We start from the raw sequence: 72,089 nt of genomic DNA, 5'->3' as shown, positions 1-72,089 counted from the left end.
GGGCGAAGCAATGAATGCGATAGCAAGAAACTAATGCTATACGAAGTGAGGCTCGCCAATGGATACTCTCAGTTTGAACAGCGCTCCTGTTGCAAAGGCGGCCGAAGCAGCGAAGGAAACTAGCCTGCTTCAAGTGTCGAGCTGTGACACTTGATAGTTCGCGCTCATCTTCTGTTTATTCGTTTAGCGGTGTCCCCTGAGCGCGAGTGACTTTCGTACGCTCCGTAGCATGAGCGCGGACATCACGGCAAAAGCTCGAAACATCCCTCTTCCCCTCACCACGAGAAAACCGCGCGAACAGACAGCGGAAGGGCAAGGTTCTCCCTGCGCAAATATTAGAAGCGAGCGGGCACGTCGACGACTTTTAAATGCGCCCGTCGCGCTCCTCGCGCCATCTCGCTGGTAATGAAGAAACGCTTATAAGCGCCTGCCGTCTCTGAGTCCTGCCAGCGGTAAAGGGTTTGCATATAACGCCCGCCGTTAGCTGCCTGAAGGATCTGCGCTTTCTGGCGTAGTGGTTAGCGCCACGCGCTGCGGAACGAGAGGTCGCTGGTTCGATTCCGCACTTCGGGAGCATTTTTATGAATTACTTTTCTTCGGGACTTATATATATATATATATATATATATATATATATATATATATATATATATACTTATACATATACGGTGCATGACGGCGGCGACGGCGACGGCAAGATCCAGCCGAGACTGTCCATATAATTGCTATCGCAATAAAAATTGAAATACTAGTTCACCGCCTGCGGCTTGGTACAGCATTTACGCGACAGTTCCTATACACGATAAAGTGTGCGTTTAGTCCACAGTGTTCTTGTGGACGCCCAGACGAAGATGTGCACCATCTACTCCTATAGACCAGAACACAGCGAATTCCATGCGCATCGCCATGTTGGCATCGCGCGTCGCGCCATCTATCGCACACGCGACGAAACAACATGCGTGGGCTGCCACGCCAGCAGACGCTACACAGAGCAAACGTGAAACTCCCGAAACTCAGCCTGTCGGAGAGCGTGTTTGGCGTCTTTTCTAGCCTGGACATTTTCGCTGTTTTTATTGGAACATCAAGAACACCTTGCTCATGCAAGTCTACAATGCATACAGTACGTGCTGAGCAGGTTTCGGAACCAACCTCGTCAACTACGTACGCTGTTACATTTGTAAAAAAAAAACGTCCTCGCTGTAGTACTCGTGAACCGTAATCGCAGTGCAGCTCGCAAAAGAGTGAAACGATGTTTTGTTGCCCCATGTTACAAGTTGTGCACGAAGCTTTGTGAAAGCTCATCATTTCAAGATGCAACGCGTAATAATTAGAGTACACTTTACGGGTAGTTTCGCGGAACGTAATTTTTGTTTCACGAGAGCTCTTACAATAATGCGTCTTGCTCACAAAAGCGTGCTATCAGGGAGTATCGCCTTGCAGTATCGTTCATCGATCCCTTTTGGAAGCTATCTGCGCGATTTTAATCTTGTAACGATGATGCTTCACAAGCGAAACTGTGCTATTAGTTAAGCCGAGTTAAGCTCGAGCTAGCGCTACGCCTGCGACGTAAAGGACACTGGCGCGAGTACTGTTTACTTACGTGCCAATATATGTATTATGTCCAGCTGGATGCGTCGTGTCCAAATAAATCTGGGTACATCAAACACTGAAATTAAAGCACGCGATTCTGGCCAGCTGTTGAGGAACACAGTATCATTTATTACCTTTTGAAGACGAGACCTTGAAGGTGCGGATGCCATCAAAAGCACTAAAGCTTAATACTACGTTGAAAGTGGCAAAGCATGCTGATTGCTTGTGCTTGAAAGCGCTACCTTGCACTACATTTGCGTCAAAGGAAACGCTCAAAGGCATGAAGTGCACCCCCCCCCCCCACAAAGCTCGCGCTTGCTTTCAACCCATCTGCGTGTCACGCAAATTATGTTCGTAAAATAAAATAGGTGGGCATCACACTGCAGAATACACGCAGTTTGTGTACTTACTCGCGCATTTTCACTGGGCTCCTAGTTTTTTCTGTTCGAATTGCAGTTATCCACTCGGGGCGAAGCTGAAAACACCGCACCGGCACTATTCCCGTGGCGCGTCGTGATCGTCTCAGACAACGCTAAGTAATATCCTCCTGTTGCACTGCTTGTTTTGGCATCCAAAGACGACGCAGTAGTGCCCAGACAAGCTCTTATATGCTGAAGCGGCGTGAACGGGTACTTTTTCACACTTTAAAGCCTCAGAACTGCAGCTTGCCCTGTTTACTTGGTGCAACCCGCTCGCGCCTTGGCAGCCCGGCCAGCCCGGCGTCTTGGTGCGAGAGTATCCGCTCGGCGCGCCAGCAGCCTGGGCAGCCTGGGTGCGAGACAGGCGTGCTCGGGTGTATAGTGCGCGAAATATGACACAGCAGCAAATGTGCTGCGAGGAAATGTGTTACGTTTAGATAGTTTTAGATAGAAGACTGTTCACTCTGAAGAAAATACTTGGTCCATGGTCAACAGCAGGCCTTCAGAAAAAAACGGAAATATTAAGCTTCAGTTAATCCTGAAAGCCGGATGAGTGACATAAATGTTATGCCTTCAAAACCGTTTAATCTTATGATCCAGTGTTTTACCTTATTTGTGATTATCTTCTACGTTTATCTCTGTATGTCAAGCCATACAAAACATTTGACTTTGTAGGTGTACATGCGAACTCTACTAACATGAAGTCGTGCTTGACCCTTTGTGACTTATGGACTGTCGGATTGTGTTGGGTTTCCACACTTGCTCTTGTACAGCATATTTTGTGCCATTTCCGCGTTTCTCCTTTTTTTTATTTTATGTTTCGTTTGCTAAGGGAGAAGTAGCAGCCAGTGCCGCCATAAAAGAACGAGCCTCTCCTATACATGATTTCAGAGAAAAAAGACAAAAAAAGAACAAGACCTGTATGCCCACACAACACTCCAGAACTCACTGGCGTAGCTAGAGGCGGTGTTTGAAGGTTCGGTGCGCCGATTTGTCCGGCGTCGGATGCAATAACACTGATGGGCGAAAGAACGAGTACAGATAGAGAGAGATAGAAAGAAGGAGGAAGAGATAAATTATTGGCGAAAAAAATTTCTTGGCGAGGCGAGATTCGAAGCCGCGTACCCACGATCCAAAGGCGAGCGTCGTAACCACTCGGCTATGTGTAAGCTGCGCAAATTTTGTGTGTATATATATGCAGGCACGCATACAAACGCACACACGAACATACATAAATGTTCGTGAGCGTTAAATGTTATACGGTTTGCAGCATAATCATGTCGTGGTACCGGCACGTGGTACCGATTATTTTAATATATCGCGCCACGAAGGCGATCAATAACGGCAGCGCGTCAGCGTCTTCCTCGGACAAGTGCAATTTCAGGCAAAAGCAATTTCCGAAGAAAACAGCGCGATCGAAGTTTCGGGCGCACGTGCTTGTCCCCTTTTTTCGTTGACACAATAAATTTCCAGGAGTCCACGTTCTGATTCGTTGCCGCCGCTGCCAGTGTCTGCACTCGGGGAATACAAGCGGCTTCGCACGAGCACGCTTTACAGTGCGCCGCGATATGTGCAGTTCCATTTTTCTTTGAATCGTTCGAACGCTCCGCCTAACACCGAACTGAAGAGACAGGTTGGCGAAGTTGCACCATCACACTACGTGCGCTGGAAAGAAAGCGTGTCAGCAAAAGCACGCTAAAACGTGTATGCGCTGCTTCGGGTTGTACCAACCTGAATTTCCCCTCAGCTGCGGAAAGCCCTCCGCACGAAAAACATGTCGGGGCATAAACGACAGTCTGATTGAGCAGAGCGATTTGAAGGGAAGAAAATGTGCGCATCTCACGACGAACCGCGAAGTCTGCTCGTGTCAGCCTTTTCTTTTTTTATTATTTTTTTTTCAAGTGAATAAGAGGGGGAACCAACAGCCCCGGGTGAGCGCGTAGAATACCTCGGTATCAAGCAGAAAGAGCATGCGCGTGCAGAGAAAACCGCACAGAAACGTGTGGCTACACTTCGAATACACTGTTTTCTTAGGAAATTGATTTTGTCATTGCGTGCGCTCGCTTGAGAAATGCCACGCTACGACATTTCCTAGCGCGTGCGCCATAAAAGCAGGCCTGACCAACTCGACCGACAGCAAGATATTTTAAAATATGCGCTAGCACAAGAAATTTGGTGTTTACTAGGCAAAACAAACGACCTGATTATGCGGCACGCCATAGTGAGGGGCCTCCGGGTTCATTTTGACCATCTGGGGTTGTTTAACCTGCGTCTAACTCGTACACGGGTGTTTTTTAGTTTTTTTTTTTGCATTACCATGTACGCAAAATGCAATAAAAAAGAAAAAAAATGAACGTGTACTTACATTTAGGCGCCGGTGGAACGAGCCCCAGGTGGTCAAAATTAACCCAGGACCCCCGCTATATGGCGTGCGGCATAATCAGATCGTTTGTTTTGGAAAGTGAAACCTCGTGGTTTAATTTTTCAACATCAGCAGACAGCGCGGAATGGCGAGTAGTGCGAATGGATTCAAATTCAGCGATTAGACAGAAATATTTATTCGGAGATTGCTTCTTATACAGTGATACTTCACTTGAACGAACTTCAAGGGACCCCAGGGAAAAGTCTAAAATAGCTATGTTGCAACTTGTTATCAGGAGCTAAAGAAAGCATCAGTTGTTGAAATGAACTTCGAACCCTTTTATTTGCAATGCTGCTTATTTGAGTGTGAATCTTTGCATATTTAGCATGTTTTGAAAAAACATCGCAATCCTTTGCTGCACTTGTGCACGTAGGACTACAGTGGTCATGGATTGAGTCCCTGTGTCCCAGCTCTCAAAAACCTTCTCCAGCCCAACAGACTGCAGCCACAGGCTACCAAGTTTATTGCTGACACAGGCTACCAAGTTTATTTTTGGCAGAGAATAACAACCTAACCCCAGCCCTACTGACCACCACATAATCTTAAAAAGGTGGTCAGTAGGGCTGGGGTTAGGTTGTTATTCTCTGCCAGAAATAAACTTGGTAGCCTGTGTCAGCAGGTAAACAGAGAAACCAAGACGGAAAGATGTAGTAAGAAGCACCGGCAAAAGTTTGTTGAATGTTGCGATTCTGTTGTGTACAAGATTCCTCTTTCCTGCGGGCGGTACTATGTTGGTCAAACTGGCTGGTGTGCTAATGACCGCTTGCGCGAGCACGCGAACAAGGTCTCTGAACAAGCAAAAGACAAGTCAACTGTCCATTCATTGCAATGAATGCGGCTGCCAGCCATCTTTTAAGATTCGAGTTTCCTATCAAAGTACTATGACGAACGTACGCGTCTCGTTTCTGAAGCGTATCACATTTGTAAAGGCGGCGAGGCAGGTGTTATAGCCTCCCCTCGATTTCACTGCTTCCTAAGGAGATATCATTTCTGTCGAGTTAAGATTTTCTTGCCTTTGCGCAGGCTGACCGGGCTTTTTCTGCTTTTTTGTTATGCTTTCTTTAGTCATGGTGGAGTATAAATATGCGGACTGGTGGAATAAAGCACATTTGGTTGATAGTCAGCGCCGTGTTTGTGCCCTTTCTTCGTCCCGTCTCGTAGCGCTGTTTTGCTACAGAGTTCAGTTACCTGCACAGTGTCGGAAAGCAAACTGGCGGTGTACGGTGCGCAGGTCGGCCGTACCAAAACCTGGAACAAGCGCAATTTGCAAGTGCTCTTAAATTTCTTGCGAGCAGATGAACTGCCTACGAGTTCGATAAGTTTTCGTGCCTTCTTTCTTTTCCGCCGTTGTGCATCTATTGAGCTGTTAGTCGGCGTTTGTGGTGTCCTGACTTCTTTCTCGCGTCCGTGTTTGCACGCCCTGTCTTTTTAGAATGTTCCTTTTGTATTTCGCGGGCTTTCTTTGCAGCTTGGAAAAAATGGTATACGTGATACTTTCTTTATCGCAAATAATGCAATGGGGGTTTCTGAAGACGCTCACGAACTTTGCAAGTCGCATTTCTTGCCTAAAGTCAGTATTTAGCAATTTAGTTAAATAATCCTAATTAACAAATTAATCACAAAACAAAAAATTGTCTGTAGTGCGCAAGGAGACTGTCAGCAATTTGCTACTGATTTCACTCGCCTACGTGCCTCTAATATTGTATTTTTTAACCCTTGATAGCTGGGACACCCGGCATACTTCGTACAACATGTGTGTCGGAGATGCAGGCATCGCTAATCTTAGGACTTCTGCCTTAATTCACAGCTGATCAATTCCAGTTTCAGCATACCAAAAAGAGAACAGTTAAATAAGTTCATATTTGAATATTTTCAGTTATACCTATCTGAACACTGCGATTTTACCTGCAAGTAATGTCCGCCTCCTAAGACGACTCATCTGAACAGGCCGAATTGTGTTTTCAAGGCAACTTTTAAAGAGATAACCAGTGTCGCAACTCTATTGAAGTGGAGTGAGGAAATGACGCTAGCTGCAGCAGCCCATAAGGGCGGACGACGCAGCGCATGCAGATTCTAAGGGCGCCTCAAGGGGCATAGCACCAAAAGTGAATCCACACCGCTGGCCAGGATAACAAAAGATGCAGACAGCGAGACGGGGGCGTCACACTTGAACGGGTACTTACGGTCAATAATATCAATAGATTTATTCGCGTTCTTGAGTCGCCCCGAGATCGGGCTGCAGGAGGCAGCACTGTCGCCGCGCTAATGTGGATAGGCGGCCGGTGGCGTGTATACAAATCTACACAGCGGCGCTTCATTGTGAGCGGCTTGAACTGATTGCCGGCGAGTAAAACGCGTTGACTGCAGCCCTCTGGTAATATTTACGTTCTCCATTGCCGAATCGTTTCACGAAGCCCACCGAACGTTGCTATTACTTGTGAGAGACGCGCAACCTGCCAATGAACGGGATACCCCTCGGCGACAGTCTGCGGTATTGCACTTTATGATATTTTTCGCTGTTTTATTTGACCTTGTTTAGCTGGTGTCCCGCCTACCACGCAGTGCTGTTGCGCGATTGTACTAATTACGTATTTACTTCTTGCTTATCTGGCTACCGAACAGCACTTCTTCCATAGCTTGTGTCCCACCCATTACGCAGTGCTGTTGCGCGACTGAACCAAATACGTATTTTCTTCTTATCTGGCTACCGAATATCACTCTGTGCACTGTGCGCACGAATACGCACCCGTATTTTTTTTCTTATTAAGCTCTCAATGATATGTAGGACAGTTGACAAGAAATTTAGTCAGAAAAGCTACGTAGCTCACAGCGCTTTAGCACTATGAAGGTCTTTCACACGTACGGGCTTGATTTTATTCCAGTAACAGTGTAAAAAGCAAACAGTTCAGCACAGAGCTTTCTTCAATTCATTACCGGCATGACAATGATGCAACAAAGTGGTCATGGGACAAAAGTGAGTTGTTTCTTTCTTTTTTTTTCCAGCCAATGATGCTCACTGCCTTCATCAATCTACAGCAAGGCCGCACAAAAGCTCAAGATAACGTAAAAACAAAGAAAAGAGAAGGTTTTGCGTGAAATTGGAACGATATGATTGTAAGGCACGCCGTATATATATGGATTAATTTTTGACCATCTAGATACTGTAACGCGAACCTAAATCAAAGTACACCAGTGTTTTAGCACACATTTCGCCTCAAGTTAAACAGCATCCGGCAACTCAGTTTTATCACATCGGTGTCATTCCATTTTTGTTCTTTTTAGGGGATTATTTAAGTACCGAAGAGTCAGACTTCACTTGTCAAAAATATCACTCTGTAGTGGGACCAGGACCGTACAATAAAAGCACATCTTAAGCACAACTAAAGGCTGTCACGTAACTGATAAAATACAGTCAGACAATTATACACCCAGCAACAAGTGTGACACGCAAGTGCATGGCTTAGAGCCTCGTTTTTGTTTGCCACTGAGTCGCTAAAGCGCTGCATTCACACGATAGCCAATGCTCCTCATGTTTAGGACGACGCCAACTGCACTTTACGATGTGCTTGAACCACAAAGCGGCACCCACACTGAAATGATCCTGGCGAAGGCAGGGCACAACCACACAGATAACTCTCGACAACTGCACTCATTGAGCCTTTTACAATGCATATACAACCTAGAAAGGCCAAATGCTTTTGTACGTCGTGGTAGGTACACGTACAAGCATTTAAGAGTGCGCTAACACAACAAACGGCCCTTTGAAGACGTGCATGACGTACAGCCGTCATTTTTATGAAAGGGAACACGCGAGCGCGTGGCGCATAGCCTCGTACCGCACATGTGGCTCGGCGCTGTGGCGAAACGTGAAAATTGAAAGGAGAGAGCGGTGCCGTTCCGTGTATTGCCTGCACCTCTTTTTGCAGCTGTCCTTCTTCTTTATCGCTTTATTTTGTTGTGCAAGTCTGATCTGTGCCAAAATTTGTTTTGCTTTTCGTTTCTCCCGAATGCTTCCTAAGCTGTCGTAGCAACAATCCTTATCGAAAGCAATCATTGTTCGCTGAAATGCACCAACAGAACATAGATATCAAGAAGAAAGCGTAAAATAAAGACACGTTCGTGACGGGAGTGTAGACAGTAGTCGGGAACGACACCATTCTCTCCTTTTATTTTCATATTTCGCCACTGCACCGCGCCACATAGGCGGCGCGAGGCTATCTGCCACGCGCTCGCGTGTTCTCTTTCATAAAAATGACGGCTGTACATGCCTATGCAAACACGCCGCGGCTAGCATGAGCGTCGGCAGGATTTTGCCTTGGGGGGTGCAAGCCTGTGTTGCATCGCGGCTGGGAGAGGGGGAGAGCGCTGGAGTAGCTTGGGTGGGGGCAAGTGCTGGTGTCGCTTGAGGGAGGCAGGTGCCCCTTTTGCACCCCCCTGCCGACGCCCATGGCGGCTAGCAGACGACGCAGGGAGCTATCCACACTAGGCGCGCTTCAGCCACTAGCCGCCAGGTGGCGAATCCGCTGGACCTCGGGGGGTCCAGCGGATTCACCAGTAAATATACGGCTGGCAGTGCGGGCGATATGGCAACAAGGAGCATTAAGCGGAAGGTCAGAGAGGCGGAGAAGACTTATTGGATGCAAGCGATGGAAAAGAAGCCGGCTCTGAGTAACTACCGAAAAGGAAAAAACGAAATAAGGAGGGAAAGGTTTTATGATAATTCAAGGGGGAGCGCTTTACTGTTTGAAGCAAGGTCGGGCTGCCTGAGAACGCGTAGTTATAAAGCGAGATTCAGTAACGAAGAAGAACAATGTACATGCTGCGGGGGAACTAAGGAAACGATGGAACATGTACTGATTGAATGTGGCGATATTCACCCAGGTATACGTGTGGGCACGAGTCTACATGAAGCCTTGGGTTTTAGGGACAACAATGGAAAGCTGAACACTCCCGCGATAGAAATAAGTAAGAGACGGTTAGAGTATTGGTGGCAGAAAAGTAGAGATAAAGTACAAAAATAAATAATTGGGGAAAAAAAAGGTTATTCTGCCTTAAGAGGCAGAGAGATGGACTGTGAATTTATATTTTTTGTTATAATAACATAGATTTAATCAATGTAGATAAGGCATTAGGACAACATGAAACAAGGAAGTTTTTCTTTCTTTTTTTCTTTTTTTATCCTTCGAGCCTGGTGGCAGACATGTCACCGCCCCGTTATAAAGGGGACGCTCATAGCATCCATCCATCCGGGGCGAAATCTAAGAAGAGATCCCCGCATGCCCGGCGGCACTAGCCCCTTCCAAATTTTCTTGGATGAGAAAACAAAAGGTCAGCTGGACGTAGACCTTCATGCCTCTGTATTTTTCCGAGACGGCGCGAGCGCCACCACGTGACTCAGCTCCAACGATAGGGACGCGCAGGCCTCATCGCATGCCCTCGCTGGAGGACTCTGGCAGAAAGATGTCACTGCCTTTAGTTTTATTCAGGTGGCTTAGTGACGCAGTATCAATTTGAGAAGCGGAGCTCAGCCAATGTTTATTGTTTCATACGGTGGTATTGCGATTGATGTATCTTGTACCTTAAGATACACAATACGTTCTTTAATGTATTCGAAACACAGATACTGATACACATCTTGCGAGATGCATCGCGATACAGATACAGGATACTCAAGGTGTATCTAAGATAGTATCTAACCTACATGCATCTCCGATACTGCCCAGCACAGCGCACAGCACATGCATGCATGCATCAACTTAGGCCATATATGTAGGAATGAAATGAATGAATAATGGCCAACCTCATTGGCGTAGGCAGAATTTTTTTTTCGGAGGTGGCACCTCCTTGATCCGACATTGGGTCTGGGCGGATAAGTGGGGCCGAGTGTCATTTTGTGCTCTGTATCCCATGGGGACAAAATTTTTCAGGGGGAGGGGGCACGGGCCCGGTGTGCCCCCCCCCCCCCCCCCGGCTACACCACTGGCAAACCTAACCAGTTTTTCACGTAGTTCTCACTTCTGTGCACACCTCTCCTCACCATTCGTTTTCTCAACAAACATAAAACATTGCCATAACCACGTGCATTCACAATAACTGCTGTTTGCATTTAGCGCAATTTGTAAATGGTGCCATATATTAACAATGAATGAGGATGAAAACAGACTTAAATGCTTTGCAATTAGTTTTATTGCATTTAATTAAACACATAGTTTAAGCTTCACTTCAGACAGGTTCCACCATGTGCATTTGATGTGCTTCTTCTCTGTTACCACCTGCTCTTAAAAGCAAATTCCGGCGATTTTTCGAGGCAAAAGGATCTCAATAAAATTCGCTGGGTACGTTCCTTTGCACGTTTTCATCATTTAGGCCAAATTACAGGCTGGGGAGATACGCAGATTGTTTACACATGAATTTTATTGGTTGCTTTGAATCCCACACCTAACTTCCCACAATTATCGGCAATATTGTGCGTGTGACGTCATTTATGGCAAAGCAACGGAATCGAGGTGCCACTACAGTGTCTGTGGTCCACAAGGCAACGATCGTGTGTGCTTGACCATGCTTCGTTGGTTCGGCATGCGAATTTCAGTTCTCTGTGGGCGGGCACGCAGTGTGTGGAAAGCGGTTTTCCGTTGTGGACTGCACATGATTGCCCGTACGATCACGATAAGTCACTGAACACTCGCAGGTAACGATTACCCTTCGTCTCGACATTAGAGTGCTTTAGTTAGCAGTGCGGGTCTACCGCACAGAAAGTACTGTAATACCGTACCGGCTGAAGAGTGCACATGAGCGAACTTTACCGTACGGAAACGCGGCTCATACCTGGCTTATATTAAACTTCATCGATCCTATAGACTATCTATAAACTTATGCACTTTTCCCATAAGAATAGTTTTAGTTTGTCCGCAAAACTTCTTTGTATTAGCATTTTACCCAATCCCGGCAGCCACAGACTTGAGCAGCCTGGACGGGTGGTGCCATATAGCGGTGTAGTGCGCGACCAGGTAAGCACATGAACAAGTGTGTTCTACTTCATTGAAGAGGTATGACGATTCTAGTTGACCTCCAAATGCATCCGAATCGCAGCTGTCACTGTCCGACAGCTCCAAGGAGCTTGTGCACATGGCAAGGTCAGTCACGGACATGGTACGGCTGGTGCAGCATGGTCACCTTTCTGCTGAGCGTCTGCTCTTCGCGGCTTTCGCAGCTTTCATACTTTGCGCTGGCGGGACGAGCATTCGTTGCACGATTCCCAGTTTTTAACCATCTTACATGTCACGCGCAGACAGTACAGCTTGGTTGGGTTTCGGTGTTGCGCTTTTCTGCTTATTTAAATTTATTTCCTATTTGCTGAGTATTTCCACTATCTGGCCCATGACAGGAGCGCCTCAGGAACACAAAAGCACCATGTTCAACATGGTAAAAAAATCGCCAGAGTTGGCCTCTAAAAAATATACTACCTTACAGTAGGCCCATTGCCTCCGATGTTGCACTTTATCGACAAGTGCTTTCTACGGGCTTCTGACGAACTCCTGGTGCTTAATTGACAAACCTAGCTGCCCATCTTTTACTTCCTTCATGTCGTACGTTAAAGTCTTTTTTTCCAAACCCTGGTGTTGCGATTAATTTTGGGCTTACTTGAGCACACAGCGTACAAAATATAATGAAAGAGATCTAGTTTCAAATTTACAAACACAAATTAATTAAACAAAATAATCTTAAGTGTCCCTGTAATTGACAGCTATGCAGGTGCTTCATAAAACGGATGCATAGGCATCGCACGGCATATGTTAGGAATATGGCCTACACAGTTTGTAGTAATGTAGTCAGGGATTGGAAACACCAACAGCAAGAAAGAAAAAGTGCCACAGAATCCAAATTGTTTGAAATTGTCTTTGAAGCTGCAACTATGCCTGGTGCTCCTTTCATGGATTTCACAAGAAAGTGTACAGCACTTTAATAGTTGTGAATGAAACACCTCTTTTATGTTAGAATTTTTTTTTTTTCAGAGTTAAAAAACTTAAAGGGACACTAAAGGCAAATATTAAGTCGACGTTGATTGTTGAAATAGCGGTCCAGAAACCTCGTAGTGCTACTTTTGTGCCAAGGAAGTGCTTATTTTGAAATAAAATAATGTTTTAGTGGTCCGCATCGCGTTAGCGCACTTCAAATCACCCGCCTGAAATCAGTCTTTCACACGTCACTGCTGCCGTGCCCAACGTTGCCCGCCTTTACTGCACGGCGGCGTGTACTGGCGGCGTGCACCATACGGGCATCCGGCAACATCACGTGCATGCGGCATTTTGTCGAACTTTCTGTCAGAGCGACTTTCACGAGCGCGCAAAATGCACGCAGCAGTACACGATACTGAAACTACCACTGAGACGCGACCGCATGAGCGAGGCAGGGCGCCGGGCGAAGCGCAGTTCCGCGAAAAGGGAACCTTTGAACCACGCGCACCGTTCCCCATGGCAATGCCAAAGAGGTTCTTTTTTCCGTGAATCAAACAGAAACGAACAAACAGCATTTTATTACATCTCGATGCACGGAAGGTTCTTTTTCTATTGCTGCTAGTTTGATTACTAGTGATTAATTGTAGGCAGACTCTCATACATCATCGGGATCATTTTGAAAATTTGCTGCTCGTGGAGCTCATCGTGTGAAACATTTAGCTTAATTTCTCGGTAAGTAGGGCACTGCTGTTGATAATATTGCCGTTTTAGACGTCATACATTGAGCTTTCACTCTGGCATAAATTTTTATTTGCCTTTAGTGTCCCCTTAAACCTAGATCATTCCTTTTTAACACCAGCATGCCATAACTAACGCTTATAATGTCTCACTTAAAACTAAAACCAAGCATATCATTGTTTAACCCATAATTACTACAAAGCTGTCAATTCAATGATTATGGTACATACAATCTACATTTTGTATCAAAGACAAGAACAGATGAAATGTATTATCTCGCCGATATGCATACTTGTATGTATATATACACACTGGCCCTCATATTTGTTTTGAGCTTTATTTTTAAGAGCCATTCTCAAGAAATTTCTTGGGAGTTTGCTGCAAGAAGCTGTTCCATGTCGGGCAGACAAATGAGCTTGTGGAGTACATGTCCAAGAACAGAGAAATCAGCCTCTCCAACTTCAGATAGTCTCACGGATGTAAGCTCTTGATGAAAGGATAAATGGGTGCCTGTGTCCACTGATAGTGCTACAGCACCAAGAACCAAGCGGACACGCCCGGATTTCATCACCTGTAGCTTGCCAACATATCCTTCAGGAAACTGACTCAGCTTGATCAGGCCATTATGTGACTGCTGTTCCTCCTGCATTTGAACCATGAGAATAGATTAACATTATTTCTACAACACTGTAACCACGTAAATTAGAGACATGAAGAGCCAGTAAGTCTCAAATCAACATGTATGCATAAATCGGTCGTTTCAGAAATTACAGCTTCCAAGTACAGAGAATACACTATTCAACACAAATTAGAATTTTTTAATGGTAAAATCCGGATTCGTGGCGCAAATCAAACTTTTGTAGAAATCTATTACATTAATTTTAATTAACATTCAAAACATTTTAGTACATATATTTAACTGCAAATCAGGAGCCTATCAATGCTCTAGCCAAATTTATACAGTAGCAGTCCTGAGACTAGATAGTTTTTATACAAACGTTTGAAACTTCCAGACGAATGCCATATGCATTTTACTCATTTGCATTTAAAAGCATCTTTGAACAACATAAGACAACACTACATGCAGCACTAATGTAAGCCTCTTTCATCACAACATTTTGGATATAATTATCCTAAAACAAGTACTAGTCGCAAAATTCTTAAAAGGGCTTAATCATCAGTGCTGACCAGGTTCAATTCTGCAATTAGAATCTCATTAAAATATATGTAGCAGTTGCACATATATGTAGGAGTTGCACATGCATGTTGGAAGACCAATGTGCATTCAGCACCAGCAATAAAACCACAGTGATACCAGAGAGGGACAGTCGACACCTGCACTAAGAGAGGGTTTGTGCTGGGGGAGATGGGAAGGTGACAACAGGTTTTGGAAATCAAGCCCACGTACAAAGAAATGAATATCATGGTTACACAGGATGCATTCGTTATAGTTGACCGTTCACAGTAAGTGAACATGCAAAAATAAGTCAATTAAACAGTAAAAATATCCATCATTTTCCAAGGTAATCGGTAAACCTGCTTTCCTTCTTCAATGTCAATGCGAGAAGTACAGTTTCCAGATCGTTCAATGCAGACAAGGGATCATATCGCCAAGAGCTTCACTGCAGACAAGCTGTTTCAGTGACACGACGTACTGTCCTGCAGTCGAAATGTTTACAGGCGGTTGCATCGGTTCTGCAGTATCCTGACTTACTATCCAATTCATTGCTGACAAAGCCTTACACATCACAGATGATGCTTGCATCCGTGCGTGACTTTGCGGCACCAGCTATACTGTGAACATCAATGAAGTCATGCCAACTGGTACCAGCAGCACTTAAAGGGACACTAAAGGCAAATATAAAGTCGACGTTGATTGTTGAAATAATGGTCCAGAAACCTTGCAGTGCTACTTTTGTGCCACGGAAGTGCTTATTTTGAAATAAAATCACGTTTTAGTGGTCCGCATCAGGTTAGCGCACTTCAAACCACCCGCCTGAAAGCGGTGTTTCTCGCGTCACTGCTGCCGTGCCCAACGTTGGCCGCCTTTACTGCGTGGCGGCGTGCGCCATTCGGGCATCCGGCAACATCACATGCATGCGGCATTTTGTCGAACTTTCTGTCACAGCGACTTTCACGAGCGTGCAAAACACACACAGCAGTACGAGATACCAAAACTACCACTGAGACGCGACCGCGTGAGCGAAGCAGGGTGCCGGGCGAAGCGCAGTTCGGCGAAAACGGAACCTTTGAACCACACGTACCGTTCCCCGTGGCAACGCCAAAGAGGTTCTTTTTTCCATGAATCAAACAGAAACGAACAAGCAGCATTTTATTACATCTCTTGATGCACGGAAGGTTCTTTTTTTATTGCAGCTAGTGTGATTACGAGTGAGTAATTGAAGTCGAACTCTCTCACGTCATTGGGATCATTTCCAAAATGTGCCGCTCGTGGCGCTCATCATGTGATACATCCATACCTGCCAAGTTTGGAGAAACGGAATCCGGGAGATCTACATAACGGGGGGGGGTGGGGTGCTGCGATAGCAATTATATGGACACTGTCAATGGGATAAGATCGCTTACGCATCGTCTGTTTCACGTGCGAGTAAATGCGCGCTAGCACTAGGAACGAACGCGGTTGAAGCAGAGATGAAACGACCCGGCCGTCACCGTCGCGCGAAGGGCACATGTGATAACATCGCTCCGCGTGCGAGGCCTGTCGTCGCTTGCTTACCAGTTATTTCGTCGGGCAAGGGACCTAAGGGGCGCCGTTGAGACGGGGACGGTCGCAAGCGCTGGCGAACACGCTATCTCGACAGACATCGGTAACGGCTACCCTCTAAAGTGCTGGTCTCTCCACTTAAAGCAGTAGTGACACAATATTTTGAAGGCGAGATAACTTGTGGGATAGATTTGTGTGCACACAAACGCATCATCTACGGAATAACGGCTAATATAACCTATAACACATTTAGGATCAATTTTTAAATTGCGTGTAGCGCATTTGTACGCAAAACGTCCCACCTCGCGTCACCGTGACGCACGGGGCGCGCAATGCAAAACAGGATTTCCGGGAGATTTTCCTATGACCCGTACAACCGGGAGAAACATTCAAAATCCGGGAGTCTCCCGGGTAATCCGGGAGACTTGGCAGGTATGTACATCTAGCTTAATTTCTCGGTAAATAGGGCACTACTGTTGATAATATGGCCGTTTTAGACGTTGCCATACATTGAGCTTTCACTCTGACATAAATTGTTATTTGCCTTTAGTGTCCCTTTAATTAACTGTGCTGTTGTAAGCCTGAAACTTCTCAGCTCCTTATTTCCAGACTATCCTGCCTCACAGAAGAATCCAGCTGTGTGAAAACAGTTTTAGATGCAATGCACTACAACATCCATTCAAGAACACATTAAACAGCAGGCATGCAAGGTGAGTGGCACCTTCTTGAGGCTCTTAATGGCACCTCCATGTCCACACAAAGGAGCATGAGGCTACATGTTCATTCTATCTGATATGTGCTCGTATTGATTACTTGAAAAATTACATCTGTCATGCTCCCTTCCTTTGAAATAACATATCATTCACTTATAATTGACATTATTATATATGCATTCAACTGCACAATCGAACCCTAGCATAATAAACATGTATATAATAAATTATAAGAAAAAAATAAACCTAAATTTGACTGGGCATTCTTTAATTCAGCAGTGTAGTAGTATTAGTATACCATTCGTTTTAGTAAAATAAAAATACAGCATCTGACATGGTATCCATTCTAGTCGAAGAAATATTAGAGCACACCTTAAAAGATTGGCTCCAGTGGCAACAATGTCAAATAAATTTGCTGATGTCTTTTTCAGATGCTTCCTTGGACCTGTACGGTCACTATGATTTCCCATCGGCACTGCCCCCAACGCATAACACAAACGTTGACATTCAAACCTTGTTATCATGAAATGGAATATAATGAAATAAATTTTCCTTGAAACCTAGAACTTGAAAACTAGAACGTTCTTCGTAACCGCTCCGCTCCTGCCTGTGCACAGAGGTCACAAGTGCGGCAAGTGTCTCGTACGGTCAATGGAGCAAGGATGAGCTAATTTTGTTTCTCCAAGTGATGCACACCAACGCACACTTCATGTCTCCGAGGCACACTTCACAGTGGACAATTAGGCAAGCTGGTGATTCATAATCTAGGTATACTGATATACTACACGGACAAAAACAAGGATGACAGGTAGACTGGGAAAGTCTGCACTTGTCCCCGTCTGCTTATCGTCCTCGTTTTCTTCCGCACAGTGTACCTAGAGCACTTCACAGTCTCGTGCAAGGAAGGAGGCGGCAACGAATGGCAGCATGATGTGTTTGGACTGTCGTTTATTAAAAGTGTCCAGTACGCTTACAACAGCGCTGCACCCCATGTGCTGCCAAGCAGATAGCCTAAGAGTTTTAACATGATAGGTCTGTGTAATACTGGTGCGTTCATAAGTGGCTGTCATCATGTTTTTTGTGCTTTGTAGTGCTTATCTGTAACAGCATTGTCGCAGGCACTGGCGCCAAAGTGAGAATCATCGATAGGCCTTTTCTGAACTTTTCGGAAAGATGGAAGGCCTTTTGCAGGTCACTGTTGCATTGGCCCCACCGTGAGCCTGGGAGGCAGTTAACCTTCCTGCGATAAAACGTGATCGCGGAAAGCACAAGCCAGTAGACATAAGACAGTCCAATTCGACAGCAAATACATTTGTATCAGTAGAATATCGGTGCGGATTTGTCATAATTACTTTTTGTCCGCAGTAGGTCCCAAGACAGGCAAGTATTAGCGATGTTTCGCTATAAAAATAACGCGTAGCACTCGTAACTCACAACTTGTTCGAATATTCTAATTTGTCCTCAATCAATTTGCCTCTGTGAACTGCAAATTCGGCCGTGGCCAAACATGTTGGGAAATCCAAATATGCATTTTTATAATCGAATATGCTTCGAATAAGGAAAATATTCTATTCAAACTTAAAATTTCTAGTATTTGCACACCCCTATTAACAACTTCATTTTAAATATGGCCAAGAAAATCACTTGCTCTATCCTACACAAACTACGCAACAGGCGGGAGCAAGTGAGCGTGACAGGTAATGGCTGATTTCATGAACTGCATGCCAGCATACAACCTCAAAGGCCACATGCTGCATTGTGTAGGCACTGCAGCACCTACAGTGTGCTGTTACATGCTGGCGCCCCATACATCTCAGCCAGAGGTAACAGCCAACACAAAGAAAAAGAGAGAAAATGCTCAAGGCCATGACATGCAGTGATGTAACTTTTGGGCCAAGTACTACCCCCTTGCCACCCCCTCTTTGTAGCTTCCAACATGCTCGACACAATGAAAGGAGAGAAAAAGCAATCATTTTGTGCGATTACTCTGCATGTACTTGATGACAGATCCGAAAAAAATGTTCCCCCAGGTAATATAAGAGGCAAATGAGACCAATAGTAAGGTATTCTATGATAACTTCGAAACATGTTGCAAGGCTCCTTTAAATAAATTTCAACTTACAACTTTCACAATGCTGTTTGCAGCTTCTTTTTGAGATGTATCTGCTGGAAGCTGGAGGCCGGGTAAGCTGTCTGGAAGTTGAAAGAACAGTAGCTGTCCAATTTCTGCAAAGGGCAACAAAGACAAAAGATATTGTCAGATAAAAGTGTCCTTAATGATTCCCTACGACTCAATTCTTATAAACTTCATAGCAACTGAGTGCCACATAAACAATTATAATACAAAATGCAATTTGTTTAACAAAATATAAACAGAAGATAATAAAAGTGTAAGGTATCAAGACTAAAGTTGGACTGAATGTCGCATACAACATGGAAAGGACTTCATTATGGTATATCCGAAGAGGATGGAAGGCTTAATGAATGGTAGGGAGGAGAGGTCAACTGGAGACTAGAGGAACATGAGCTTGGTCAGCTACTCCTCACAAGGCAAATGGGAAAGACAAGGAAAGGAAGAGGCAGATGCCAGTTGACAATTACACAGTGTAATGAACAATATATGCAGCATCCGATACTGCACACCACATAAATTTTTAATATTAAAACGAAAAGGTAATAGCTAATTCTACCGTCTCAAAAATTGTTCACCGCAGTTATTTACACAAAAATTATCTGCAAGAACAGTGGTACCACCTTCATTCCACTGACACCATTTTAAAGAGTGGATGGCCAGCATGACCCCTCGATTCAGCCTTCATGATAGCCACACTCCCCATTTTAAAAATCATTGATATCAACTCTGTGAGCCCATGCCTCTTGACGAGAGTGCTCACTTCGAAGCCATGACGAGTCTTCCCAAATTTGTTGCGTCTCCAGAGAAACAGCTTTGCGATTGCCGATGTAGAGGGCGCGTGAGTGCCAAGTGCATACGTAACTCTAGCCGGATGGATGGATGGATGCTATGAGCGTCCCCTTTGTAACGGGGCAGTGACATGTCTGCCACCAGGCTCGAAAAAAAAAAAAAAAAAAGCTTCCTTGTTTCACAAGCCAAGCTGGTTATGGGGCGCCCTCTAGGATGTAGTACAAAAAGAGCGTATTGATAATAAATTAAGTCACTTCTGCTGAAGATTTAGAGTGTGCGTCTTGATTCTGCGGCCCTTGGGCTTCGGCCTACATCCTCGGCCGCCTCGGCTCGAACCCGCCCACCACATGGTGTCAAATGTGGGATCCCAGGTTCCTGCCATTTGACATGGTTAATAAGCACTCTCCAGTTCCTGCCCTTGCTGCCGCCAGTCTCCAGAGCCCGGCCCCGTTCTCCTTCGACGATGCCGGTGAGTGGCTTCCCTGGTTGCAGCAATTCGAGGACTACACCTTCGCCACCGGCATGCGCGCAGCGCTGAATGAGACAAGGGTTAGGACCATCCTCTACTGCATGGGTCCACGGGCACGCATCGTCCTCAGTTCGTTCATGTCCGACGAAGACGCGTACAAGCCTTACACGAAGTCCCCCGGCGGCTCACAAGCTATTCGTGCACCCTGTAAACGAGGTGTAAGAGAGCTCTCAGTTCCACAAGCGGACGCAACAGCCAGGCAAAACCGTCGACAGTTTCTTCACGGCCCTTCGGAACATGGTATGCAAGTTTAACTATCCGTCACCAGCCGTTGAAGAGAGCCTTGTTCGCGACCGTTTCATCATGGGTTTGTCGGATTCTCGTCCCTCAGACATGCTGTGCCGCACCCCAACTCTTTCCCTGGATGACACACTTCTGCAAGCCCATCAGCACGAAGACATCGAGCGCGAGAAGCAATGCCTGTCCCCAACCGCTGGGCAACTGCCGACGGCAGCGCACGTGGACGCGGCGACAGCGGCAACTTTACATAAACTCACACACGCAGACGAAACCACAGACGGGACTCTTGGCAACTTTACGTCACGTGACTGGCTTGACGGTTCACAAACCAGCGACAGCCACATTGGCGAGGCTTCGTGAAGCGGCCAAGGTGGGCAGTGCCACTTCTGCAGTCACGAGGTTCGACTGTCTGACTGCCGAGCTGCCAAAGCGGTCTGTAACCCCTGCAAGAAGCGAGGCCACTTTGCGTCGGTATGTCGCCCAAAGAAGGGCCTCGGATCCGTAGAGCTCCACTCCGTCGCAGCGGTGGCTCGGAACGGGCAGTACGTTGAAGTTCGGGTCAATGGACGCCCCCTTGTCTTTAAGGTGGACTCGGTTGCCGACGTTTCGGTGGTTCCACATACGTCTCCTGGCAGCCCAGACGTCCTCGATAAGCCGCGTGGCGAGGAACTTTTCGGACCCGGGAAACAATCCCTGAAGCTTCTCGGCACCTTCTCCGAGGCGCTGTCTTCGAGAGGCAGGCAAGTCAATGAGCGTCTCTACATCGTTGCGAGACAAGAGCAGCCCCTTCTCGGCTATCCCACCATTGTTGCCCTTGGTGTCGTTAAGTTTGTCGGCGCCGTCACACCAGCTCTGCTGGACACACCACCTTGGAAAGTCCCTCCAGCCCTTTTCGTTGCCTGGGGCATGTTCCTGGAAGAGTACACGATTCGCATCAAGCCTGATGCCGTACCGTATTTCCTCAGCACAGCCCGGCGTTTCACGGCACCCCTACGAGATGTTGTCAAAAAGGAACTTGACAAGGTGGGGCCTTGTCGTCGTCCCGAAGCCAGCGGGGGGTTACTGCTTTTGCGCAGATTTGACCAAGCTCAACCAAGTGGTTCTGCAGGAACGCCACGTACTCCCGACCGTTGACCAAACCCTAGGACTGCTGCGGCGATGCCCATGTTTCTTCGAAGCTGGATGCAACTTAAGCCTTCCACCAAGTACGCTTGGCCCGTGACTCCCAGAAGTATACGACCTTCATCACTCAGTTTGGCAGACACTGCTATATCCGCCACCCATTCGGCATAACGTCGGCCCCAGAATACTTCCAACGTCAGATGTCTCACCTGCTGGAAGGGCTGGCCGGTGTTGTTAACCTCACGAACGACATCCTTGTGTTTGGCCACACCACAGGAGAGCACAACGAACACCTCCAAGCAGTTCTCGGTCACCTCCAATAAGTGGGGTCACTCTCAACGCAGCCAAGTGCAGTTTTCGAGTATCCAGTGTACGATTCCTTGGCGGCAGCGGCGGTACCAAAGGCATCGATCCTGATACAGACTTAGTGATGGCCATTCAGCACATGCCAACTTTTCAGGACGTTCATGGTGTCCAAAACTTTCTTCGTATGCTCAACCATGTGGGTCGCTTCCTCCCGGGTCTCTCTCAGACGACCGCGCCGATCCAAAGTCTCCTGAAGAAGACTGCAGCCTGGACGTGGGGACCAGCGCAAGCCTCAGCATTTGACAAGCTCAAGACCATGCTGTCCTCAGACATCTGCCTCGCAAGGTACAACCCTGCACTCCTGACAACAGTCTCCGCAGATGCTAGTTCCTTCGGGCTGGGTGCAGTGCTTCTTCAAGACCAGCCATCAGGGGATTGCCGACCAGTCGCATACGCCTCTCGTGCACTGACAGAAACAGAACGAAAGTACAGCCACATTGAAGAAGAGGCACTGGCTGCCACCTGGGCCTTAACTGGTTCAACGAGTTCCTTCGGGGTCTTCGTTTCACCCTGGAGATCAACCATAAGCCGTTGGTCAAGCTCTTTGGAACTGCGAACCTCGACCTCATGCCACCCTGCATGTGCCTGCATGTGCCACCCTGCAAGTATGTGCCTAGGAAACAGTTGGCTACCGCAGATGCACTCTCGCAGGACCCGGTTGCCAAACTGCCAGCGACTTCAGCCGTCGACAAGGTGGAGCTGTGCATCCAAGAAGCACTCCGCGCTACCCCTCCCACATTTGCAGCCCTCCTCGACGACTTCCGAGCTCACCAGGCTGCAGATTGGGAGTGCGCATACCGGTCCCACTAGCCACGTTGCTTCCAGGATTTCCTCATGCTGCCAACTTCCACAGGCGCGACACGACTCAACGACGTCGCCAGCGTCAAGATTTTGACTGTCGGCACGCTGCACAGGATTTGCGTCCCCTGGGAGAGGCGGAGAGAGTCTGGATTCACGATGCGAATGTGCTGGCACAGTTCTTAGCCCAACGCAGCGTCTAGGCTCCTACGTGGTCCAGACAGAAGCAGGTGCTCTCATCCGCAAACGGAGACACCTGGTTCTGCAGCAGTCTCTGTCATCAGGTGGTTGTGACCTCGGCAGCTCCAGTCCCCTGCCACAAAGATCCCAAAGCCCGCCACAGACTCCAACTCACCCAGAGCCTGTGTGCAGCAGTCCTACTCCGAGGGCGGTTACTCCTCTACCAGCTGCATCGCCCACCGGTTGCCCCGGCTACTCCCTCAAGACCACCTGTGTCAGTTGTGCGCACTCGGTCTGGACGTTGCATTAGGCCACCGGTGTGGCTGAACTTGTAGAGCGCGCCGTGAGGCATTGGTTATGTTGTCGTGTAATTAAGACCCGAGCCCTCGACCAAGCATTCTATCTCTTTATTCCACTCCTCGTGCCTACGTCTTCTTTCTTCTCTTTGTCCTCCTGCTTGTTGCCACGTGGCCGCAATCGTCCGCAACATACTCCCAAGGGGCCAAGGCGATCACGAGGCAGTTGAATCTCGCTGACTTGCCTCCAGAATGTATAACTTTTGAACGGGTCGTTTTATGGTGTGTCCCGATGCTAGTCGAAGGGTGCAGATGCGCGCGATGTTATCCCTTCCCGGGTGCACTGCCAGAACCTTGCCCAGCTTCCATAGTAGCGGATGTGTGCCTTCGTCATGCACAAGCATCACGTCACCTTCGTGTAGCGGAGGCAGTTTACGATAAGACGCGTTGTGCGCGGATCGAAGTAGAAGGAGGTAGGACCGCTTCCATCGGCTCCATAGCTCCGCTGTAAGACGCTCATGATAGCGCGCGCGACAGATCAGGTCCTCTCTCGTCGATGACATGCCATAAGAATTGCTGACTTCTTGCGGAAGGCAGATGAGGCGTCTCCCAAGCAAGAAGTGTGACGGAGTCGGCGGTTGCAGTTCATCAGGGCTGCTATCAAAATAAGTAAGAGGTCTGCTGTTTATGACCGCTTCCACTTCGCATAACACCGTAGCGAGGGCCTCAGCGTCGAGACTGTTGCGCCCAAGCGACCGTTTTAATGAGATTTTTGTCGATCTGATGAGGCGCTCCCACCAGCCTCCCCACCAAGGAGCTCTCTCAGCGATGAACTTCCATTTGATCTTGGTGTTGGCCGCATATTCTCGCAGAGCTGGCAGAATGGTCTTAAGCACTAGCGCTGAGCCGTGAAAAGACAGTGCGTTATCCGAGTAAACCGTGTCTGGGATTCCACGCCGCGAAATAAAACGGCGGAAGGCGAGAAGCGTTGTTGTCGTCGTCGTGTCGGTTGTCAATTCCAAATGGATAGCTCGAGTGACAGCACAGGAGAACATGAGTGTGTAGACCTTTCTGCTAGTAGCAGCCATGTCACGTGTGTAGAGGGGCCCACAGAAATCCAACCCAACGACAAAAAAAGGACTGGCTTCGGTGATTCGGTCTCGTGGCAGTGGAGCAAAGGGTGAGGTCTCAGCGACAGGCTTGTAGCGTTTGCAAGGTAAACAACTCCTCAGTACCCTTTTAACGGTCTGTCGTCCTTTCACAACCCAAAACTTCTCTCGAAGCTCGCAAAGCGTGGCCTCTACTCCGCTGTGAAGGACGTGTCCATGCGCGGCTGAAACCACAAGATGGGTGAAGGTGTGCCTTGCTGGCAACAGGTTTGGGTGCTTGACGTCAAAAGAGGCTGCTAGCTCCTGCAGATGACCTCCAACGCGAAGCAGACCACCTTCGTCCAGGAAAGGATGTAATCGAAGAACTGGGCTCGTGGACGGTAGTTCTTTCTCTGCGCGGAGAGCCTGCACTTCTTCGGAGAACATTTCTTCTTGGACCCTTTGCAACCAGTAGTGTTCTGCCTTGTGAAGCTCTGCTGCTGTTAATGGTCCGGCTGTGGAACACTGTTTCTTTGACATGTTTGCAGAGAAGCGGTACACCCACCCGGTGACTCTTAGCAGTCTGTTCAGGTTGCTGTACTTGCTTACAGATAATATAGCGTTCGAACCAAAGCCTGCGGGACACACCGACGTTTATTCTGGACTCTGTTCAAAGACTGCAAATTTTTCTGAGAATTCAGTGCACTCAGTAGGCATTGGTTCTTCAGGATCACGAAGCCAGGTTGGACTATGCCACCACATTGCTGACGCAAGAAGATGAGGTGATGAAACCCCACCAAGTCCGCGGGGTTGTCTTTTCCGGAACAGTGATGCCACTGGGTCGGCGATGTCAGGCTATGAATCTTGGAGACTCGATGACGTACAAACAGCTCTCTTTTGGCAGGCGTTTTCCGAATCCAATGCAATGGCACGAGTGAATCGGTCCAGAAGTGTACAGAAACGGAGCTTAGCACTGGTACTGTTTTCACGTATGCGCACAACCTTGCGCTGACGACGCATGCTAAGAGCTCTAGACGTGGCAGCGAAATATGTTTAAGTGGTGCCACATGGCTCTTGCTTATGAGGAGCTGTGAGTTGCAGGCGCCGTTTGGTGAGAGCGCCCGTGCGTAGATGCAGGTACCATATGCTCTGGGACTTGCGTCGCAGAACACGTGTAGTTCGATTGAAATCGTTGCATCAGCTGATTGCAGGAATACGTAACGATCGGCGGAATATGGATTCATGCTGGCCAATTCAGTGCGCCAACTGTTCCAGCTTGCTTGTTCTTCTGGAGAGAGGGCATCGTCCCATGCGCATTTCTTCTTCCACAAGTCTTGAAACAGTAGCTTTGCCCTGAGCGAAAATGGAGCTAGATACCCCAACGGATCGTACACTCTTGCTAACGTCTGGAGCACAATGCGCTTGGTCGAAGGCTTGTTCGCAGTGAAGTCCGACGCTTTGCACACCATGAGGACAATTCTGTCACCTTCACGTTCCCAAGGTACACCGAGGACTTTGATTAGGGTACTCTCTCCGGCTTCGTTTTCAAAGTCAATCTGGTCTCTAAGGAAGATTTTTCGCAAGGCATGGGCATTGGAAGCCCACTTGCACAGTTCCATGCTTGCTTCCGAGAATATCTTGCGGGCTTCATTGTACACTGTGGCAGCTTCTTCCACATTCGGAAGTCCCACGATAAGGTCATCGACATAAAAGGCTTTCTCTAGTAACACTACAGTCTCAGGATGTTGTTCTCGACAGAGTGCTAGGTGATGTCGAATGGTAGCTGCAAGCAAAAATGGGCTAGACGAGGCTCCGAACGGAACCCGCGTCATTCTCCACGTCACCCCAGATGGAGATGGATCATCATCCAAGGGCAACCGATCAATCCAGAGGAATCGCAGCACGTCGCGGTCTTCCGGGCGAATAAGCATCTGCAAGTATGCCTTTTTGATGTCTACTATAAGGACTACCGGGTGACATCGGAAGGTGAGTAGCAGCTGCACAATGTCAACTCCAAGCTTCGTACCCTTGAACAGGACATCATTCAGGCAGGGATGGCCAAGCGCAAGCGAGAAAGCGTCGAACACCACCCGAAGTTTTGTCGTAACGGCCTCTCTTCGTATGATGGCATGATGAGGCATATAATACACATTTTCTCTTGGCAGTACCTCTTCTTCAACTCGCTCTGCGTGGTCCTCGTTAAAATACGCTCCGATTGCCGTGTAATACACATTTTCTCTTGGCAGTACCTCTTCTTCAACTCGCTCTGTGTGGTCCTCGTTAAAATACGCTCCGATTGCCGTGTCATACTGCTTGAGGAGTTCGGGCTGTGGTCTGAACCTATTTAATTGTGCTTGCAGATGGCGCTCCGCCAACCATCGATTGTCACTGCCAGCAGGTATTCCTGGATCCTTTAACATCAGCGGCACCTGGTAGCGCCCGTCTAGCTTGATAATGCCCTCTTCAAATGCCTCAAGTTCTGGCGGAACCTTGCTCTTTTCCTGAGTAGGTGCCTTGATCCCCATGACGTCGAGACGCCACTTCGCAGAAAGATCACAGTCGGGAACTAACTTCATGGTGCAGTGCAGGAATAGAGCGCTCATAGATGCTGAACTTCTTTTGCGTTCCGTGGTGCCCTGAACAGTCCAGCCGAACTTGGTTTCCACGGCCGTCAGGTTGCTGGTTAAATGATCAACCTTTCCAGTCGCGACCTTCCAGTAGACGTCGGAACCAAGTAATACGCTTACTTGGTTCCGACGGTGCCATGTGTCGGGATGAAAGTTGTCTGCGGCATCATAGTTCTTGTCGCACAAAAGCTGCAAAATATCAGTGCTGAACGGCGGGCTTGTAACTGCACACACTTCGGGGACCTCCAAGGCCTCCACGGTTACCGCTATGTCCCTACGTTGGCCTCGTAAAGTCAAACCTACCCGTCGACTGCACATTACTTCGCGGGGCTTCGAGTGGCCGAACGTCACCAAGGAAAGTTCTTCGGTTCCGATAACCGGGCATCTGAGGTCCTTTGAGACATCTGCTCGGATGAATGTGTGGCTACCGCTGTCAAGAAGAATGCGCACGAGACGCCTTTGGGACCCGCACTCGATCCAGACTCGTCCTGTTTGGAGAAGAACGGCGTTAATTGCGCTCAGGGCGCTTGGGGCCGATGTCACTGACGGCGTGTTCGTGCCTCGCCCGGCGATGCGAGGCTCGTCTTGGTTCACTGTCGTTGCGTTTGCACGGGTTGGGGCTGCCGGCGTAAACAATTCACAGAGGATAGTGAGATGTCGTCGGGTGCACTTACAACAGATGATGCTGCGCGCACGTCGGCAAAAACGCGCCATGTGGTTTTGCAAGCCGCAACGGTAGCAGCAACGAGCAGTGCGCAACCGAGCCCGTTTTTCCTCAGCTGAGAGTTGAACGTTGCAGTCCGCGATGGTGTGCTGACAACTGCTGCATAAGGGGCACACCTCTTCCGTAACTGCAACAGATTCGGCAGCAAGTGCGGACGCTGTAGGCAAATGTCCCATCGGTGCTGATGGAGGTTCGACATCTTCTTCGGGCAGTAACCGCGAGAAAGCAGACGGCGTTCGTCCTGGCCTGCCTTCCTCCCAAACCTCAATTTGTATGCGCAGGAAGCTTAGCATTTCTGCATCCTGACGAGCTCTTTCTTCGGGGGTCGCTATACCGGACGTATCCTGCGCGGCTTCTTTGGACTTCTGCCGGTAGAGGATCACGAGGTCGTCAGGCAGGCACCTCATTAGGATGCGGTTGAGGACCACGTTGTACTGGTCGGGTGAGACGCCCAAACTGGTCAGTGCCGAGATGCGAAATTGTACCTTGTCGTAGAGTAGGCGAAGTTTGTCGACATCTGCAGAAGACTTGACTGGTGGTAAGGTGAGCAGGTGGTCGATGTGCTCGTTGATGAGCAAGTCGTGTCAACCAAATCGCTCCGTCAAGGTCCTGATGGCGATCACATAATTGTCCTCTGTGAGTCTAATGCCTTCGATGGCTCTCTTCGCGGCGCCACTCAAATACAAGCGGAGGTACTTAAATTTCTCAATCGGCAGAAGGTCTTCATTACAGTGGATCGTGGTCCCAGAAGGTCTGCCAGTCGCGAAGTGCGCCGGAAAATGTAGGTATCTGAAGTTTCGGCAGGACCACTGTGCGATGACGCGGCACGGTTGCTGGGCTGGGTGTCCCCTCTGTTACACGAGGTGCAGCGTCAATGACCTCGTTATGCACTGAGCTGCCGGCCCCAGCGACGTCGGCGTTCGGTAACGTAGCCTCGGGCCTTGAAGTCCTCGTTGCCGTCGCTGTGTTGGCGTGTTCGCGCAGGAAGAAGCGCGCTCGAGACACGGCATAGGACACCTTCCGGTCGTAGTCTTCCGCAGCCTCGAGCTCTTCGTCATAAGCGTCATCATCCGTGGCGTCGAGGATTTGCTTGTTGAGGTGGCCGAGCTCAGCGTTCTTCTGAGTCGTGTATGTAACGCGAGAATCAACTTGAGCGGCATCGGGAGCCGTGGCCTGAAGTTCGTCGGTCAGGAGCGTAATGGTTCGTGTGACGCTGGCCCTGACGACGCCACGGTTCTTGCGGAGCCGCTCCAACGATGCCATGGAAGCTGGAAGTCTTGGAAGGGCGATGACCAGGGGGTTATCGGCACCAGAAAGAATGTCGCGTAATTAAAGGGGCCCTGCAACACCTTTCTTAATTATATTGGAATAGTCTCATTATTGACGTATGACTCTTCACGAGTCATATGCCGCAAAAATTTTTCGAATCCGTCAAGTCTAAGTGGTGTTACCAAATTTAGAGATCACGTTCCGCAGCTTTCTCTCTCAACTCAACGCAGCGAGCGCGCGGAAAGCTGCGCGCGGCGTGAGGGGAGGGAGGGAGGGCGGAGGTGCGAGGAGGCGACGTCAGCGCCGGCGGCATTTTTTTCATTTTTTTTCTCTCTGGCGTCTCGGCGCAACCACGTGGTCTGTGCCGCCACTTCCGGTCGGCTTGCGTCGTTCTCGTCGAGCGGAGTCGATCGCGCTGTGTATCGCGCGTGCTTGAAAACTGCGCGTCGGTTTGGTAATGTTGGGTGTGCACCTCGAACGCCGTAGTGTTTTCATCACTCTGCCAACCATGGAAGCAAACGTGCGCGCTCGTTTGGAACGAATGACAGCTGAGATCGGTTTCGGCCCATACTCCGATACACCGCCTCGTAAGACGGCACTGGCTGACGACCCCGAAGCGCCGCCATTACCGGACGCCAGCATTGTTATCGGAGACACGCTGCGCCCGTGCCTCGGTCGGTCGTGAGAACGTGCCGACGATGCAGTTCTCAGCTGACGAGGCAACACTCGAACGGCTGCCACTCTCAACGGCAACCGGCGATGGTCAAAAGCACAGAAATATTCACGTTTTCGGCACTGCGCATGGCGAAGAAAACGGAACCACGCAACTACGAGCAGACGAGCTGTCGGTGAGACCGGAAGTGCTAATATTAATGTTTGTTCGGTGTTTTTAACGCGATAACATAATATAAACTTACATATTATCTACTTATTGAACTCAAAATTAACAACGAAAGTAATAATGAGGGTGTTATCGTGATTATAACATCAGCCAATGGTGGAACTGCCGACAATCGCGTCATATTTTGCGGACTAATACATCATTTGTCGAGAGAAGAGGGAGCGATTTTCAGCTGACTTTGAGAATTTATTGTAAATTCCAGGCCGTGCGCATCGCTATAATATTTGGCTCGCGTGTTCTCGAGAGCCTCGACTACCGATCGGCAGCGCCTTTTGAGCATGCTCGAAAAGTGTTGCAGGGCCCCTTTAAGACCCGAGCCCTCGACCAAGCACTCTATCTCTTTATTCCACTGCTCGTGTCTACGTCTTCTTTCTTCTCTTTGTCCTCCTGCTTGTTGCTGCACGGCCGCAATCGTCCGCGACATATGTTATATACCTGAGAATGAGGTGTTGCTCTGGTATTTTTCCCAAAGGGGGGGATGTAGAGGGCACGTGAGTGCCACGTGCATACGTAACTCTAGCCAAGTTGGTTGGGGAGCGCCCTCTTGGATGTAGTACAAAAAAGGCGTATTGATAATCAACTGGGTCACTTCTGCTCGGGACTTGGAGCGTGTGTCTTGATTCCACGGCTCTGGGGCCTCGGCCTGCATCTTTGGCCGCCTCGGCTCGAACTGGCCCACTACAAGTGCCATATCCAACAACCTGAAAGAATTGGTCTAAATGCTTCTGCTTCTATGCTCGCTCTTGCAGTGGCACATGAGGGCCTCTACTGCTTCAGCTTTTTATTTTTTCCCTCTCTCTGCACTGTACACAACGTGGACGACACAGAGAAGCACGACTCAAGCAACCCAAAGTAAACTCGTGATGCTTTTTCTCTTCGTGGCATTTGTTGTCGGCATGCACAGGAAAAATGGCTGCAGCCACAAACGCATGTATTCACCCCATCTCAGCATCATTCAAGGGACCTTAGCACCGTGAGTTTCACACTCAGCATGGACAATGCAATCTAGAAGGGGAAACTGATTGATGTATCTGATATGCAATCGTGAACATATCTTTATCAGTTTTGCCAATTTAGCTCTTTTGTAGCTAAATCTAGCTAATTTTAGACTCGACTAGCTACCAAAAATTTGGTTTAGCTACGAGTAGCTACTTTAGCTATTTAGTCAAAATCTAGCGCCAAATCAGGCTATTTTAGCTAAGTCTAGCTGCAATGTAATGAAATTTTCTAGTTGCTCTGTAGTGATGTACGCTCAGAGCTGTGTGCCGTGGCGGTTTCGACTAAAGTTCCTAGATTTTTCCCTCTTTTCCAGCACCTGGTGAAACGCGTCCCCCGCTCGCTAACAACGGGGGGACTGACGGGAGGAGAAAGGCGTGTCGCGTTAGCATAATGTCCGCTCAAAGATGCGCAGCTAATGTACTTAGACGTACGAGGCTTTGTAAATCTTCCAAGTTAGGAAGAAAATGGCAGCAGACCTTTATGCATCTGATCTTTAACACTGATCTTTATGCATAGCTTTTCTCAATGCCTCAATGCACAAGTGTATACTCTTTAAACCAACTTATTGCCATAAGCAATATACAATCAACAACCGATTTTCGAACTCCCTAGGAACCACGAAATCATCCGAAAAAGTGAACACATGCTTTTCTGCGTCTCTCAGGTAGTCAAATCACTACAGCAATGTTAAAATAGCTCTGAAGGGCTGCCAGGAAGGCGGGGTTACAATACACTAACTGCCAAGCGGAAATTTGAGTTTCCTGACAAGTGCTGCTGATACCAACACGGAAATAAATATGATGACATATAGTAAATGTTGTCTAAAGTACTCAAAGTAAAGACTTTTCTTTCTTTATACCAAAGCACAGTAAAAATTCCAGCCCTCTTGCACGACCATGTGATACCAAGGGCCTGGAGAGAAAACTCATCCTGTGGAAAGCAGACACTGCTCAACCAAATCTCACAGTCTTGCGCAGCAAGCAGAGTTTAGATGCGGAGCACAAAGTTGCCACTTTCTCAGGCAACTTCTTTTCATACAGAGGCCTGTGCTCACTCTCTTCGGAGCTGCTGGAGCCTGCTGTTTGATGTCGAACAGCAGATACAGTTAAAACTCAATCTAACGAAATCAATTTTACGATTCCCAATCTAATGAAGAAATCTCCATTCCTCAGCAGGCACCCATAGTGTTCAATGCTGTCACCAACTCAAATTAACGAAGCTACCACGGCACTAATCCCGATTCAATGAAGTTTTCCAGGGATAATTGAGCAAAAATGCAGCGATTTCTTTCCAATTTTGACACAGATGGGTTTCTCTTTGGGCATGTGCTGTAATGCTATCAGGTTAAAACATTTGGCTGCCCTAGTGACGACCCTAGCTTTTGTTTTGATGAGGCTGCATGCCACGCTCATGCACAAAACAATGGACTCGACAGTCGGTAGCGCTTTGGCGTACCAAATGACGCTAGCGGCGGTGGTGGCTTGTTGTCCCTGTAAATGCTCCCACAGCAGCATAGTGTTTGCTTTCGTTATTTAATGGTTTATGCAACAGATGGCACCTATCACCTTCTGGCATCTTTCTTGCTATGCCTGCTCACACAACCACTGCATTCGTTCTCCCCATCTTTGCATATCGGCAGCTTGTCATAGCTCTACTTCGGCCATGGGAAGCTCCATGTCAGGGCTGCCCTCACGGAGTTTTCACACATGCAGGCGCGTGTTAGTGGCAAATAAAATGCCGCGGTAGCTTTCGAAGTCGCTATGTTACAATTTCAGATTCCGAAAAATCCTTTTCTCGATTTTATGAACTTCCCGATATAGCAAAACAATTCGGGTGCAGTCATCACTTCGTTAAATTGAGTTTCAACTGTAGCATGCTATTGGCCAATAGCCGACATAAATCAAGAGTGCCATTTGGATTGGATGCGCTTCTTGCCACGGGGTGCTGGCACATGCTGGCGCCGCACTGTATAGTCAGCTAACATTACACAGCGAGCCATACTCGCACACAGGAATCTCAACGAAAGAAAGCGATCACGTGTGATGATGTGCACTTGAGGTCAGGATGTGTGCCGACGGTAAGTTCTTTCCCCCATGCCGTCCCTCCCTGTGTAGCTTGTGGGGTCTGAATATGATCCACTCTCTTGGAACACACGGAGACAGTTCCCACCGTCGGGCAACAACAACATGTACATTCATTAATCTGCTTTTACATCACGGCGAGCTCGCCTGTCGAATCTGATACACAACTAGTAACACGCTAAGTAATGTTAGACAACGCCAGTATAATACACAGAAAACATAACACACACAATGTACTGCGAATGCGGCGTCGCCGAAGTTCCGACTCACCCCGAGGGGCCCACGGGAAACAAGCCGCGGTATCGTCCCCCACGGACCCACCGCTGGAGACGTCAATTTACGCACGCTGCCAAACCCCAAAAGACTTGCTGCTGTTTTTTGTACACCGGTCTATCGTCGCCGACAGGGCAGCGCCCCCGCGCCGCCTTACACCGTGCAATCCCAGAGCCACCACTTGTTCGGCGGCTGTTAAACCTAACTGCGGCTAATCCGTGAGACGCGTGCGCCATGAGGTACAAACATCTTCACAGGGGAGTGATAGAGAAAGCGTTTAAGGTGCACGGCAAATCCCTGTAACTCTGCTCGTTTTTGACAGGGTCAAGAAATTTTTGCAGCAATCGATTTGCGAGGCAATAAACTCTGATACTCAGCTTTGGAGGAGATAGGTCAAAAATGGCTATTGTAATATGGCAGTCGGCAATAAGCAATACTGGGACATCCATCACTAGCCACCACCACATCTCCAAGCATTTCTGATGCTTATCCCATAGTCACACTGAAGTTGGTGTAGCGGTCTCTGCACATTCAGAAAAGGCGGGATATTTTCAGAGGGACTTTGTGGTGTCGGCCACGCTACAAGTTGAGGAATGCAGTTAATCTTAGTGCGTACAGTGCTTACTTCGATGAACCACTGCGAATACGTTAGGCTCTATGTAGATTGGATCAGAAATTCCTTGAAACTGCGTTTTAACAATTAGTACGTTTAAAATGGGCACATATTAATGATTTACTGACAGACGGCAGGTGCTTTTGTGTTTAATAAAGGAATGCACGCTGTGTCCCGTGAAAGTATTTTCAACCTCCGCATAACAAAACATGTCTATCTGCAATTTCAATATAGCAAAGTTTCACAGCTACTGCAGAGAAAGACCAAGGAAATAAATTGAAACTTCGCTGGTGTAAGTGGTCATACAGTTTACTTGTACTCTATGCAGTTTTTGTGAATACATTTTAAGAAATCATGCGCCGCATGAAAGGGAGCAACCGTCAAATTAGAGCAGTGCGTTTTTCAGCAGCAGCTGCAGGGGAAGGGTGTATCAAATGTACTCCCTGCCCTCAGAGCAGCAGAGAGGAAGAACATGCGGGAACCCTGGCGCATCAAATTGCACACTACTCTAGAGGCAGAACATGTGGGAACCCTGGCGCATCAAATTGTGCACTACTCTAGAGGCAGAACATGCAGGAACCCTGGCACATCATATCGCACACTACTCTATCGGCTCTACATGCTGCGTATCTCCGTATTTTGCATCCCACGTCAGTGCCCTATTTGGTGTTTTTGTTACAATAATAAACCTCCACCGGCCTACGTCACTCACGCCCCGTGACGTCAGGTCACGTGACCTTTCGGCGCACGTGCAACGGCAGTGGTTGGCAAAACACTCCCGCTGCCGGCTCAGCGTGGTACAGTCGCACGGTGTTTGGCGCACGTTTTTTTTTCTTTTGAACCTTTTCCTTCATCTTTCGGCTCCAAGATTATTTGCGGTATGTGTCAAAGAACATATAAATGTGTCGTGGACTGCGTGACGAAAAATTTGCCACGCTGCTGGCTGTTTAACTTGGAGAAGTGAACCCACGTGCATGGTGGTCTGTGCGAGGAACAGCGGCATCGTCTTCGAAAATGTGCCGCGTTCACTGTGGCGTGTAGCGTGCGTTGAAAGGCAGCGACAATACCAGTTCACCTTTGCGGACGTTGAAACTGACAATATTGTGTGTGGTGTGTGAATAACAATGTATCTTGTTTGCGAAAACATTGGCGCGCGTTATGTCTAACAGGGCCATTTGCAGTGACCGGTTGTCGACGGAACATCAGGATTGGACATTTTGTTTGACGCAATGATCTGCGAGTGCGTACATCGCAGTGTTTCTGCTGCGTGCAGAAAAAAAAAATAAATGTGCACGATGTCCGGGCTGAAAGGTGAGACTATACGCATGAGCTACCAGCGTTTTTTAGCATTGCCGAACATGCATGTACGGTTTACCACAGCGAATACCCAGAACCAGGGGCGTAGCCAAGGGGGGTTGGGGGGGGTTCAAACACCCCCTGAAAATTTTTAATTTTGCTTGCGTATATATATACACACACATACAAACGCGCGCACGAACATACATTAAGTATGGTTAACCACCCCCCCCCCCCCCCCCCCCCCGAAAAAAATTTCTGGCTACGCCCCTGCCCAGAACCATACGCGTATCGCCTTTTATTGGAGATGTACGTCTTAATGGAAGCAGTGGAGATTCTTGTTTGTCATATTCTAGTTAGCTTATCTTTATGGCTCGATATTTCTGAAGTGACATTCCGAGTTTGTGTACCAATTCTAAAGGAGAGGAGGAAGTATGGAAACACGTTGTAGGCATCAGCTACAGCAAAGTAACCGCGCAAGAGATTATTTAGAATTAAATTATTGTGTTTAACATCTCAAAACTGCTCAGTGGATTATGAGGAACGCCGCAAGGGAAAACTTCGTTTTAATTTTCACGGGGATTTGTTAACCTCAACCGAACGCACGCCAATGAATGTTTCCTTTGTTTTTTTTTTGTTTTTGTTTTTTTTCATTCATCTCCGATCAGAATCTTGCGCTGTGAGTGAGAATCTAATCCGTGACGTCGCGCACAGTAGCCGCCAATGCTGTACATCGTTTAAAATTGCAGTGAAGATTTCGCGACGGAAATCGAGTACGTTCACATCCATTCCATGCTAATATTTCTCCAAACACCAGTCATCGTGAAAATGTACAACGTTCGCTTTCGAAGAGCATAAGATTTTTTTATGGCTGTCATCCACGACGAGCAAATCATTATATGTTGACCTAGCAGAATCGTTCATTATAGGCAATGACTATTCCTTTTAACAGCTGTGAGTTCAGAAAATAGCAATTTGCAAAAACATAAGCAACGCAGTCACACGCAGCGCTGCTATGCAGAGATCCCGCCGGCGGAACTTTCTTGCCAACCAGCACCTGCTCCGAAGGCGGGACACTGCCAGTGACATCACACTGTTTGCAAACAGGGAGAGGTCTATTGTTGGGGCTTAACGTCCCAAAACCACACCGTATTTATTCGAATCTAAGCCGATGTTTTTATCGAAAAAACGATGTGCGAAAGTGGGGGGGGGGGGAGGCTTAGATTCGAGTACAATGATTAGGTTTTTGTGTTTTTTTCTGGCCTTGCGAATTTCGGGGGTCGGCTTAGAATCGGGGCCAGCCTAGATTCGAGTAAATACGGTATGTTCATGAGGGACGTCATAGTGGAGGGCACCGGAAATTTTGACCAACTGGGGTTCTTTAACGTGAACCTAAATCTAAGTGCACAGGCCTCAAGCATTGTTGCCTCCATCGAAAATGCAGCCGCTGCGATCGGGATTTGATCCCACAACCTTCGGGTCAGCAGTCGAACACCTTAACCACTAGAGCACTGAGGCGGGCGTTTTTGTTATCACCGCATGTCAAATAACAAGCATGGGGAGTGTAGGGGCGGTAGCAGTAAATGCAACAAGCTCTCAGTTATCTTGCAAGCGATAATGATCGTTCAAGAAACGGATATCACCGACCAGGCTGGTATCTTGAAAGCAGTCTCTCTATGGTACCGAACTCTGAAGAAGCCATTCGAGACTCTGGGAAGGACAGAATTAATTCCCAGTGAAAGCAATCGGTGTCGGCTCATTTAGTGCAAATGAAAGTTCCTCCCCCCCAATAAGGGCCCTGCCGCAACAGGTTTTAAGCAGCCGACCAATATTTTAAGCAGCCGACCAGTTAGCCGCGAGCTTTTGCTCGCGGCTAATTGAAAATAGTCATGGGCGTCGTACGCCATATTTGGGCTGCAATCATTATGCGAGAGAGAGAAAAAAAAAAACTGACGACAAATTTCAGGTGCAGGCTCTTAGAGATCTAGTTGCTAAGCGGGACTGGATGTGATTCACACAGGCCAGTGTTGACTGCTTGCGGTGCGTGACCAGGGTGCGGAGTGGGAGGGGGGCACTTTCCGGAATGGTGTATAAATTTGAAATTAGCAGTGAAATTGGAGGGGGCGCTTGCTCAGAATTTTACAGCATGTCATCCTAATATTGCTTCTCTTATAGAGACCTATGCTATATAGTACTTGTGAAAACTTTCTGAGGTAATAAAGAGAATGCTAGGGTGGCAGAGCTTTTTCTTTTGTGTTACCATGCCAAGTGTTCTGGCAGCATTTGAAAGTGCTGTTGGCTTCTAGGAACAAATAGTGAATCAGTGCAGTTTCTACAATTGGCTGTTTCATTTTCACGTTTATCAAAATGCTGATGAGACACGAGAGAGCCAAACTTCACACTTAGTCATCCATTTTGTCTTATTTTTCTGTTGTAATTTGAACAAGGTGCTTACAACTTTAACTAATGCTGATGAAAATGTCAGTGATGCTACCGAGGACTTCTGATTTGGAGCAAATTTTGGAGCAGCAAAATTTCCATTTTGGAGCACTTTGGAGCAGCAAATTTTACATCCTGGAGTGCACTACAGAAGCATATTGCATTAACATTCAAGCACCTGAATATTATTATGGGGCTCTTATGAAGGCTAGAAATATTTCGATTCATTGCAAATATCATGGAAAAAATCATCTCAGGAGAACTCCATACTTCACTCGCTAATGAAAAAATAAGGGCTCTTGCAGTTGAGTGTTCTGGATTAACCTCTTCGGCGATTATTTTCGACACTAGCTAATAAACAGAATAACGGATCAATAAAATTGCACTTCATGAAATAACACTCTAAATGCATCCATGTGGTTATCAGCAGATGTGGTAGACAAACACCGTTATGTACAGCAGTGCCTCAATGCCAAAGAGTCACAGTGTCGCTGATGCATTCCCCTAAGAAAACTCCAAGGCGAAAGCCAGGTTCTCTTTCCTCTCGATCGACGAGTTGATCCTCCCCCTCCCTCTCTGCAAGCTTTCTGCACCTCACCTGGTTTTGCGCTAGCTCCATGATCGGTGCACCGATCACGGAAGCAGTGTAAAGCGACAATGTCATGTGATGATGTCATCACGTGACATCACGATATATGATGCCATAATGACGTCACAAGTTTTGACGATCGATGACGTGATGATGACACCATCACATGATGATTATTTTTCCATGAATCGATTGACGCCGCCAACGGTCAATTTTCATGTTTGATAAAGCATCTAAGGCTTTCGCATTAATATTGCATATTGAACGTTAACAGCCTGACCGTTAACAACCTGACCTTACATACGAAACTGTCCTCCACCATGTCACCTCTGTGAAGTGGATGATAAGCGAGGCTGTTTCGCGCATGGCACAGAGTGAAATGACTCCTCATATTTTTTAAGTTTTTATCGTGATTGCAATTATATGGACACTCTCGGCGGATTTTTGCCGTCGCTGTACTCTTCCGTATAAAGTCCAAATTAATAACATCACCACGCGCATTCTAGCCGCGGGTAAAATCTCGCGAGCGCTGGCGACGAACGCGGCTGAAGAGGAGATTAAACTAGCCAGCCGTCTGTCTCAGTCGCACGGAGAGCGCATAAGATAACATTTTCCCGCGTGCGGGCCTGCCGTCGCTTGCTCATCAAACAAGAGAGGAAATGCCCCACCCGTCTTTCGTAAGGAGCATGAAGGGACGCCAGGAGAGAGGAGGGGGGGGGGGACCGCATCGTTCGAAGGGCGCAGTCGCTTGCGCGCAAGCTATCTCGTGGCATCAGGAGACTGCTCGTAAACTTGCTGTGCTCTCAACGCTTACTTTGCGTTCGGAGAACTCGAGCACGAAAACGCTTCGGTTCCTGGAGCGGCCATATTCCCTTAAACCAGCGTTTTGTTGAGTTACGTGAGATCGGATTCAAAAGAGTTAGCTGTTAGCCTTACTTCGTTTAACAATACAATTTGTTGGTATCGCATTCATTGCTTCGCCCTTAAGCGAAACTGTGAGCTTTTTTAATCGTCAGCTATTGACCCTCAAAAGCGAGGGGCGGACGTGTAACATGGCGTAGCCGCTTTACTGTGGGCTGTCAGCGACGGGCCCGCTACGGACAGCTGCGCATTTGCGGCTGCTCCGACCAGGAGATATGCTTTTATTATTGAGATGACATTTTTAAAAAAGCAAGCAAAAAATTTGAATTGGAACCCTAGCACGTGAGCTCGAAAGGGCAGGGCCTTTTAGGGGGTATTTACCGCAGAGTGTTTACAAACTCGAATGTGCTGGTGGAAGGAATTACGAAAAAGCTCTTCTGGGTGAAGATCCATGGATAAAGTATATCTGAGGAAAACTGTCAATGCGTTCCCACCGTTCGCGTGCTCTTCCATAAACGCGAAGCAAGGAATATTCAATATTGTTCCATATATCTACTGCTAGCGATCCCAAATTTCATTCCGTGATGTCTAGAAACAGAAGCGACAGACATTTTAGCGGCACGCATGTAGTTATTACTGAACATTGGTTTCCTTACGTGCCGTGTGACGCTTGCAACGAGCTATCAGCAGCGTTTCTGGAACAGACGACGTCCGCCGATGAATTGCCGTCGCACTTTCTCGCTACCGATAGGCCTAGACATCACGAGCCTCTGCGGAGAGCGCGTTTTGCTGTCGAGCCGACTTGCAGAACAGAAGCTGCGTCGGCACCGTGCATGGCATTGTGGCTTACTCGGGATGCACGCGCGAGCGCTATTTATTCAGCGGAATAATTCTTGGTCCATGGTTGCGACTTTGGCAGCCCCAAGATCAAGCTGCACATGTTCTGACGCGCCGGCGGTGCGATTGCCGGTGATAGACGACCCCAAACCCGAGACTTTGGCGCAGTTTTCGTTGATATTATCAGGATGGCGCAGTAAATACAATTTGGTGCACTTTGGTGCAGTTGGCGCAGGAGTGGAATCACTGAAATGTGGAACTTGTTATAGAGAGCCTTATAGTGCCCAATTTGCTTCTGTAGCTTTCCCTTTATTACCACAGGAGGTGCTCACGCCTTTGTGCTTCAAGTAAGGCAACTATCTCAAATGCCTTTGTCTATCTAACAGCGTAAGCTGTTATGAGCTCACAACAACAACCAAATTTGGTGGCGTAGTTGTATGCCGCTACCACCACCACTGTTCATCGCAGCTGTCGCACACAATGAGAAGAAAAAAACAGGGTTCGATCAGGAATCGAACCCAGGCACTCTACGTGGCAGCCGGGTATTCTACCACAGAGCTACACCAGTGCCTGAAATTTTTTCGCAAAAATGACCCTATACAGGCATCATGTTGGATGAGGAATCACATTAACAGTTGTAATATTGCAAGGCAGAAGAGTAAAATCACAGCAGCATACATCACACAATGTGAACTGTGTAACGAGTTGGTGGTTGAAAGCTTCCCACCCATTACAATGGGCTCAGCCATAATTCTTCATTATCATCTGCCGCACCATCAACAAAGTGCGCAGCCATGTACGTGTGCAGATTGCCTAACGAGTACAGCTCAGACCACTTATAACGTAACCGCTTACAGTGCAGTACCGGCTATAATGCGGTTTTTTCTGACTCCCGTTTACCCTCCCATAGAACTCCATGTATATGCATACCACTTATTGTGCAGTCCCCCGAGATGAAAGACCGGTTATAATGTGGCTGCCAGAACGTTCTCAGAGATGCGAGGGAACGAGCATGCTTCTCAGCGGAGATGTGCCGGCAGGGGAGAGAGCGGCGACGGCGTTACGAAGGAGGAGCGGACGCGGAACGAACGAACAAGGAGCGGGGGGAGAAAAAAAAAGGGGATGGCGGTGGGGGACAGCAGCCCGGCGTTACGTGGTGTGAGGAGGGGGAGCGGTTGCGTGGCCGATGGAGAAGCGCGCTTTGGCCCCCGGCCGCATAACATGTGCACTCCGCTACGTACAGGCGCCCGCGTCCACATCAAGAGCGCGTTACCACTATTTGTCTCCATCGGGAAAATAGTTGCTTCGTCGTAGAGCGCAGATATCGCGCATGCAACCTCGATCCCCCGCAAGTAACAACGCTTTGAGACGCGATTGAGCTTTCGCCTTTGCCACCAACAGGCGGACTTACAAGCTTGAGAGACTTTTTCAGGATAGTTGCCGCGGCTGTTCTCCCGACCGCGAACCGAAACTGCGTTTCACGCGTGATGCCCTCGGTTTAGCTCGCGAGTGCAATCTCTTCTACGCCCGATCTCCGTGTTGCCTAGGGCAAGCTTCTCGCGGCGGCATGCCAAGTTGCAACGCGCACGCTAGGCCTAACGAGCGCTAGCTGCCATGTCGGCGGCCGCGGACTACAGAAGTTGCGGTTTCGTGCCGAGTCAATGAAACATTTTGCAGTTGTTGCATTTAGAAGGGGTTACTTACATCTTTAACGAAAACGCGGGCGTGCGTGTGAAACACTCGAGTGGTGGTTTGTGGTCGCCACCGTTTTCCACATGGTGCACGCGCAGTGTGCTACTGCGGCGACTTCCCGTGACGGCGCATTTTTTCCGCGTTTGTTATGTCGGCACCGCAGGCCCGCGGACGCTAACCGTTCAACATTTCCAAATGTAAGCAGATGCAAACTTACGTCCCAGTCGCATGCCTCGATAGTCGGAATCGTGCGCCTACCCGTTGGTCATGTTTTGCACACGTGCAACCTTTCAAAAATGTTGTTTTGGTTATAGTGCGGTACCGCTTATAGTGCGGATATTCGCGACTCCGGCGACTTACGTTATAAGCGGTCTATGCTGTAGTGGGTACTTCCCTACTTCGCAAAATGACGATTCTGGCATACAGTGGAACCCCGCTGTTACGTTCCTCACTGCTGCGTTTTCCCGGCTGTTACGTCGTTTTCCGCCGGTCCCGGCATAGCTCCCATAGGATACAATGTATTGGGAACCCCGCTGTTACGTCGTAACTGTCGGACCGTTCCCGTATGATACATCGCGAAGTGCGCTCGGAGCCGACCGAGTGACTACCAAAGAGAGCGGCCATGGTGCATTTTCACGCAGCTTGGCCTCGTTTGACTGTAATATTAGCCGCATGAGAGGCGCAAGCAACAGAATCTTTCAATTGATGCAAAAAAAAAGCATGGCCTTCGAGATTCAAATTGCAAAGATGGCGTCTATGACGTAACTGCTCGCGAAAGCAAGGCCTTCGAGATTGGCATTTACTATTGACAAAAGCATAGCCTTTGAGATTTGTACTGCACAAACATGGCGTGTATGACGTAATTGCTTGCGAAAGCAAGGCCTTCGAGATTGGCATTCACTTGTGCCATCGCGTTGGCGTAGACTCATCATCATCGTTATTTGTCGGAGAACGGGAGGAGTTCCGAGCTGGTTGGAGCTCGCATGGTCGTGCGTGCGGTTCACGGTCGGACTCGCCGCGCCGGTCGTGATTGCGTGTGCTTAGTTCTTTCATGCCTACAGCTGTTGGTGTTAAAAAAATCACATACGCTGATTACATTTCTGTGGATGAGGCCGTCCTAAGCTCCGCGTTTCTATCCATCGACTAGATCGCGGCTGAGCGCGCCAAGTTTCGTGCTGCTCGCAAGAATTGAAATAAAATTCTGTACCACTAAATATTTTGCCGTTTTTCCTGTTTTTCGTCTCTTACGTTTCCCGTCTGTTACGTTTATTTCCTACGGTCCCTTCAAAAACGTATCAGCGGGGTTGTACTGTAGTGGGTACTTCGCAACTCTACTTGCAGTAGTTGCTCTAAGAGAGTCTCAGTGAAGACTGCTCCTGCAGCTTAGGCTGGGACTGTGCTGCATGTTCCACGCAGGCCTGGTGTCCTTTTTTTGTTTTTGTTTTTTTTTTTCATGCCACAAGATTTGGCGATGTCAGGTTTGAGAATTCTTACTGTCCACTCAATGCTTTTCCCGCATGACAACTTACCAGGTAGGTTTGGGTCTGTGCACAGGTCAGCTAGGCTTGCTCTGTTCAGAGCTGTACTTGGTACAGCATTATCCAGGGCAAACCCATTCAAAGGCTCTTGCTTGATGGCTGGCCCCCCTTCAACCTTGACCACTGGCTTCCACTCAGAGGCTGGGACCCGCGGTGTTACTAGCGGTAGGGTGGTTGGACAATTGATAGGCATTTCCAGGTGCCCATCATCAATGAACTGCAAACAAATTCCCGACAATTAATATATACCGAAATACCTGCACTAAATTTAAAGCATAATAGCATGCAACCTTCTTATTTTATGCAACATTCTGTGGTGCTTTGCACAGAAAAGCCTAGGCATAACATAGCAATAAATTTAAAGTGTATGTTGAGTTGTTCTTTTATTTACATCTCACCAAGGTAAAAGTAAAGAAAGGCGCAATTTAAGTAGTACCAGATGTTTTTAACAACTACTTCAGGAAAACACCAGTGGAAAGACCAATGTACAGCCTCCAGCATTTTTAACTATACTGCGCGAGCGTCGACCGCACCCAGTATCAGCGCCTTACAACGGCGATAATCTGCGAGATCGGCAGTAGTACGCACAGGCGCACAAAGCTGCTTTGTGCACCTGTGAAAGAAAGAAAAGGCAGATATTGCGGTTTTCTTGCGCAGAGCATGAAAGACAACAGATAAGCCCCAAATACCACATGCAAAGGCAAGGCAAGATGATTTACCACTTTTGACAACAAGATACTGTCTACGCAGGACATTATGCCTACACAAATCTGCCTACACAGGACATTATGCTTAAAATTAAACATCAAATAATCGATGCAGGTGTCGCAACACAGGATGCTAAGGTTATAGTCGGCTTAGAACTTAAGAAGGCCTTCAATAATACATCACACAAAGCTTTATTTGAAAATCTTCAAAAGTTAGGGGTAGGAAAAAGAGTCACAATTATATAAAAGGCTTTCTTACGACCGGACTGCAAGAATAATACTAGGCGAGAGAGAATCCCAAGAATTTAGTCTAGGCAGCAAAAGAACGCCGCAAGGTTCAGTCCTATCCCCCTTTTATTTTAATGTGGCCATGATAGGTCTCCCTACAAGACTGAAGGAAATTACAGGACTCCACCAAACCTCTACGCAGATGGCATTGCCTTATGGATAGCAGGAGGTAGTGACGAACACATAGAGGAAACTTTACAAACAGCAGCAAACATTGTAGAAGAATATGTCGCTCAAGGATTAGATTGCTCACCAGAAAAATCCGAACTCCTTTTCTACAACCCGGCATGAAGAGGTCGGAAAAGTAACAAGGATAAACCTAATATTGAAATCTATATTGGAGACAACAAAATACCTACGGTCGAAAGCATAAAAATTTTGGGGCTCCGAATCGGCTCAAACGGGCATAACAGGGAAACGATAAGATTACTTGAAACCAGTGCACAGCAAATTATGCGCCTAATCAAAAGAACTGCAAACCAGTACTATGGTACGAAGGAAAATAATTAGGCTCGTGCTAATAGTAAATTTTAGGTCCGAAGCGAATTCGAAGCGAATAGTGATTTGGTCGAAGCGAATTCGAATAGTTTATATCACATATTATAAAGAAAAATGAGCATATTTGTCATGACCCAACTAACCAGCACAACATTTTTAAAGTTGAAACAAGGCATATGCGTGTCATTTTTTTTTTTGTTCAAAGGGAAGTGGAAGCAACTTTGAGTAGTAGCAGGATTTGACTTTTGGTAGAATGCAACTGATAACATGTAAAATATGTTACGTTTTAAAATTTACTATACTTATAGCATATAAGCCGGTATAACAAGCTTCTAAACTTGAAAAATGATGAATCGATGTGAGGGTAATACAGTAAAACCTCATTAATTCGAACTCAGTTATTTTGAAATCCCACATAATTAGAAGGATTTCTGCGGCCCCATATATTGCAATGTAAATTTGAGTGGATAATTTGAAGCAGCGGTCAGTACCAGCCCGGTTAATTCGAAAACTTTGAGCACCAAGGCAATCCCGATTTAGCCGCAAATCCGCAGAAATGATGGCCCTTAGGAGCCACAATGCAATGTAGCGATACTAATGGGCGACAAGTGAGGCATCCGAGCCTCGCTGCTGCCCAGCGCAAGAAAAAAACAAAACAAAAGGCGGTCTCATGGTCAGCTGAAATGTGCGCCTGCGGAAAAGAAGACATGCTTCACTGCAACACAGCTGTGACACGCGGGCAGCATGACACATGCTTCTCTCAACGTCAGTGCGTCATGATTTACCCATTCTTTCTGGGAAAATAGAGAAATTAATAAAGGACGGTCTGACAGAATTCGCGATGTATGCGAACCTCCGATTGGCGGTTGTTCCGGCAATTTGCGCACTTGCACTGCTGGCGGAGTACTTGCCTGCAACGCCTACTTCGAAAACTTCAATGATTATCATTTCCACCCAGAACATATCACGAATTCCGTCTCACTGGTCATTATTAAATTATTTATTTTAACAGAAAGAATGGGCGAATGGTCGCATCATGATGCGCTGACGCTGCGAGGAGCAGGTGACACGCTGCCCGCGTGTCACCACTGTGTTGCAGCAAAGAGGGTCTTTTTTTTTTCCACAGGCGCGCTTTTCAGTTGACCACGAGGTCGTTTTTTTTTCCTCTTTCTTTTTTTTCTAGCGCTGGCAGCAGCGAGGCCCGCCGTTTCCCCGGTTGAGCGGCAAAATCGGGGCCAGGTATTGCTGGAAAACATAACCTTTGTAGCCGCTAACTGGCAGGCACAGCAAACGACCACCTCTGATTACTTCCAGTAATTCAAAATTCCTTGCATCCCACTTTTGGTTAATTCGAAAACCCGCTTAATTAGATTTTTCACAGTCCCAGTGACTTTGAATTAACGAGGTTTTACTGTATGTTCATTTAACCTTGAAGTGGGGCTTCGCGGCAGTGCAGATTTCTCCTGGAAAGCTGTACTCACGATATAGCACACCTCCGCTGCAGTGAAACCATCTTTACAGGGGGTTACATGCGGGTTATGTCTATTCATTCATTTCGAATACTTCGAAATTTCCTAGAATTTAAATTCGTTTTGAACGAATTCGTATACTGTAATATTCGTTCAAATATTCGAAGTGCTCAAATATTCACACAAACCTAAAAATAATATGATAAGACTGGTACAGGCTTTTGTCATCAGTCGTATTGTATATGTGATTCCGTACGTCAGACTGCAAGTGGCCGAGAGAGATAAGATTGAAGTAATCATTAGGCGAGTTTTCAAATGGGTGATCGGACTTCCGATAACTACCTCTAATGAGAAATTACTTGAATTAGGGCCACAACACGTCAGAAGAGCTTACAGAAGCTCGGAGAATCGCACAATATGAAAGACTAACGCAAAGTAAAACAGGCAGAAGTATACTAGAGGAACTGGGCATAAACTACACAAGTTTCAATTTGGCTTAAAAAAGGATATCCCTTAAAAGATAAGGAAATCTTAGTCTTGCCAACACCAAACTAACATTCATCCCAACCACCATCAGGCAAGGAGAGTAGAAAGAATGAAAAATACACATAAGAACTTAAAAGATTTCCAGGAAACAACGTACATAGACGCGGCCAAATACAAAGGAAATGACAACATGACTATAGCAGCAGTGGACTACAAAGGAAATCATAAGATCAGCGGTTAGGCAAGAACGAGCTTCGCAGAAGAGGCGGAGGAAGCAGCCATTGCACTGGCCATAGCATCCACCTCAACTACACTAATCATCAGCGACTAGCAGACGACAGTGAGAAACTTTGTAGGAGGGCGTATATCAAAAATCGCACTAAGAATATTTGCTGAATACAAAGACCAGCGAACAATCGATATAATCTGGGCACCCGCTCACTCCTCCTGGCCCAGCAATGAGGCTGCACACCAGACAGCTCGAGGACTCACAGACCGAGCCTCTGGATTGCAGTGTTCGAGCTGGGAGGAAGATGAGCGATTTGAAAGGATGACCACTTACAGAGAAATCATGCAGCATTATAGGCTAAGCAGGAAAATTTATCCTCCAGCTCAACGTTACTAGAACAAACTCAGTTTAAAAGCTCCGCCGGAGAGGCGGTCCGCGCGGCGGTCGTGAGAACTAGCGGCGCTGCAGTCACGTCTAGCTCCCGCGGCTGGCGCTTGTTGTGATCTGCGCCGCCGATGTACGAGCGCATGTGGGTTACAGCGTCGTCTGCGCTTTGTTAGCTCGTCATTTTTGCGACTGTTCTTGAACAGGCTTAGCGTCTTGTACGAAGACACGTGCATGATGTACGAACCGTAACGAGGGCGAACAGACTCACAGTGCGGTATGCCAACTTGCTTTGCGCCGGGCTGCAAGAGCGGCTACCGCAACGACGACTCCGCTTCATGACACTTCTTCGGACCTCCAAAAGACCCTACGCCATTCAAGCTTCGCATCGCAAAGATAGAACCCTTACTGCGAAATGCAAGGTCTGTGACGTTCATTTTGAGAGTGACGACATTGTAAAGCACTATCGTCGTGTCGTTGCGGGACAAGAAATTTTGATCCCACGTGGAAAGTGGGAACTCGCGCCCGGTGCCGTGCCGCGCTTGTTCCCAGCACTTCCACACCAGATTTCAAAGCCAAAATGGTCGGGGTTTAGGCGCAAATTCCCCCCAAAACGCACGGCGTCCCGCGAAAGCCCAGTGGCCAGTTTGGAGGAGCCGCCAGAAATAGAACAGCAAAACGAAAGGCAGGCGATTACCTATATACGCTACCGAGACTGAGAGTTGCATCACACTGACATTCGATCAGTTGTCAGCTGTCGCTATGCCTTCAAAGCAGTAGATTTTTGAGATATTTTACGACGAGGTATCGAACAAGATGTGCAGAATATTTTACACTCGCCGGCTCGGGAACGGGCTGCTCAGCGCAAAAATTTGACACGGTACACATAAAAAAGACGAGGACCAGCGCTGGTCCTCCTCTTTTCTATGTGTGCCGTGTCAAATTTTTTGCGCTGAGCAGTTTATTAATGGAATGCCAACTAGCCCAATCCCACACTTTGCTTCGGGAACAGAGACTTACTTGTGCAAAAGATAGTTGTAGTTGACGAGCAGATTAACTGCGTAGTGAACGGCTACAGCACGAAACGCAAACGGCTGTCGTACAGTGTAAGAAGTGCTGCGGGCAGGGAACATCTGCTCGGTGAAGTTGAAAAACTGAAGTTGAATACTGACGACTCTTCTAGCGACAGAGTATGCGTGAATAACTGCTCGGTGCTCACAGCACGGCCGATCTGTTCGAATTGTTTAAGGCACCGTAGAATGATGCGACGTAGAAAGATGAGACACCGAAAATACAACTATCCGCTGAAAAAATTGCTCAGAGACGACATCTATTCGACATAATCGCCCACTGAGATTTCATTTACCGAGTTCTCGTAAAATTTTCCGATTTTGGGTCAGTATCCTTTTAATCGTCGCGAAAACGTGTCTTGTAAACATTGCAAAGCATTGGTGATGTTTTTCGAGAAAGTTTTTTTCAATAAATTGTAGAAACATGAGTACGGTTCTTTAGAACGTTTCTGTATCTCGAGTAAGTACGCTTCTTTGTACACTATAAAGGCTTTCACAAACGTGTTGGGTTGTTCTTGGTCTAGATAAGACGGCAGCGGCTAAAATTGTGGTGGTAGTTATAAAAATTACACTGAAAACCCTCATTCGCTTAGAAACTCCTATGCTTGGAAGTTAAGCGCAATGTAGACAGCTCAAATATAGTCGCAGGGTCGTGACGTCGACGAAGGCAGCAGTCAGCAGGTCCGAGATGAAACTATTTATTTGGCCGAACTTGTGGCCGGGAAACTGAAAGTCAAACTACAGCAAAAAAATTGGGGGACCCTTAAGCTTCGCCTTTAAGAGTTGAACGCGACAGCGAAATCCGGCCCCCAGTGCGCACTTCAACCACTAAGTGCATACTTATTAATGTGTATTGTTACACACACACACGCACGCACACGCACGAATTGTACAGGCTTTCGATCTAAAGCATGAGTCGCATGGCCTCCAAGATATACGCCGCGCGCCCGCCCTCTCGATGCCATGAAAAGTCGAGACATATTTCTCACAATGCCTCACAGATGGCAGCACATTATCTAGCGTTTGTTGCGTTGGCTTGGTATGTTTTCCGCTAGATGGACATAGTTGTCTATTTTTAGAGCTGTTTGAAAGTTCGTGTGTGTATTTAGCGGCGATGGCTGCACTATCCCGGCCTTTTTCGACGTAGTTTGATGGCCTCGCGATTGTGCCTACAAATCGCCGTATGGGCTCGTTTTCGTCGTGACACCTGCCGAAAAAAATGCGTTGAGACTCCTTTCACTACATGACATTTATGTAGTGTTTTTTTCCGAAGCAGCTGCAAGTAACATCGTGGCTTTGTGGTAAGACACCTGCTTGCCACGCGAACGGCCCGGGTTCGATCCTCATTGGGACCGAAGATTTTATCGTTTATTTTATTTGCTACTTTCTCGATTTTTCGCTCACGGATGATTTTTTGCTCACAACCAACGGTGCCGACGTCGACACCGGAATTTCTGCGACACAAGCTCTCTAACGCTATCGCGTTAATACACTGATAGCGGAGAACACAGCGTCGACCGTCGATCAACTGACAAGCGGTCAAGCGCGTCAGCTTTTATACAGGCGCTATCGAACTTTCCAGCAATATCGCGCAGTTGCCGCAAGCAACTGCGCGGCGGACCGCAGCGTGGCAGCAGACGACGCGCCGATAGTGGCGCAAGACGGAACTGCAGCGCCGCCAGTTCTCGCGACCGCCGTTCGGACCACCTTCCTCCGCTGGCGGAGATACGGAGCTTTGAAACTGAGTTTGTTCTAGTAACGTTGCTCCAGCTCGCGTCATTGAACAAAGGACAGGCGGTGGCATGGCGCCTACTTCAGACACATACGTTCCCTAGTCCAGTAACGATGATCCACCGCGCACCAGAACTTTATTCGGACAAGTGTAAATTTTGCAATAACAGGGCGGACTTGAGCCACATGCTCTGGACATGCCCGGAGGTTCCCATGAGGGGCGGTTGCCCAGACGGGCATGGGTGGAAAGCTGTGCTCCTCAGCTCCGACTCACAATTACAAGCACGCTTAGTACGGCAGGCCGAAGATGCCGCCAGGGCCCACGGGATCATGGCCAACGTCTAGGTTGGTCCCCCCCCCCCAAAGGGGGAGGGGAAGCTTTCTGCTAATTTAAGTTTATTCATCATCATCATCATCACTTGGTAGGTATATCCTCATGCTCAATATTTAGCAGCACCTGCATTGCCACGAAAGGAAGGTAATTTGCTCACACCATGCTTCTCAGAGAAAAAAAATAACACTTTCTTTGAGAGCTGTACAGCTTTTCTTAAGTTAAAATTACAATCCCGGAGCAACAACTGGGCAGGATGTGTAATTGTATTACAACTGGCACGTACTAGATATTCTGGCAATCGAGTGTCCCGATCCACTCTGCGACTAGACTGTGACCGCAGCAGTGGAAAATTGGCGAGAGTATCCACGTCCAATGCCGGAGGCCCTGGGTTTGATTCCCACAGCCGCCAGGCACCCACCACTTTTTTTTTAATGGTCAGAGAGGTACCCGGGCGTGGCATTTGGTGGTGTGGGTACTCTTATGTTGAGAAGGTGTCCTTTCCTTTCGTTCACTTCTTTCACTCCACTTCACCAACGACGCAGCATCATGTTCCCTTATGAGTTGAAGACGTAAGTGTCTTTCCTAACCTCAAACCACTATCTCTCGACTGTCATCCTACAGTAAGCTTCTATACACTTTTTTAATGGAGAGAAGGCTCCCCTCCTTTCTGGGCTGTTGCACCAGAGTACAAAAGCTGACGTCACAGCCTCGGCAGTGCATTTTTGGGGGGTCACAGAGAGGCTTATGGCGACTCCCAGAGAGCTTTCGTTGACAAGGTCTATAAATTGCAAGGCATTCCTTTAGTATTGTGAAACAACGAATTCAAGTGAGCATATCTTTTTTTTTTCTTTTCTTTTTTTTCAAATACACCAGGCCATGGGGCTAAAGGAGAACAACGTTGCTGCTGCCTTGGGCTTGACAAGCCAGCTTCACAGCAATTATGCAACAGTATATTTGACCTGTATGAATGTACAGAATATAAACACAAGAAAACTTCAGCAGGAAGGGCAGTAAAAGCCCTTCAGCACTATTTTTTTCAGCTCATACTGCCATATGCACATACAGTCGACGTCCAATTTCTCGGACGCCCGAAATTCCGGACATGCCTGATTTCCCGGACTCATCTGTGGCCCCGTCAGGTTCTCATAGAGTCAATGTATTAAAAAGTCCAATATTCCGGACGTTTATAGCTTTTGCCATCCAATTTTCCGGGCTTTTTACCGCTAACCGCAGACTTGAAATCACTATCAACGCTGCCATTTTGATTGTTTTCGTACCCTCGAACCCACCGCGCCGTGGCTGCCGTACCCTCGAAACCGCAAATGCCGCAATCCAGCGCACACCAATCCGTTGCTAGCCGTACCTGTGGCCACAGCCATGCCACAGCCTCATGGTGCTGTGCAGCCTGTGCTCCTGTCCTCCGACAGCGGGAGAAGCTACACTGTTGATCTATGGTCTGCCGTCGGCATGCTTGCAGACTCGTGGAAGGCGGTTACGCAACAGACCCTATGAAACTGTTTTCGCCACGCGAGCTTCCTACTGGATGCCGAGACGACCGTCTCGCCCGGAGTGGACAGCATGTGCGACGAACTTCCACCCGCGGACATTGCCTTCGACGATCTGCACGCTGCCGGTGTTTCGATTACAGCCGGGATAACCTTTGAGGGCTTCGCCGACAATGACGAATACCTCGAGCTGTGTGCAGAATTGACCGATGACGAAATCATTCAAGTTACTTCCGACGACTCTGACACCGAGATAGAAGAGGTAGCGCCTACACAGCCAATGAGCTTGGAGTTGATGCGAGCACTGACACTGTCATCGGGTTCACCATCGGTGTACAGCGACAGCATGACATTAGCTGAAATTAAGGCAGACATCATCGCGGGCGAGTGGAATGCCGTGCAAACAAAAATAAGCTACTTTTGTGTCCCCCTCTCCTCTCCCTCTCTCCCCCCCCCCCCCCCCCCCCCCCCGCCTAAGTGTTTACAAATGCAGTAGCGCCGGCCACATCGGATTTTTTTCCCTTCCTTTCTTTCGTTTTTTTTTTTAAATATAACGGCTCTTTTCAGAGCCCCTAAACAATGCATTTGCTGAATTGCAATGAGAATCATGTACTCCTGCCGTGATTCTCTTCGTCAGCAAAAAAATACCTATTAAAAAAGTGTGTTTTCGCTTGCATTCGTTTTTCCGGACTGCCCGATTTTCCGGACGTTTTCGCGATCCCTTGAGGGTCCGGGAAATCGGACGTCAACTGTAACTGCAATGCTAACCTGCCACCATTCTTAATCTGCAGTAGTGCACTTAGGGGCATCCCCTGTCACTAATCAGCATGTCAGTCTTTGGCAGATAATTAACAACTAGAATTAGCACTGGATAACTCTGGCAATGCCAAGCACTGAAGCATAATGTGACAACTACACAGAACACCCTTCATATCCAGTTACAGCGTAGGCATCAAGTAAGCAATGTAATATACACAGTAGCACTGCATCACAAGCTCATGGCTCATAATTCATAGCAAAGACTATGAATCATCTCATCAATAGTAGTAAAGCACTCACATCACTCCTAAGAAGCAACTCGAGCTTCTTTTCATCCTGAATCTTCTCTTCCGCTGTCTGGCTGCTGCTGCTAGGACGCTGATACTTGGGTCTCTCAACCGGTGCAGACTCACTTTTGTTCCATTTACCAGGAGCTGCAAAAATCCTCCAGTTAGCATGGCTTCTTTTCTCAGTATAGCTCAGTACCTCATAATTACAGCACAGCTTGCGCTTAGGAGCTGGTCACTGGAAGCAGCAACAGCAGGACAAGCATTCCCTGAGGCATCCCTTTTCAGTGGGTGCACTTTGCCTACTGTTAGAGCACCAATAATGTGTGCATAACTTGGCAATTCCTATCACCAACATAAAAGACTTACACACTATGCTTCTACAAAACGTCATTAAAATAAATAAAGGCAACAATGGCAGGCTTTTAGCAGACGAACTGGCCAATTTCTCAAACTTCCTTAATTTCTTTTTACAACAAAGAAATATTACAAATTTATCACAGCACTGCAACCATCTCCAGGCAGCCAATATACATTGGCAGGTTTTTTGGCAATACTATTTACAGATTAATACACTGCTAGTAACATGTACACATAAGAACACAATATATCCTATGGTAAGGCAATTATGTTTATCTTTTTTTAGTACTGCATGCCCCTAGGCTCATGGCACAAATCAACGCAAAAAAATGTATGGGCAAATTCGGGGTAATTTGAAAGCTAACCCTGCATTTTAAATCGATGGTCACTGATATTCTTCTTGAGTGGAAATTGAAATGTTGCATATGGAATGGCAGTGCAATGTGAATCGGCAATCCTATTGCAAGTGTCCACGTCCACTGTACCCTGTATTCAATACCACATATCTATGGTGGGTGCAGTGCAAATCTATCATTTCCTTGTCCTCTGCATTCTTAAAAAAAAATGCATTTGCTCTATTTTATTCCTTTATTGCCAGACTAATGCTCTTGCAAAAGACCCCAGAAAGCACACCAAGGACTTCTTCACATAAAAAGATGCCATGATGTGTCACAAATTGACTTTTATTTAAGTCAGCAAGAAACACCTTTCTGCCCCTGCAAAACTGAAGGTGAATAACTCGCTAAAAGCACTACACAGGAAAGCAAAACTGTTTAAATGGTTATTCAACTTAAACCATGCACCAAGTGGCCCAGCTTTCAAGCTTATTAGCACCAAGGCTAATGTGCATCCAGACAGAATACAAACATTACAACTGTACTGCAACAATGTTGCATTAAAGTTGATCTGTTCCGATTAGTTTCACCAAAACATAGAAAAATGTGTATTGCGACGAAGAATTTTGTTAGTGGGAAGGGTGAACAGGGCAAAGATGGTTTCTGAAAGTGACAGGTATGAAAAAGTCATTCCAATAAAAAAATCAGACATGTGGTGTTGTTGTTTAACAGCATCTAATTATATTAGTGTTGACTGTTCCATGAAACTCCATCATACTCGCAAATCGCTGTTAGAGCTGTTACGTTACTACTATAGCATGCATGATGGCAGCGTAGGTGCATTAGCATTCGTAGTAGCCTATTGGCCGAGGCTATGAAGGCTTGACTTGTGCCCTTTTTGTGTGCAGCAGTACTTGTGCTTTTCATAAATTACAGATAATGACTAATGATCACTCTTGTCCACAGCAGCAGGGAGCAGTGTTCTGTCTCTAACAAGCCCAATCTGCTCACTTTGAACATCACTGATTACCTTGGCCTTTATAGCAATGTTAAGGAGCTCAGCACACCCCGACATTTCTATTGCATATTCTAATTCCTGCTAGAAGTAGATGGTGGAAGAATCATGCTGCTTGTGATAGCAAAGCACCTCAGCATCAAGAGTTTAAAAGTAGCAGAAAATATTTTTGGTGTAGCTATAGAGCACATCAGCAAATATGTAGCAGGATTTCCCTTTTGGAGAAGCTTGGAGCGAGTGAGCAGCAATTACATCAGTGCATTAGAGAATGCAGTTATCATGCCCATGAAGATGGGACAGAGAACATTAATCATTAGACTAATTTTTTTCATTCTTATGCCAATATAAAACTACACTTCACAAGAACTCTTTGATGACCTAGTTGATATTTGCCAAGAGAATATTTCGGCCACAGTTAAGACACTAACAAAAGGAAGGAACAAGGAACGAAGAGGGCACGGATGGCATTCCTTTTGTGTGTGTGTTAATTGAGGCAAAAATAATGCTCTCTTAAAAAACTGCACATACATCGAATGCATTTACAATCCTGACAATGCAACCAAAGATTAGGGGGTGATTTTCCAGTTAACAACCTTTAAACAGTTCAGCTTTCCATTGTTCTAAGCTTTATGCGTCTATGATCTCAAAATGACTGAAGAAATATTTCATCTTTGCTCTTCTGGCCTCAATAGACAGTAGTCTGCTTAACTTTTCATTTCCTAAAAAACGCATGTGAGGTTGGTCTCACCTGTCGTACTGCATGTGTGCTTTTTTTAAATACTACATGCCTGGCAATCCCCTGTCTTATACTTAGCTAGCCACAACAGTGTTCGTTCATGCATGTTGTCACCTCCAAGAGCACACATGCGCTTGCCAGTGCACACAATCTTTCCTCTAAGCACCTCGTGAGCTAGACATCTTGGCAGAATTAACTATGTATTGATCTAACTGAAATTGCTTAAAAAATTCACGGTCTTGATTTAGCTAATAGTATCCACCTGTCAAGCTGCCCCACGACAGGCTGGTCCACACCTGCCACTCGCGTAGCAACCAAACTAAAGCGCACAAGCAAGAGCTCGCACTTCAGCCCTGTTATGTAATTACTGAATAACTATTACACATCATACCACTGCCACCACATGCCATGATGACAGTCATTGTGCCTACAATAAGAAAGGTGTTTCAGGGTCTCTTTAAGCAATGTATATTACAGTACACATTTCCTGGATGAACAAAATGTTCTACAAAGAATCTATCAGATACAGTAAAAGCTCATTAACTCGTAAAATCGGATAATTCTGACTGATCCTCTGGTCTGGCAGACGTATGCATTATTTAATGGCACAAAGTTCTCATTAATTCCGATATTGTATGTGATCGCACCCCGTTTAATTCATACGGTCCTTGGAGCACAAAGTGCCCTGATGTACCCTACATGAGCAAAAATAATGCTAGCATCCAACCAAAACAACAGCACAAACCCTACTGCTATAGTCATTAGCGCAAACTGCATGGTAAAGACAGGAAAGCCATAAAGCTTTGTGCCTGTTTGTGTTTACCAACACATGCAACACTGTGGTGGTTGTGTGCGTGGTTGCAATCCATGATCTGGACCACACAGCAGACAGTGATCTGCGCATGGTTGCAAACTGCGTGGTCGCGATCCATGATCATATTGGCAATTCTGGGTTCATTCGTTGTAGCTGTGGCAAACAGCAGCTTCATTTTTACTCAGTGCAAGTATCCTTAAAAAACGATGTGCATCCTTTAAAAAATGTGTGGATGCCACATCCCTGATCGCATCTCTAGCAACCACGGTTTCGTCCGCAGTGGGTGCAGTGCTCAGTAATTTCCTTTCAACTCTGTGCAATGTGCACACAACACCACAAACATGCCGGAAACTGTCAAAGATGAAGAGAGATTCTACCATGGTTCGCATGCTCGCAGCAAACTCGCTGGCTACATCGTAACGGATGCATGATCCTTTGTCAGCCAACTTACCAGTGAAAAAAATTGTCATGCGTGCATAGTGTGGTGGCGGTAGCAAAAGGAAAAAGGGTTGAAAAGCACGACTCTGATGTAGACATGGGGGTTGTGCACCAGAACAGCAATGTGAATGACATCACGAGATGACAAGAAAAAATGACAAGATGAAAGCTTTCAAACTGTTCTTATGCAAAATAAGAACTAGATTTGTGGAATTATTCAACAACTAAAGGCTGCTAATGCAGTAGGCATTTGCTCATTGTTTTCTGGTACCATTGATAATTCAACATTTGGTTAATTCAGACATTTTTCCCAGTCCTGCATAATTCAAATTAGCGAGCTTCTTTTTACTGTAGGTATTCTTTACATGCTTTGAAATGTGTCGGACCATATGAACATCCTCACCACTCATCTTTGTACTCTCCACACCCTGAGAAAATGTGGCTCCTTGTGTCTGTATAAAGCGGGCTGCCCGATCCGGGTGGGGGCCTCCTCTGCCCCGCCGTGAGCCTCGACCTCCATGGTTGAAGCATCCACGACCACCTTCATAACCTTTGCCTCTTTCAAGCCTGCAACATTTCAAACATTTGCAGAGAAGTGACTAATCTTTCCCTAAAATTAAAAAAATACTGTGAGAATGGTAAACAGGAGGACGCTAAGGAAGAGTAGAAGAGTAGTACGAAGAGCATGTGTGTGTGTCGAGGTACATAATGCGGTATTTTTTTTTGTTGTGCTAGGGACAAATTGGTGTTGGCTTTCGCGTGATATCTTTAATTGTATGTCTTCAGGTATGCTTTCTAGTTTTTGAATTTGGCTTTTATGTTCCCCCGACAAAATGGGAAATATGTATTTTTTGTTGCACTGCTTCTGACCAAATGTATGGTCCTAATCCTGTATGGTCTGCCTGACCCTATCAGGCAGAGGTAATCTGCCTTTAGTCCCTTCAACTCAGGCAAACTTTCCTTTTGTCTAAATAAACTGAATGAATGAATAATCTGGCTGGACTCTGATGAGTGCAGCTGCAATGAGCTGAGAGCCAGCTGGCCGGTACGGAGAGCACACAGCATCTCCCACACTGGAACCCAATGCAGGGCCCCAGCTATGCAGATGTGCTTCAGGACAAATAGTGTTTGTGGTGGAGGCCATCGCCTATGCTGGTGAATGCTAGCCGGCCTGTGAGATTATCTTTGCCAGGCAAGCTGGTGAGCACTTTTCTCAGACTACTACTCCCCCATCATTGTCATCAGGCCCTACGTGGGACCTGCAAACGCCACCGTCAACATCCTATTGTGGCTTCGAGCGTTGCTGTTCATAGCATCACAGAGCGCCTGCAATGCGCTCCCATAACCTGTGGACTTCAGGTGGGTGGCCAGCCTACTTGCAGTTGCGGGGTTCTGATCTGCTGTGTGCACTTTTCAGAGCGAGGTCAAGGTGGCCGACCAGACGTGTGTATCCGGTCGGGCACCTCTGCCTTACCATCTGGGTAAGGCATAGAGGCGGCAAGACCTGCAAGACACCGAAGACCTGGAGCAGCACACATGGTCCACCGCATCTTTGCCAGGGACATCCAAGAAGCCTGCTGGGTTTGGAGCTGCAGCCTCCTGCCAGACCTCGACGTCTCGAAAGTTGCCTGCTCTACAGTATCCTCGCTGGTCCACTGAAGTACACCAGCTGCTGAAATTCCACTGCCAGTGGGGTGCCATAATATCACTGCAGGCCACCACAGGCCAGTGCCATCACTTCCACAGAAAGAGGGGCCACAGCATACGATTCGCCACACACATGCTGTACTCTTCTACATCTCCTTAATGTCCTCCTGGCAGCAATTCCCACTACAGTTACACACTGCTCTTTATTCACTTTTCTTACACTAGAGTCAAATTATAAAACTATTTCTACAGACTACTAGACTCCACTCTTCCTTTTTTTTATCATGGTCAATGCCATCAGTGTTACTCAAACTGTGCTCTTCATGTAAAGCACATATTCTAAAGGATGTGCAAAGAGCAATAAAAAAGGATTTTTAAATGCAAGCTTATGCAAGCAAAATCGCAGAGATGAGAGTTCACTCAACAAAAAGCCGTAGATAAGGTAATGCACAGGAAGAAACATGGTAGACATCCTGCAGCAATCTCCTTTAATGCCACCATTGTAACATTGGTCAACAAATATTTGTTATTAGCAAATGGGCTGTGACAGCTACTGGAATATCTAGCCTTTGCTGTGCTGAAAGAATGAATGGTGAAGAAAGCATCATCGCATAAGTTAAGTCCTATCTTCTCAAAATCTGTTTCCATTAAAATATATCAACTGACATTACACATAAACAGGGTGCCTTCTTAGACTACACTTTTTAGACATTATAGAAGTCTGTGAGCATAGCAAATGTGGCTATATTATACAAGAGTTTCAATTTGAGCAGGCCATGCTTTTCCTTTAAGACTCAGTAACATTCATTAGTTAATTAACATTTATATTAAGGCATTAGGAGCAGCTTGTTGTGTGCCAAATTTGGAATCAGTCACATTTTATATACCTTCATATTTTTTACCCTAAATGTTGTACCTAGGTAACTCAATATATTCGTCATAGAAATGCACACAGTGCCCACAATAATAAAGGCAAACAACTCGATATTGTGCTTTTCCCAACCTAATGTATTCACATAAGCATCAACATTTCCCCCCAAGTCCTGGTTTTTAATTAGACAGACGTTTCTTGGCTGCCTACAGCACTGCTGCATTAAGAGGCATATGCAATAATGCAGCAGTATGGCTTCTTTGTGGATAGACCAATGGCAAGTGAATCAATTCAAAGCTCTCTAGTTCTATTGTATGTACCTCTTTCACTTGCATACTTTGAGAGTTGCTGCTCCGCCTCTTAAAAGGAGGAAAAGGATCGATCACATCAGTATTTAAATTTAAACAATTGCACCACCACATTTCTTCATTTACAAAGTCATCGAGTCCTTTTTTCTAGATCTTAGAGCTTGTTCAGGGCTATGTGGGTGATGTAAATGTGTCAAAAGCAAGAGCAAAAAGAAAACAGACTGTACTTTTCTGGCGGTGCCGTGCAGTTTCCAAACTGCGGTGGTTTGAGGAGCGCGTAAAATGAAAGTATGCAGTAGAGCTGCAAGACAGTTGGAACTGTGGGGTGCTAATTTTAGCCACCTGCTTGTCTTACTACACCACAATACTACTAGAAGCAACAGGTCCACTGAAAATATACAAATGAACAGTCATGCCAGTTTTTATGTGCACGAATTTCCTGATAAACATCACATGAGGTTTATTACTGCCTCTGTGAAAGACAAATGTCATGAAACTTGGTATTTTAGGGTCCTTCAGCATAAATTCAACGTTATGAGTGTCCAAAGGCACAAAGATGCAGAGGAGAATAGTCTGCCTGAAGATGGTCATACATAATTTGCATGTGCCATCTAGTGCTTAGCTGCTGAAATTCGATGATTAATGTCTCACATTACAGGCAATTTTTGTGATTTTTAAAAAATGAGTATGCCATAGCTTGTAATAACCTACAACGTCCCCGTTAAACAGCTGCCATAAAGTTGATAATTAGATTGTAATTAATTTTTGTTAATTAGCCATTTTAAATGAACTCCAGCTGCAACAAAGTATTTCCACCTCGACACAGAGTTTGTGTGAGAAGACGACATGTGCCTTACTGTCATAGAATTTTTATTAAAAACCTATATTGTCTGCAAAAAAGACACCCTGTATGTACTGCATTTTTAAGAAATACAATGTCAGCTAAACCAGAGAAAAAAAAACTACAATTTACTGCAATATTTCAAAGATTTCTATGCTTTATGTCAAGGAACTGCCTTGCCCCACGGCGCACGCATGTGAAAACCTTCCAGCTTAATTTTTTGCAGTGGAAGTACTACTCAAGATAACTGATTTCTTCGCAGTTAGTGGCTATTTGGAGACTAAACATTCTGTATATTACATAATCTTGTTAGCATTTATTTTTTCAGGCACAGGCATACTTTAAGAAGTTTTCTTCAATTTTGTTCCATGTCCTTATTTTTGGAAATTAGCATTTTCTGTTGCATGAAACTTTATGTCTGAAAAGGGGGTGTTTACCGTACAATACTGCAAATGCGCCCAGTTTCACACAAGTGCCCAACATAAACATTTCCATAACTTCAGAATTCTGAAAATTATATGTTAAGCGCCCACAGCCCCCTGAAGTGATCATCATCCAAAATGTTCACCCAACTGCAGCTGCTACGAGACCACTAGGGGCGATGACGGGTATACAGTCGCCGACCGTTTATTCGGACGCCGAATATTCGGACATGCTCGTTTATTCGGACACCTTCGCGGCACCGCCACTCGTCCGATTGAAGTAATGTAAACTCACGACCGAAAATTCGGACGGCCCACAGCCCGCCGTTCCATTTTTCCGTCTCCGACTGGCTGATACGCCATAACAAGCTGTCAGTTTACAATATTTTTACTGGGTTGCCAGCACTGAAATGTTGCACTGGCTATAACTGGAGATCGTGCCAGTGTCAAAAATCCACACAGAAGTTACCGATCTCGAAGGCTACGTTTGTTGGCTACACGTAACGGTTGCCTTTTGGCTTTAACCAGTCACGTACCCATTGAACAACGGCCAAACAGCAGGCCAAGCCAAGCCAAGCTTGGAATCTGCTCTGTGCGGCGTTTGAGGCGAATGACAGCGCGTACGAGTACGACGCGGATCCTAATTCGGACGAAGAGAGTACGACAACAGATTACAGAAGCGCTGCAACATCAACTAGACCAACATCGTTTCCTTTTGGCGTGTGAGGGTTTGCGTTCTCATGTTTCTGTGGCTAGGCCTGATCTGCATCCCGAGCTGATCTGCTGAAATTGCTCCGACGCTGCCCGTTCCATGTGCGCCGTCGGAACTAAAGAAACGCGGCAACTACAAGGCCCTGACGATGGCGAAAAAAAGCGGCGATTATTCACCAGGTGGAAGTTGCTTGGGAGTTTTCGCCGAGTTGGGCGATGAGATCCGTCAGCTACTCGAACCAGCGCATGTGGTGACTGCCGTGATGATGCACCTCCCACGCCACAGCCATCAAATGCGGATTTAGCGTAGGCTGTTGCGGTGCTATTGACGACCCGCAGGGGTGGCCAAACATTGGCTGAAATACAGGCCGACTTGGTCGCGCGTAAGCGTACATGTGTACAGACGCGCACTAACAAGTTTTTTCCTGCCGCTGGGCCAATAAAAGTGCTTTTTTCTGGTGAATCCTTTTTTTCGGACTCCCGATTATTCGGACTTTTCAGCGGTTGAATAAACGGTCGGCGACTGTATTCACCTTCTTGTGGTGGAAAGGGAAAGACCAAATGAGGTGACACAATGAACAGTCCTTGAAAGAAAACCCAATGGTCACAGGGTTTTTGTGAGACACATCTTGATAAAGCGTGCACACAGCCGCTGTTCCCACACTTCTCGTGCAATCCGCTAGCCGGACAATGCACTTCTAGACCGTCGTCAGGAAGATCAAGGTCAGTAAGTGGCAAACTCGTCAAGTGTCGCATTTGACTGTGGCGAGGACAGACAGTTGCATAACTGACTTGCAGGCATCTGAAAGCCTGCAGTCTCGACAAGTCATGCGAATGTCAGCGACAAATACATTCACCTCCTATTCTGCACAGACTCGGAATAGTTGGTTGCTGGGTTCAGGGACGATAAGTAGGCATTAGTGTACTCCATCATTTACCATTTGAAAATAAACATGCTTTCTTCGACTCCGTAGCCACTGCAGCCTCTCGAATTTTTTCATTGTGTGCCATCTTGTTTTTTACTGCTTCAACTAGATAAGGGCCCATATCTAGGTTAACACAATTATCAGTGAAGTTGGCGTGGGTGCTTCCACGGTATTTCATGGTACTATTTCTTTTCATGCACAGCTAAGAGTCCTAATTGAAATAGTTCCTTCAGATAAAAAAATCTCAAGCAACCTACAAAAAAGAGCCATTTTCCCCACAGTAGGGAAGGAGTTATGAACTTTTGTTAGTCTTCTGAAACTCATGTTACTAGCAGGTAGCCTGATGCGAAAATTCCACATTAATTAAGCCCATAGGAATTTTACAAAAAAAAAAACTGTATAAGTAGTTTAGAAATAGTATGTGGATAAGAAAAAATATCTCCAGAGGCAGCACGACAGCCAAACCACCCTTTCTAAAAGGCCAGTAAACAGCCTCGAGGTCCAAATTTTGTGATGAACTGCATATTTGCACAATGTGTGCATGCTGCTGCAAAAATTCTGCGAATTAGTGCTGTAAGAAGGAAGTTACATAGGACAGAACAACCCTTTCAGGGCTGCATCGGCTAGTTTTGGCCTCTCCACTGTTCTCCGCTGCACAGAGGGGTAGGCGTGGCCCATTATCGCAACTACGCCCACATCAGCAACATAACACGACATCAGTGATTACATCACTGGCATGCAGTCAATGACTGAGCAAGGCCTCCTCCAAGTGTGGCTCATGTTAGTTACTCACAGGCGGCATGATAATGAAGCGTGGTGTGAGGCACTGACGAGGTAAATAAATATGCCATACGGCCGACAACTGCGAGGACAAAACCGCATCACCGCACGGCCAAGGCGCAGTTTCATAGTGTGCAGGACCAATCGACGAGCTCAGTGCTACGTAAAGCTGCCGAAGGGCAACATTAAATCACTTAGTGGGCAAAGAGGACTGGATAGGCGCTGGAGGGGCGCGGGAATTGTTTTTCGAAATGGAGTGTCTGAGCAGCACGCAGGGCTGTGATATTCGCAAATCGTGAATGCCGCGGCCTTCTGTACAAAATGAGTGAGCTAGTTTGGGAGGTCTAAAAAAAAGTTTCAGTTTGTTTACTGGCCCTTTAACCATGAGAGCTCAGCATTTCACACAATAGTGTGGTCTACACGAAAGCCTTTTGGGGTCAGTGCAGCTTTGCAGGGTAGCCAACCTACAGAGGTGTGGAAGACATCCATGCCTCAGAAAGAGTTGGGCTAAGTGTTTTTTGTTTGTTCATTTGTGTGTGTGCGCGGCGCTATGCACAACAAGAAAACTGACTTCTACATGTCCTATAAGTTGGCTGCCCTGCAAAGCTCTGCAGTAACAACAGCACTACCGCCAGCAATAATAGTTAAGCCTATTTTAAAAGGAAAGCAGGTAATGAGTGTGTCAACTGTTACTCCTTATAACTGCATAAAAATGAAGTGTCATTTCCTTCAAGGTATCTAGACATATAAATTTCTTGATCTGTGCAATTTCTTGTATGATTATGTCAGTCTGATGTGGCTGAATCGCAGTGTATAATAAAAACAGCCAACTGTTTGAAACAAACATTAGTCTGAGGTCAGTACCTGTCCTGTACGTGTTTTTTTTTTCTCTTCATCCTATGAGCTGTTTTAGTAATGCACTGAAGCACTTCAGAAATTCTCATACAAATGTCCAATTTGTGCATTTACAGCCAAGTAAAAAGTAAATGCGATCTCGCTTGAGCTGCTTCGTACTCTGAACCATTGCTGGTTGCCTTACCCATCATTAGTAGTTGGGCTTCTTGAAAGGTAACAGCACAAATCTTGTCCAAAAGGAATGTGCAACATTACAAGAACACTATGTCAGGTTTTTGTGAGGTATCTAGACCTCAGCTTTACATCCAAAGCTGTGTTATACCAGGCATGTTTTTAGAACTGGTTGTATTAAAAGGTTATGTAGTGGTTATTTATTAGTTATGCTCTTAAGGAACTGAGGCTTTATAGTGTTTACAGTTATCAATTAACGAAAAAAAAGCATCAAATTTTAAGTCAGTACTCAAGTTCCAATCGATCTGCTATATTCAGCACCATTCAATATCTCAGCCCATAAGCCGCAGAGAGAGATGACTAGAGGCCGAATTTTAGGCATTGAAAAAGCTCATTTTAAGCGCCAATAATAGGCAGGCAAAACAATGTTTTAGGCTTCCAAAAGAGTAAATATAGGCACCAATAGATTTTCACACAAATGCAAATAATTTCAAATGATGACATGTGCAACCTCTATCTACAGCAGAAAAACAAACGTTATTGCTTAAAATGGCGTAAAGGCGCCAACGGTTGAACACAGTCATACAGTGCTTTGCCCCACATGGTTCACAGATCATGGTTTCTCCCATGTTCTGCACGGCGAATCAAGTTCCCACTGTCAAATCAACACACTCCTGAGTGTCTTTTCGGTATGACTGAGAAGGGCAAAGTAGGAGCAGATAGCGAGATCGCTAAAAGACAAGAAGGGAGCGATTCCTCCAATTGTCCGGTTCGAATCGCATAAAGCTAATTTCTCTCCTGGCAGTGAACCATTGGCATAGCCAGGGAGGGCAGGGGGGCTTCGTAGGGTTCAACCCCCCCCCCCCCAAACTTTTCCATTTTGCATGCGTATATAGACACGCACACACACGAACGCACAAACATACATAAAGTATGGTAACCCCCCCCCTCCGAAAATATTTCTGGCTATGCTACTGCAGTGAACACCTTACAAAGTAAATTACAAACAAAACAAAAGCCCAGGCACATCACCTTTTTCTTTTTTTTTTTTTTTTCTCTTCACTTTCCTTTCCGCTGACAACTCTCCCCGGTCTTGCATTCGCCAACCGCACGCGCCATATGAGTGCAGCAGCGAATGCTCGCCGGCGTGTCCCACTTCAGTGCCGCTAGCGGTTGTTTTTCGGAAGTTGGCTGCACTAGAGGACTAGGTTGAACCTCAAACAGTTCTGAACAGTCAATGTTGCCCGGTAACATGCATAACAGTCTTAACCTGCACTTTAAAGCGAAACTTGAGGCTAAACAGTGCTCATATAAACTATATTTTGAAAATAGGCATTTATAGGCATTTGTGAGCATTTAGGCACAAACGACAAAAATAGGCAATTATAGGCACTATAAAACACTATAAAAGCCCTTCTTAACCTCTACTTCATGCTCATATATCAAAGTGGCGCGATAGGAACGCAAGGAACAAAATAGGCATTTGCCTAAAATCCGGTCTCTAGTGATGCCGACTGTGGAGTTTGGTAAAGCACTACGGAGCTCCAGGAAAGCAGTTGCAGTTTCAATTCTCCACTTGATGAAGATAAGAACCCTGTTAATTTATTATCACCTCATTAAACGTTTATAGCCACCACCTTAGTACATGACAAAAGGTACTCACCCTTCATCTTCTCTACCTAGAGGGGCTTTCCTAGGTGCATCAACCTTAGGAGCAAAACTTCTTTTCTGTCCAGGACTTCCAGATAAGGTTAGGTCCCTGGGTCCTCTTAGGGAAGGTAACCTGGAGGTAATAAAACAGCCCTCCTGCTTTGGCTTTCTGCAGCATGAATGAAAGCATAAAGATGGGTACAAAAATTAAGTTCCTGCCCTTAGAGCGTAAATGAAGTAAGTAGGTGCAATCTGTTTGCAATTTCTGAAGTTCAATAGTACCTATTCCTTTTGCCAGTCAATTACAGCAATAATAAAGCACTGCATGCAATGTGAGGAAGCATGCTGGCTACAAAGCCAGACAAAAATTACAAATAGCTACCGTGTCCCAGGTAGTAGGGGTGTCCCACTTCTTCCAAGGACACCACGTGGGAGAGGAGCACTCGGAGAAGCTTTTGAGGGAGAACCGTTGGGAGTGCAACTCATTGCAGGCCAGCCTGGGAAACAAATATCATGGTCAATTTCTATCGATAGCCAGGGTTGGCACTTCACATTAATCGCATGTCCAAGCCACATTCACTGACGAAACCTGAAGCTAGTTCGCAACTCGCAGGAGCAGCTCCTAAAAAACTTCTTTCCATAGCATTTTTCTCTTCCAAATATTCGGAGTTTATTTCTCAAAAACATTTAACTGATAAATAAGCTTCGAAGGCGTAGATAAGTGAAGCAGCCTGCATGAAGATAGCAAGCCACCATATGAAGTCTTACATATGTTTCCACTGCATGGAGGTCCAAAGTAATCTGACAGTCTTGAAGCACCGCAGGACAAGAATATGACTGCCTTTAAGCCTCTATTGCATGGCGTCCCTTATATGGCACATACCGATTAACATTTTTTTATTGCAGGCACAAGAGACCCATTTAATAATGTGACACTGCCAGAGTAATTCCCATAGTTATGTGCATTTAATATAAAAAAAGTACTGCCATTCCTGGAGCAGTATGAAAAACACATGTGAAATAGATTTCACAGCGCATGTGCAAGTTCGGCATGCTAACAACAGAGATTGCCATTTTTTCCTCGCAACCTTATTTTCACTACAGAACCATGAAGAAATTATTATGGCATATCTCATGGCCTTAAAAATTCAAGCTCGTTATTACTTTTCTCAATTCCTTTTCCGACAACGGTATGCAGCCAGAAATCCATAGGGAGTTTTCGAATAGGGGCCCCAATCGTTTTGGGGTCCCAAAAAAATAGCCTCGAGGCCACTGCACATGCGCGAGACCCAAACAGCATTTGGGTTTTGAGTTAGGGACGCTATTTCTCGAATTTAGCGGGAGCCCCAAAGCCTGCCCCAAAGGCTTTGCGTCAAACAATCGTGACGACACCCACGGAAGCGACTGCTCTTGGCCAAGACTAGAGTGACCTAAAATAGGGGAGTGTCCAAAGCGCCGCAGACCCTATTCGAAAACGCCTAGCTCCTGCTTGATCCCAAAGCGACCACACGCAAAGGGCTTTGGGGCCCCTATTCGAAAACTCCCTTATATGTGCTATGTGTGGCACAGTATGCATTTCAGTGACAAAATGCACAATATGCTGCTATGTTGTGCTGCACAATACCAATAAAATCAAACCACAGCTTCTGAAATCATGCAGAACAGCTCTGTTTGCGCGGGGTTTAGGTTGTGCTGGTAGGTTTTCAGATGCTTCACGAAAATCTGAGGTGCCAGCAACAGTACCTAGCAATTTTTCGTCACATTATTGTCGTGGGTACATGAAAAAATTATGCGAGGTCTGACCAATGCAAGTTAATATTTAGCTTTTTCGATTTTCTCTGCAACTGACGTTCCAACCGCAAGTCAGTGGTTGGTAATTCGGGCAAGAAAGTATAGCCAGGCGGCAGCATGCGAACAGGCAAACGTGTAAGTGGCCATCTTGCACACAGATGTCGGCGGTCAGATGCACTGAGTGAAATGTTCAATTATGCCTGAACACAGGCAACAATTGCTTTACTTTATTCCACACATCACGCTAAAAAGACCACAATCAGTGAGATTTTGTTTTTCAACCATGGTAGCAATGTCGCTCACCCATCTGCAAAACTGTATCTTCATTAATACAGTCACAATAAATCTGAAAATGTTCGCATATATTCTTCTTCGTCTATTTCACGATAAAAACTGAGCAAATAATTTTTCAAATGACTTCCTCACAATTCACGTAATAGAGAGTTAACGGCATTCATTCAACAAGGAGCGAATCACAAATGCACCAGGCCAATCTAAAGTCACGGCAGGGCACCTGACATGCCCGTCGACATGCCCTTAAATACCAGTAGTGCATGCTGAATTCAAAAGCCAGTGAAATGTCCAGCGCAGTTTCAATCGACAGATAACTTTTCAATGACAGGAAAACAACGTTTTCGTGACAGTTCTTGGAAGGCGGTGCTTTCAGTGCCTCGCTCTTTTTTTTTATCACTTCTTTCTTCTAAATGCGAGTTCATTACACTGAGTGAAGTTAAAACTGCGCGAAAAAATACGGGCGGAAGGAACGAGCATGACACCACGGGTGGTCGTTTTCTTTCTTTTTTTTTGCGCAGTATTGACCTCACTCAAAGTATGAACCAAATAGCCCGCAAGAACGTCCTACTAGAGTTCTTCACATCGTTACATGAACCAAACATTTTTTTATAGCAAGTTAGGTCGTAGCATCATGGGTCATGTGCGATGGTGCAACAGCTGCAGTTACATTGCGAGTGACTCAAACACGACTGCGCTTATGCTCCCATGTTATCAACAAAGAATACAAAAAATGCCGGTCCTTAAATAAAGTACCGAGAAAAGTGTTCAAGGGCCACTGCCATGCGCTTTCAACACACTTCACGCTGAACAGCTATGTAAAATGTGACCGAACATGCCATTCGTGGCAGCTTTCGGAGGTTGAAACAGTCTCGCACGTAATAAAACCCAGGGCAACTTACGCGAGAAACACACTTATTTTATCTGTGATCATGTGCGCATACAAATGCGTAATGACGAGGAAGCGGTTCGACTAGGGCAGCGGCGCAATCACAATCACCGGCAGGCAAGCCGATCGACTTCCAGCATGACTGTCCAACCAAGCATGCCAACCGACAATGTGAAAAGAAAAAAACATACCTTCCACAGACAATAGTTACACCGCGTCAGCGCGCGGCAGTTCGTTAGGTCCCGATACACAAGATGCGCAAGGCAGCCGCAGCGAATGTAAGCTGCGGACACAGTAACGTCGCGTCACGCAGCAGCATAGCCTTCTCCGGCAGCAGCGCCGACGATCGCCAGTCTGACCGCCATTCGTAACATTGGCCCGGCTGCCGCGAGGAGGCGCCATTGGCCATTGGCGCCTCCTCGGAGAACTTCAGAACTTCAGAATGGATTTCGGCGGAGAACTTCAGAATGGATTTCGAATCGACAGGCGGTTAGACGATAATCTGTTTGTTCTTACCCAGTGTATAGAAATATCTAAAATAGAAAACAGGCCCTTATACGTAGCTTATCTAGATATCACCGGGGCGTATGACAACGTTAATCAGGAAATTTTGTGGGATATATTGAAGGAAGTGGGCATAGGTGACGACTGTGTACAGCTTTTGAGGGAAATATACCGAGGAAATACAGTTTGTATAGAATGGGAAGGAATAAGTAGCAAGGACAGCGTTGAAATTAGCAAGGGGCTGAGACAGGGATGCCCTTTGTCCCCGCTGTTATTCATGCTGTACATGGCGAGGATGGAAAAAGCGCTAGAAGGTAGCAACATTGGATTTAATTTGTCACACAAACAGGTCGGAGCGATGGTTGAGCAGAAGCTTCCAGGTCTATTTTATGCTGATGATATTGTCTTATTTGCGGACAGTCAAGATGATATACAGCGACTGGCAGATATATGCGGAAGGGAGTGTGAGGCTCTAGGACTAGGATTTAGTGCAACAAAATGTGGATTGATGGTATTCAATGATCACGGAGACCATACGGTATTAATACAGGGCCAAAAGATACCGAGGGTAAGCGAGTACAAGTACCTCGGAGTATGGGTAAATGAGGGGGATAGATATATGGAGGTACAAGAGAAAGCATCGGTAGCAAAGGGAAGGAGGAATGCTGCAATTATGAAGCACAGAGCTTTATGGGGATACAATAGGTACGAGGTGCTTCGAGGGCTGTGGAAGGGTGTGATGGTTCCGGGGCTTACATTTGGGAACTCAGTGGTGTGCATGAAGTCAGAGGTGCAATCAGGAATGGATGTAAATCAAAGGACGGTGGGCCGCCTCGCGTTGGGCGCTCACGGGAAGACGACAAATGAGGCGGTAAAGGGTGATATGGGATGGACAGGCTTTGAAGTGAGGGAAGCGCAGAGCAAAATGAGATTCGAAGAGAGGCTGAGGAAAATGAAGGAGAGTAGATGGGCAGAGAAGGTTTTCAGGTATTTGTATAGAAAAAGCGTTGACACGCAGTGGAGAAAAAGAACTAGGAGGCTCACCAGTAAATATACGGCTGGCAGTGCGGGCGATATGGCAACAAGGAGCATTAAGCGGAAGGTCAGAGAGGCGGAGAGGACTTATTGGATGACAGCGATGGAAAAGAAGCCGGCTCTGAGTAACTACCGAAAAGGAAAAAACGAAATAAGGAGGGAAAGGTTTTATGATAATTCAAGGGGAAGCGCTTTACTGTTTGAAGCAAGGTCGGGCTGCCTTAGAACGCGTAGTTATAAAGCGAGATTTAGTAACGAAGAAGAACAATGTACATGCTGCGGGGGAACTAAGGAAACGATGGAACATGTACTGATTGAATGTGGCGATATTCACCCAGGTATACGTGTGGGCACGAGTCTACATGAAGCCTTGGGTTTTAGGGACAACAATGGAAAGCTGAACACGTCCGCGATAGAAATAAGTAAGAGACGGTTAGAGTATTGGTGGCAGAAAAGTAGAGATAAAGAACAAGAATAAATAATGGCGGAAAAATAAGGTCATTCTGCCTTAAGAGGCAGAGAGATGGACCGTGAATTTATATTTTTTGGTATAATAACATAGATTTAATCAATGTAGATAAGGTATTAGGCCAACATGAAACAAGGAAGCTTTTTTTTTTTTTTTTTTTTTTTTCTTTCTTTGAGCCTGGTGGCAGACATGTCACCGCCCCGTTTTAAAGGGGACGCTCATAGCATCCATCCTTCCATCCAGCCTAAAGTCCCTCTATTGGCGCCATCGTCAGCAGCGCCCGTTCCGCCCACGGTGGTAGACCATGGTGGTAGAGCCAGTAGAGCGCCACGAGCGCGTCGCCTGGCGTGACAGTGACGTCGCCGAACTGCTCGAGTTATTTGCAGCCGCCGCTAGGTTCGCGACAGGTTTCTGGGCCGAAACATAGGGCCGAAAGACGCGCATCGCAAAGTGTTTTTTGTGCGCCTTTCTTCGTGTTCACAGCGCGTCAGAATTGTATCAACTATGCACAACCAACTATCCCCTACTTTCTTTGGCCCTTCTAGCGCATCGAACCCTATCGCTGTGCTGTAAAGGCCGGTTAAAACGTAGTTTGTGTTTTTAATAGCTTTTTGTCTGCCAGCTTCGCCCACAAAAGTAAGTGTACCAGGCTTCGAGCTTAAAATTTTGTGATCGGCGCGGGTAATCTCGATAAGGCTGACACAGAGTGCCGATCGCAAGGGACGCCCGAGGGAGGAGGAGGAGGAATAAACCTTATTAGGAGAAACCAGCAGGTTTAAGTGGCCGGGCCTAGGCCTCCCATGAGGGGACGCCCGAGTATTTTCTTTTTTTTTTTTTTCGGAAGCGTGAAAATTCCCACCGGTGAGAGTACAGAGTAAAAAATATTTGGTTTTCACGTTATTGTATGCAGAGCTAAGCTTATATATGGACGTCGTTAATTTATGATATTCTGACTGCAACGTAATTTAACTGTCACGCGCGTCACCTATGCTTAATATATGTGTATGTGTGTGTGCCAATGGTAGTTTTGGGAAGAAGTACTGTTCCTGCACATTCGTACATTAATAAAGCATTTCTTATCCATATTGCAATGAGGAAGATAAAAAACAGATGTACTTGATCGTGAAAATATTAAAAAGATATTGGTTTAAAACGTGATTCATTTGGCAATGACGCGTTAGTCACCGTAAGGTTTTCAGATGCAAAATAAAGAAATTAAAAAATAAACAAACAAGGAATGAACGACGTGTCTGGAGTCACACTGCAAGCGTAAATCCGCGCGTAAAGCCTGTTCTAAGCGACGGCAACTCTTTATTCAAGACGTCTCCGGTGTACAGCATTACACCGTAAAGCTCGAGATCTTGCTCAAAAGTCGAAGGCATGAAAATTCAGTTTGAATGCTGGCGACACACGCCGGCTACGTACTTTCAAACGACCCGGAGCGGAGGAGGAGGAGGAATAAACTTTATTGCTGATAAATGGGAGTGGGAATGGGGGAACCAGACTGGACGGGGGGCTAGATTGGGACCCAGGGGGCCGCAACACTAGCAGACCAGTCCGCCAGCCTGGTCTGAGAAATCAGCCCACATAGGGTGCCTAGCCCACAGTACCCATGCTGCCACCTTGCGGAGAAATGGCAC

At 46.6% G+C, this 72,089-nt stretch overlaps 1 protein-coding gene across 2 annotated transcripts; it reads right to left on the bottom strand.

The window, feature by feature from the left end:
- Nucleotides 1-13,475: 13,475 nt before the first annotated feature.
- LOC119406038 (DNA-directed RNA polymerase III subunit RPC4) lies at nt 13,476-68,838 on the bottom strand. Of its 2 annotated transcripts, none has more exons than XM_037672891.2 (8): nt 68,633-68,838; nt 65,853-65,967; nt 65,484-65,639; nt 56,692-56,855; nt 52,604-52,737; nt 42,835-43,060; nt 18,685-18,788; nt 13,476-13,767 (listed from the first exon to the last, which is right to left on the bottom strand). In XM_037672891.2, the coding sequence occupies exons 2-8, from the start codon at nt 65,954-65,956 to the stop codon at nt 13,480-13,482; spliced, it is 1,176 nt and encodes a 391-aa protein (XP_037528819.1). In that variant the 5' UTR covers nt 65,957-65,967; nt 68,633-68,838; the 3' UTR covers nt 13,476-13,479. The 2 variants fall into 2 exon arrangements, with proteins under 2 accessions (XP_037528819.1, XP_037528823.1); XM_037672895.2 differs by having other exon boundaries at nt 65,484-65,603.
- Nucleotides 68,839-72,089: the final 3,251 nt, after the last annotated feature.

The sequence above is a fragment of the Rhipicephalus sanguineus genome, chromosome 1, assembly GCF_013339695.2.
Source record: "Rhipicephalus sanguineus isolate Rsan-2018 chromosome 1, BIME_Rsan_1.4, whole genome shotgun sequence".
Taxonomy (NCBI): domain Eukaryota; kingdom Metazoa; phylum Arthropoda; class Arachnida; order Ixodida; family Ixodidae; genus Rhipicephalus; species Rhipicephalus sanguineus.
The sequence above is the reverse complement of the archived record's forward strand: the minus strand, read 5'-3'. Positions and strand labels throughout refer to the sequence as shown.

Bases quoted from the DNA above. Each gene is read 5' to 3' on its own strand.
- LOC119406038 (XM_037672891.2), bottom strand. From the start codon at position 65,956: ATGAGTTGCACTCCCAACGGTTCTCCCTCAAAAGCTTCTCCGAGTGCT. The intron at 56,856-65,483 runs GTGAGTACCTTT...GAAATGTTGCAG, and splicing joins CTAGGTAGAGAAGATGAAGG to GCTTGAAAGAGGCAAAGGTT. The intron at 52,738-56,691 runs GTGAGGATGTTC...GGATTTTTGCAG, and splicing joins GGAGAGTACAAAGATGAGTG to CTCCTGGTAAATGGAACAAA.